Source organism: Ischnura elegans, assembly GCF_921293095.1.
Source record: "Ischnura elegans chromosome 13 unlocalized genomic scaffold, ioIscEleg1.1 SUPER_13_unloc_3, whole genome shotgun sequence".
Taxonomy (NCBI): Eukaryota; Metazoa; Arthropoda; class Insecta; order Odonata; family Coenagrionidae; genus Ischnura; species Ischnura elegans.
The window spans coordinates 23,061-95,149 of record NW_025791659.1 but is presented as its reverse complement, the minus strand read 5'-3'; positions in this window follow the sequence as shown (position 1 = coordinate 95,149).

Sequence of the window (72,089 nt, the reverse complement as noted above, 5' to 3'; positions counted from 1 at the left end):
CGGCGTACGCATCCTCGCCCCAAGGTCACCTCTAACGGCGGCAGCGGTACTCATAATTACGTCACCCGGGCTTTTCCCAGCATTCATACTTAGCCGTCGCGTTTTCACGCGCTTGGAAATTTTCACTTTTCATTTTATCGCGAAAAATAGATATCGTCATTTAAAAATCAAAAAGCGTGACCTGCGTACTCCAGGGTAATAATCTTTTGATATTGGATTTAAAAATTATAATAGGAAACCACCCTATTGTAATGTCCGTTGAAGTTCCACAACGTAACTTGTCAGAACGTCTAGCCGTGAAGAATCCTTCTCTAAATCGTTGATAAACACAAGAATTCATAGATATATTCAACTTTAACATATCTTTCAGGAATAAGTGCGCAGACTTAGCGTAAGGAAAATGTCCTGGTGCGTGGAAATAAGGAGTCATCTCCTTAACGGTGTTCAGGTGAACTTGTCAATCGCCCGTGCGTTCAGCTCTTAGAATCTCTTTAGCAATGGACACCATTTGAAAATACTGTATCCATGGTTTAGCCGTAGGCCCTCATTCTTCATACTCTTTCAGTTTTCTATTGGACTGATGAAGTAATTCTTTAGATGTTTAATCGTCACTTTCAATATCATTATAGCAAATAGTGTTATTCATTACGCTTTCAATAGTGATGATAAAGTTTGCATCCATAATGTCATCAAGAACAAGATCTTTGCATATTATGGTTTATACAAAAAGTTCGAGTAATGTGTGATCTCGGCAGCATGGCCATTTAGCAATTTTTCTAATGACTTTAGAGCGTATACCAAAGAAAGTATTTCCTTAATGCCGCTTCCTTGCATTATGTAAGCAATTGTTATAAAAAACGACATAGGCAGATGGAAACCTCCTAATCTGACTGTGATAATTCGCAGTTCGGATGAATAAGGCGCAGCTGATGCAATTTCTTGAGCTTTAGCACACAGAGGTTGATCGAAAGTAATAACACATTCGTCGTGATCGTAAAGTTTTGCATTATTCAATGCACAAAGTGAGGTCGTATATATTGTTTTGTATGTAGTTGCTTGCAGGCTGATGAATCAAAGGTAAAAACGAAATTTTAGATTTTGAAGAATTTCAGAACAATGTTTCTCATTAAGTGTTCAATGTATCCATTGCAACCAGGTAACAATAATTATTTCCATTTGCCATTAAACCATACCAAATTGACTTTTTTTAGTAACGATAGCGAGGTTTCACTTTCATTAGTAAAATTTGTGACTTTAATTTTACTGTAACCTACTACACCATTCTTTTGATAAACTTGTATTGGAACATGAGCTTTTGCGGCATGAGCTCTTTTTCGTGGTATAGGCTCCTCTAGTGAAACCGAAGTTGTCGTGGTAACAATTTGAATGACACCCATAAGGTGAAGACTATTATTATCGTGGAGTTTACTTCCGTTGATATCAGAATTGTCCGCAACATACTGAATAAACGCGCCGGTATCTGGTGGTAATATAAGAGGCGAACAATCGAAAACTATTGATGCATCGTACACAATAGTTTCATTATAAGATGGGCACATATATCAGGGTTGGAAACAATTTGAATGAGCCGTTTTGAGGCAAACCGTCGATGAAAAAAACTACTTGCAGCTTTGACCTGAAGGAGCGAGGTCTAACAGCAGTCATGATAATACGACAGATATTTATACTAGCTAATCTCAAATGTTCTAAATTTGACCATTTATCTTTTAAAATAATTTTCTCTGAAAATGTACCAATGACTCTGGAATAAGATTATTTATATATTCAAACGTGCGGCCTGGTGGAGGATAGTGAGAATTATCGATGGCTACCGATTGAACGACTTCTCGTACGATTGCCGCCGCAGCTTCTAGGATAATAAATCGCTCTTCTTTTCCATTTGATTTGTTTTTTTTCACAACAGGCTTGATTGAATACATCATGATGATTATCACTTAAGCATATGAATGTTAGTTGTCCGGTTTTTTAAGTTATCATCACCAGGGGCGCAGCCAGGAATTAAGGCTGGGGGGGTTTGGGTGCAACTAATACCGGGGTGTTTGGTCCCCCCCCCCCAGAGCTCAGAGAAATGATTCAGTTTAATCCATTTTACTTAATTGGATTGATATTACTGGTAGAATGTGTAAGGATTAATAAAATATCCCTCTGAAAACCGCAAAACTCACCATTATGAACCATTTATCCTAAAATTCCGCAATTTATTGATCTCGCACTTACCGCTTATCCTGGTGGGTATTCCACACCCCCAAACTGCCCACTCATCACTGCTGTTAGGCCTCGCTCCTTCAACTCAAAGCTAAAAGCGGTTTTTTTCCTCGACAGTTTGCCTCAAAACGGCTCATTCAAATTGTTTCCAACCCTGGTATGTGTCCATCTTATAATGAAACTATTGTGTACGATGCATCAATAGTTTTCCATTGTGCGCCTCTTATATTACCACCAGATACCGGCACGTTTAACCCCCAAAACCCCCCCTCGCTGCGCCACTGATAATCACCATATTGCCATATTTAAACTTCAATCGCAGTTTAATAGTTCTGTTGTCAAGATTTGACTATTCGCCTTCATTTTTCAATCATTCCAGTGCAAACTAACAGTCGCCACTCATTGCTTCAACTTGCGGACAACCAGTTTTATTCCCAGAGGGAGGTTTTTAAAAAGAAACATAGCAATCATGATGATATCTAGCCTCAGCAGCCACTATAAATATTGCTCAAACCTTATGCGAGCGATGATCATTTTTGAATTATCATCAGAGCGAGACTGGGCGATTTTCATGATAGATTCTTTGAATGAAAATGTAGTAACTTTACAAATTCTACGCCGGCATTTCTTAGCTCATTTCCTTTCACATTCTTTATTCCATTCATCCCCGCAATAGAAGCAATGATTTTTTAAACAAACAGGTGATTCACTTACGCGTGTTCTGGTACGAGTAGGGCTTAACTTCGATGTGCTGGCTAGATATCCTTCAATTTTCGTGTTAAATGAAGCAATAGTACTACTCCTAGTGTAGTTTGTCCGACATTTCACATGTACTGCCACTGGTTTTTGGCTTTTAAGATATCCAGTGAATCCATCACCTCTTACAGCACTGGCGTCAATCAACGTCATCATACCACGATCAACAATAACAATTTCACTTGCGGGCAAATGCTTCTTAGAGATGAAGCAGAATCCCGACATTTTATAGGAAATGAATATCACAAGCGTATAGAACTAGCAATAAACACACGTTTTCACGACGAGGGAATATTTTAGACTAAACCCTCAATCCCAATTTTTGACGACTGGACAGTAGGGCGGATCGCAAAAATCGATTTTTTTCAAATCCATCTGGCCCAATGAAAAAAAGTTGTGGGACCGATCAAAAATAAGGCCTGAAAAATTTGAGACCTCTACGTGAACCCCTGACCCTCGCTCAAATGCAATTTAGGGGAGGAAGGTCAAAATTTGAAAAATATAAAATTTTTTCGTCATTTCCTATAGATTTTGCCGAGTTACTGTCTCCTAGGGCAAAAATTTCGTGCATTTTGACGTATCTGCCACCGTTTAGCCACAAAATGCCTAATTTGAGTCCGCGCCCGCGAAGCAAATATTATAACGCCCGCGCAGCGTCGCGGATACAAGAGCTGCTAGCCGATCCCGTCCCCTCCCCACTCGATTCTCCCCCTCCCATGCCTCGAATGCAGCAAAATTCATCTCGCGTGTGCTGCTAGGAGGGCGTTTATCTGGGCGTCTAGGAGGGCGGAAGATGGTAGAAGGTAAAAAACGGTGCGTAGTGAGACGATTTGTCCCTTATTTGGCGACTCGTCGGCGTTAAACAAATCGATGTTACCAACTTTTAGAGAAGTGATGAAATATTTTTAGATCTGCGAACGCAGGAATGGAGCCTGCGGTCTACGAAGAGGCCTCTCGAGAGGCTATAAAGGTGTGCGAACTATGATGACGCGCTTCTCTTCTATTGTGAATGTGACTAAATGGATTAAGCGGTACCACAGGAAGTACTATAACTTACGGAACATTAGAATAGGCCAAAAGTAGGGTTTTATTGAAGTATACAACTCAAACAATTTTAAAGGAACATTTTTAACTATGCGATATTTTTGCGTGTAAGTGCAAGGAGGAGCATAAGTTTCCCCCAATGAAGAAGTAGCTTGAAAGACAAGCTGACGAAAAGAAAGATGATGGCCGCTGCACAGTGGGCGGAAATCGGAAAAAGCCGGACAAAATTACAAAATGGCTTTTTTTGAGTTATAAACTTGAAACTTCGCAGGTATATTCAAAAATGATTGAAATTTATTGATATGTACTTCATTTGACATAGATCCTACCCGTTACTGAGATACAGAGGCTCAAACGTGAGCAAATTTCCACAAAAACGCCCGTCTTCAATTTTCTCTGAAAATCTTCCAAAGTAAGTGAATGGTGAAGTTATGGGTGGATTCTTGCCGAATAAAAAACCACATAATCTGTTAGCATGGTATTTTTTCTTTATTTTTCCGTAATGTTAAAGAATACAGCTCATAAATTCTTACCGTGCAGTAACAAAATGGCGGATACTGTTTTTCGACGAAGTTTTACATTTAGGTAGAGTTTCAAATAGGCTTTCGGCAAGGTCGCGCAGAGTAACTTGTATGAGAGCATTGTTTGAAGATTTCTTGAGGTCTTTATGCAGTTTTCTTTGAAATATGTTTGCGTCGCCGGAAATTACATTGATTTTTCGATCGCGCGGCAGGTTTCTTCTCCGCGCGTCGGGAGTTGGATTAGCCGCGCCGCGGTAAGGTTATTGAAGCTGTAAGGGTTTTAACGCTCAACATTCACCGTTTTTATGTTTTGCTTCAAGACACCGATTCTCAAATGGTCTATGGTGAAGACAGTGGAGGTTTTTCATGCGATGTACTTGCACGTATCATCGAAGTTCATTTCGTTATCTTTGGATACGATCGAAGACCATGCTTCTATTAAAAGCGTTCAAACCTCGACAAAGTGAGTTGTTTTCCTGGGACTCATACAAAAAGACGTACCAGAAAGATACGTACAGATAGATTTTTGTGTCGCTTCAAAAATTGGCTCGCTGAATCCATAACATTTCCGGAATATGCTTTGCATTACTTTCTCAATACTTCTACGGGAGTTGGTATTTTTGTAGAAATCTATTTCTTTCAAATTTATTGAATAAATACTATTCCACATTTGTCTTTACGTTACAAAATTCATACTTTATTCATACGTACCGACGGATCAATATTGACATAAATGGCGTGAATAAATTATTCTTCGACAACGTTGCGCTTGATAAAGGAAACTTACCCATGCCGAACTCGAACCCGACACTTCTTTGACAGGCGAGCATTTTACCCCGCCGCCACCCAAGTCGGCAAATTGAACAAATAACGAACTGCAAAAAGCGTCATTAAATCTAATGTTTTACTCTTGAGATGAAGAGAATAATGTTCAAGAAGATGGCTAACAATGCAGTGTTCAGTGACTTAACATTAATAATCATGAACATAGATTACTGATGGCAACTAAATAATCAAAATTTTATGGACGAAAATTATGGATCGCGTGACAATCTCATGTTCTGCACCTACAGTAAGCACTAGAAAGTTGTTGAAGCAGATACGATGAAGACAGGGTAGTTTAGGTGGACAATTCCACGGGAACTTCTAGATTTGTTAAAACGTGTATCATACCCTCAGTTCTACTTTGACTGTGGTGAAGGAAAGTTAAGTTCTCTTGAGTGCGCAGAATTTGTGAAAGTGAGTTTAATTTGCTTGTGGAGCGTAGACATTTCAAACTTCCACTTGCCTGTAAGAACGTTTTTGAATAAATCCCCGAACATCTTTTTCAAAATAGTTATTTTAATTTGTATTATCAATTTTAGCTGAAAATTTTCTTAGCATTCCTTTCCTAACTAAAATAAATTAAAATTTAAATTATCAAATGCCACTTTTTAAATTCCAATCGATACGACATATCCAATATGCATTCAGAAAATCATATGTGGCAGTGCAGCGTACACAAACAAACAGAATATTTATCGATATCAGGTGAACGATATTTTACATCTCCTAAGTTATTTATACCCGACGCTATTGCACCGCAGATTTAGAACCCCATGATTCAGCTGTCCTTCAGTGTGTTGCAAACTAAAAACTATCGTTTTTCTTAATTTCGAAATGACTATACTTCCCTGTAGGATAATAAATTATATGGGTTTTAAGATTAAGAAAAAATTAGGAAAATAAGGTAAGCAATGTAAGCATTACTTTTCCGTTGATCATGGTCAGTAGTAAACAGAACTTGATCGTGTAAAATCCAGAGTTGAAATCATTAAGGCCATCCACCTGCCTTTCGATATAGGTAATGTCTTTCTGATTTTGTAACTTCTTTTGTTTCTTTTTTTCACCTAAAGCGGATGGGATGACTAAATCGTATCGACGTCGGCAGTGGATTTTCCCAGATAGTGTCATCTAAAATTGTAGAGCCTATATGTGAGAAATGCCTCCGATGCAATTTAAATTCTTTATCAAAAGTTTAGAGATAAATGTAATTAAACAAGAGAAAGTGGAAAATTCAGTCGTTACCTGTAGCGCCTTTGTTACCTGCTGCTTTTTAATCAAACTAAGAGATACAAGGGAACTCATGACTAGGAATTTATCTGAAGCATCCACTTGTTGCCACATTTGCTTATATTGAGAGTGGCCCGAGCTTCCATCAAAACCGTACTTAGAGATTAATCTGTAGTTCACCACACATTTTAATTCTTGAGAGGTGGAAGTGGTGGCTAAGCAGGCTATTGTTCCCGATATGGTGTGGTTCAGTGGTGCTTGAAGGTTTACTTCGCACATGGTCTAGGTTATTTTAATTCCTTCGTTATATGCTGCCTTTTTTTGCTAGCGCTATTCTGTCATAGCTGGGATACAATTCGTGTCCATGGCTCAGAGCTGTCCCACGGAAAGACCGATAATGACTCTTGGTCAAATCAGAGGCAATCATTAATGACAGTGCCTCTTCCACTGTCATCTCAGGGTGGGCCTTTTCACTCGTCCTCCACTTTGAAAGAACTCTCTTAGCCCGAGTAGGGGTCGTAGTTGTTATTTCTGCAATTAGGTGAGCTGCTGCAGTGTCTCCCCTCTCTCTCAAACTCACAGATGCCGCGAGAGCAAGCTCAGCTGTAGTAGCAGCAGTTTATAAAGTTTGAATTTTCTTCTGCGTGATCTAACACATTAGGTGCGACCTTTTTTTGGCCGCCCTGGAATGCCTGGAAAATATAATATGAATTTTGTAGCATGAATCTACAGGGGGAATTTTATTTAGTCAATCAATTTGAGAGGAATAGATTTTTACAAAAATACAATACTCAACCGGCTGTCGTTGAAGTATCGGGAAAGTGATGCATAACAAATTCTGGAAATGTTATAGAGTCAGCGAGCCAACTTTTGTATCGACACAAAAATCATTCATTATTTCGAGAACTCTCTACCCATATCTTAAGGTATGGCCATAGGATGCGTTTTGTCAGGAAGTCATTGAGAAATTTCAGAGCATCAGGGCCTTGTCTTAAATTCAGCCTCCGCGATAAATAATGGAGCAAATATTTTTTACCGAGTGAATGATTTTTTTACCAATTCCAATATTATTTGTAGATATCAAGTCATGTAATAATGTGAGGTGGCATTTTCTATGGAATGGCGGATGGAGCCTATGTAAAATTTAGAAATAATAAATTTGTCGAACCTATGGTTATCCAATGCCCTAATGCGTACACGGGGAGGAACGTATGGTAAACGTGTAAAGACATGGTAATCTTTATGTCAAAGTAGAACTGAGGGTATGATGCACATTTTAAAAAAGCTAGAAGTTCCCATGGAAATACCTCCGTTAAGACGGCCAAGGGCTCCGCTCCAGGGTGTCATAAAACGACCGTTTTCGAAATTAGAATCCTGAGGGTCAGGGATCGGTGATTGAAGAAGGTATAAGGGTCTCAGCTGGTATCTTTCTGGTACGTCTTTTTGTATGAGTCCCAGGAAAACAACTCACTTTGTCGAGGTTTGAACGCTTTTAATAGAAGCATGGTCTTCGATCGTATCCAAAGATAACGAAATGAACTTCGATGATACGTGCAAGTACATCGCATGAAAAATCTCCACTGTCTTCACCATAGACCATTTGAGAATCGGTGTCTTGAAGCAAAACATAAAAACGGTGAATGTTGAGCGTTAAAACCCATACAGCTTCAATAACCTTACCGCGGCGCGGCTAATCCAACTCCCGACGCGCGGAGAAGAAACCTGCCGCGCGATCGAAAAATCAATGTAATTTCCGGCGACGCAAACATATTTCAAAGAAAACTGCATAAAGACCTCAAGAAATCTTCAAACAATGCTCTCATACAAGTTACTCTGCGCGACCTTGCCGAAAACCTATTTGAAACTCTACCTAAATGTAAAACTTCGTCGAAAAACAGTATCCGCCATTTTGTTACTGCACGGTAAGAATTTATGAGCTGTATTCTTTAAGATTACGGAAAAATAAAGAAAAAATACCATGCTAACAGATTATGTGGTTTTTTATTCGGCAAGAATCCACCCATAACTTCACCATTCACTTACTTTGGAAGATTTTCAGAGAAAATTGAAGACGGGCGTTTTTGTGGAAATTTGCTCACGTTTGAGCCTCTGTATCTCAGTAACGGGTAGGATCTATGTCAAATGAAGTACATATCAATAAATTTCAATCATTTTTGAATATACCTGCGAAGTTTCACGTTTATAACTCAAAAAAAGCCATTTTGTAATTTTGTCCGGCTTTTTCCGATTTCCGCCCACTGTGCGCCGGTTGGAATACCGGAGAAACTGTCGTCGCAAAGAAAATCCACGCGGTGAAACCCAGAAGCATGGAGACATCATATACACTACTTTACATTTACGTTGTGTGACGCGAGTCTAATGTCTTTTAACCATCTACAAAAGTTCTCGACGCGTCATAAGAAGTTTTCACTTCAAAAATCATAGATATTCTTGGGTGATATCTTATTGCGTATGTAATATCATTACAGAGTGAAAACTTAAATGTCATAAATATTGGGCTCAATTTACCACCAAATTATTTTTCAGGCTACTCGAAATGAAGAAACACTTCCAACTCTAACCAAGCACTTTCTTCCGTCCACGCCTCCCCGTTCCCCCATTCCGAGATGTCTTTCTTTTCGAAACCTTTGTTCACTCCCTCGTGCAGCCTTTTGCTATTCTCCCTGACCACAAACTTAAGCATCTCAAACCCCCACCATTTCCCATTCGCCATCTCCCTCAGGCGACAGAGTATGAAGGCATCGTAAAAAAAATACGGCCCCCAAACGTGGCCTCAGGCTAGGCTGAAGGCCCTTTCCCCACCCTTCTTTCTCTTTCCCCCTTCTCCCCTCGTTATGCTGACCACACTTCCTTCCTCGGGTAATCCCCATCCCACCCTCATTCACCCCACACACTTGGAAGCGTTCTCCGACTGTGGAGAAGGGCATGGTTCATCTTCAACGGTAACGAGGGCACCGAAAAAATAAAAACAATAATAGTAATAACTAAACAGATCAGATCAAAATAGATTTTGTTTTTCAATAATTGTTTACACGCAAAGTACGTAACGTACTAGAAGTATATATCTGTGAACGGGGGCAAGTTTCTAACCGGAGAGAGGCTGGAGAAGTATCTTCCATTATTGGGGAAATGTAAATGAAAAGTTAGTTATTTGCATTCATTTTATTGGCAACAGATGTGTTTCATCATTTCTAGACATGTCTTTAGTCTATCCTAGATTCCGTGAGACTTGATGGATTAGCATTCCTTCGCAATTTGTTCATCCAGCACCTAGATTATGTAAATGTGACAGCGACGACGGCGATAGATGACCATCACGTTCTCCTATCACGTTCCGCTGTATCACACGATCATGTAAGCCACCGTCATCGCGCGTATCATATAGGTTCGAACGCGCGAGGTTGGTATCATTGAGAAATCTGAAGAGCCAATGAAAAATGTTTCGACACATCCCTGTCCGAGAAAACGCCGTGGCGTCGTCTGCGGAGTCTTTGAAATAGCAATAACAAAGAACGAACACATAACAGTCAAGGCTTAGTACTTCACTTCGCCAATAGGTAATATTATGATAAAGTACTCGTATTATGGTGAAGTTATGGGGAAAGAGTAGTATTACTTTTCGTTGCTTGATAACGTAATCTATCATGCTAATGCTCGCCGGGAGATGCTGCAGTCATTATGTTTGCTATATCGTAGAGAAATGTCGAAAAGTCGTGACCTTGGATTGAAACTATTTAATGTTGAAATGATAATGGAGGTGCAATCGCGCTAGAGATTTGAATGTAAGTAGTCAATAGTTGATTTATGAAGATTAAAAATAGTAAGGAGTTTAACGATGTTGATATATTGGAGAACGTACTGGGAAAATGTTGTTAATTAAACTTCGATATAAAGTAATTGACGTTTAAATCACGGATGTACTTCAATTAGCAGTACCTTCCAATTTGCTGTATGAAAATAAAGCTGCTCAATCTAATTCACCACCATGCATATATAATAATTGAACAACGTGGACAATAATTATGTCAAGAGAGCATTCCAGTGGGAATAATTAAGAATTTTATTGGTTTTTACATAATTGGAATATAGGGCACTTTTAAATTAAATAAACAATAATTTTTTTCCAATATTTGCATTTAGTGCTCGTTTTTATGTCAGCATATGCTTGTCACCATCGGTTTCGAACGTGATAGGCCGATGACGCTCGCAGCGTGATAAAGAGTGCAATAACGGTTTCATAATCGCTGCTTTCACAGTCCGTCGTGGGAATCGCGTTGCCCCTGGCAACGACATCGCTCTCCTGAACTCGACTGGATTACTTGCTTCGCTAATGCTGTAACTGACCCTAATCATAGTAGCACGAGTAACACAATCGGGAAAACTAAACGAAACGTTAAACTTTTAATCAGAATTATTTTATTTCCTTTGAATTTAAAAATAAAATTTCTGCTGAAAATTTGAAAAAGGTAATAATAATAATCAGTGACGTAACTCTGGGGGGATTTGAGGGATAGATCCCACCCAAAGCCTCAGAGAAATAAAAATTATATTCACAATTATTGCCTAGTTATGACATATAGTAATGCCAACGTAACCTTTTCATGAAACCCAAAATTTCAGTGACAAAATTATGTAAAATTGCATTTATTTGCAGGGATGTCATTTTTTCGAAATTTTCCCAAACGGGGGTGCGATGGGGGTGGAAATTCGCCCTTCCTCAATCCTCATCCAAAGCATATTCCCTCTTACACCACTGATAATAATAATAATAATATCCAAGACCTCGTAGCCACAACTGCCTACTGTGCTTCCCAAGGTAACAGTCTTGGGACCACGCAAGCAGGACGACCCAGAGTACGCCGAAAATGGACTGTAGAAATTAACACGTTTATCATGCGTACATATTATCAGGTAACGTCATTGGAAACAGATCTAACTGATTATCGCAGTAGCCTCAATAATAACTTTGTTAATCAATTCCCGCATTGGGCAAACCTCTCGGAACAAAGACTTTCTGATCAGGTTAGAGCTATAATCAGACGAAACCTTATCCCAGAAACAGTATTAAACCAAATAGAAGAGGATATCCAGAGGGAGGCCGATAGTGCTAATGAGAATGATAATGGAATGGGAATGTCAGCCGAAGCCATGACCTTGGACATCAATGCTATAGACCAATCTGTAAGTAATGCTCCTGCAAATGACACGGACATCACTGTTAATGAACCATACGTCTGTAATGCTTTTGAGGGGGAAAACGAAAACAGGAACCTGAAAGCTGAAAATGAAGTTGAAAAGGCGATTATAGAATTCCTTGGTCTTCATCCAACAGCAAGGCCCCAGTTACCTAAGCTAAAGACTAGCAAACAAACAGGAGAAATACTAAAATCCGTAAATTCCCTTATATCTAAGAACGTTAGGCATTATGCATGCCTAGAAGAAATACATTCGATGATTTACTGCGCAGCTATTGCAGTGCTGCGTCTGCATTGCCAAAAAATTGACTCACCGGGAAGGAATAAAAAACATTGCGAGAAACGAATACCCCCGTGGCAGAAACGCTTACAATATAAGATTGCATGCTTAAGAGAAGAAATAGGAAGGTTAACAAAATATCATCAAGGAGTAAGAACAAGGAAACTCCTTAATAGATTGAATGGTGCATTCCAAAAATTGGACACAAAGGATAAAGAAAAAGATCATCAGGAAAAAATCGCCAAGTACATAGATAAACAAAAACAGCAGCTCATGGTCACCAGCTCTAGACTAAAGAGATACTTACAGAGCTACAAAAGAAGATCAGATAATAGCTCATTTAATAACAATGAGAAAAATTTTTATCAGAAATTAATTAAAGCAAATAAAAAAATTTTGGAGCACCCAAACATTGCTGACCTAGAATCCCATTGGGCGAGTATACGGGCTGACGATGCTGATCTAAGGATAGAAGGGGCAAGTTGGATTAAAGAAGAGAGGAATAGGATGAAAGAAGTTGAAGAAATGGGTGCAATAAAAATTACAGAAAATTATGTATCGGAGAGTGTAAGAAACACACAAAGTTGGAAAGCACCAGGGGCAGATAAAATCCAGAATTATTGGTATAAAAAATTCATATCCATCCACAAAAGTCTAGCGTTTGGTCTAAACGAGATCCTTAAAAACCCAGAATCCTCACCAAACTTCCTCACACAAGGAATAACATACCTAAAACCAAAATCCGATAATACAATGAACCCAAATAATTATAGACCAATTACATGTCTACCCATAATCTATAAAATACTATCATCAATTTTGGCAAAAAAGATTTACAAGCATATCGAGACACATGACATCTTGCCGGAGGAACAAAAGGGATGTAGAAAAAAATCACAAGGCTGTAAAGAGCAATTGATAATCGACAGTGTAATTATGAACACTGCGAAAAAGGCCAAGAGAAATCTATTGATAGCATACATAGACTACCAAAAGGCATACGATTCGGTTCCACATTATTGGCTAAAAGAAATCTTAAAAATTTACAAAATAGATATTTCAACTGTGGAGTTTCTAAACACAGTAATGAATAAGTGGCAAACTCAGTTGGTATTGCATACCTCTGAAGGTCAAATTCAAAGTAGTATTATCCGAATAGAAAAAGGAATATTTCAAGGGGATTCACTGAGCCCATTATGGTTCTGCCTAGCTGTCAACCCATTATCAAACATATTAAATTCAACAAAATATGGATTCAAATTAAAAATTGATAGAAATCAGACACATATGATTAATCATCTTTTCTACATGGATGATCTAAAGCTATATGCCCACAATCAGAAGGAGTTAAATTATATGTGAAGTTAACGGAGAGCTTTAGTAATGACATATGCATGAAGTTTGGAATAGATAAATGCAGAAAATTAGAAATTAATAAAGGTAGATACGTTAAAGGGCAAGATATTCTTTTAGATAGCGGAAAAATCGAAAACATGGAAGAACATGAAAAATATAAATATCTTGGCATACTGCAGAACACTCAAATCCCACAGAAAGAAATTAAGGAAAAAGTCACAAGAGAATATAAAAACAGACTTCAACTTATACTTAAAACGCAGTTAAATAGCAGGAATACAACAAAAGCCATAAATACATTTGCTGTTCCAACTTTAACGTATACATTTGGTGTAATTCATTGGACTAATACGGATTTAGAAGACCTAGATAGATTCACAAGGAAAGCATTAACAGATTACAAATCACATCATCCAAATGCTGCTGTCGAAAGGTTATACATTAACCCTTTGAGTGCCACCGGCTTTTTGGTGGGTACTCCCAGAAGTGCCATGGGTATTTTGCTAATTTTGTAGGCCTTTTTTCAAAACTTAATAATTTGCTTATTTATAGCTGTTTTTGCATAATTCTTTTTGTATTTAGGAGTAAATTCTTTCTTACAAATAAAATATAAAAAATATTGCCCGTTTTTTCTTGGTAAAATGCAATTGTTGTAGCTTAATCTTGATTTTACGAGATTGAATTATTTAATTTTTCACTTTTGACCCAAAAATCGAGACGTAAAATCCTTTATACATCAACAAAACAAGAGTAGACATAAAATTTCATTGTTTTCCTAGAAAATTATCACATAATCGCAAAGAAAATTGCACAAATTTATAGTTTTTTTACATTTTATTCTTGCAATGACAGTTGCATAAAATTCAGGAGATATCAAGAAAATTATAATACGAATATTTTCTCACCCATGAGTCTTAAACATGTGAAAACTGTATGGCAGAGATATCTGGATAAAAATAGCAAAACTTTGCGGTAATTATTACAAAAAAATTATTCACAGTTACACTAAAAGTTATTAAACGTATGCTAGTTGACATTCATACAAAAAATTGCAACATTTCAAACTTACTTCCAAATGAAATAAATGAATGTAACGTTATTCACAAATATGATAGGAAACACACAGTCCATGTAGACCTTTTCCACATTTAACACAAACTGTTCTAGATCTGTGGACGGGGCCGCCATCTTTCCTACTGCATACTACACAAACTTTTTCCCTCCTCCCTGGCAATTTCCTTATCCCGCATATTCCCGTTGACACTGCGCTGGGAGTGGACAGATTATTCTTTGTGAGAAACCATTCACCCTCAATACTGTCTATTATTTCAGACATAAATTGCAATCTTGAAATATTTTTTCCAGGATTGCTTGATTTATAAATGATATAGGCATTCAGTACCATTCTAGAAACTACATTGAAAACTACTTTCTTCCAGTATTTCATTGATCTTCTCTCATCTAAATAACCATAAAGCATCATATCCGAAGTATCAATCCCACCCATATACCGATTGTACTGCTCAATGATTTGTGGCCTTTCCTTTGGCAATGTTTGACCCTTTCGAACAACGTAATTGCTTTTGGCTATCGAGTTAGTTGAAAGTAATAACACTGGATTTTTCTGTGACTTTTTTTCTCGGTATTCAAGGAGGAGAAGCTCTTCCCATCTAACGTACTTTTTTTCACCCACGCTGAATTTTTCTTTGAGGGGTTGAGGAATTCCTTTCCTATTACGTCTCAACGTACCAGTTAAAAATGTTCTTTTTTTGAACAAATCACGAGCTAAATCTATACTTGTGAAAAAATTGTCCACTACAACATGATACCCTTTCAAAAAATAGTTTCCAGCAATCAGTAAATTGTTTACTACTACATGCCCTAAACCGTGTTTTTTTATTTTTTTGCTGTCTTCTTTGGTTTTTGCCCCTTTATAACAATAAAATGCCAGACAATAATTCACCACAGAATCGCATAGCATCCAGAATTTTATTCCCCATTTATGATGGTGCTTGTTAGGCAAATACTGCAATAGCTGGGAGTGATTTTTAGTGCCTACTAATGACTCATCTATACTTAGGTACTGATGAGGGGTAAAATGGTGGCGAAAAACATAGTTAGCATGATCAACAATGGGAAGAAATTTAGCACAGGGATCGTAGAGTTTATGACCAGGTGGAAATAGTTTCGTATTGTCTGTCAAATGGAAAAATTTCAGAATCAGTTGAAACCTATTTCTGGAAAACATCTTTCCAAACCAAGGGATAAAGCGAGAGTTAGTAGACCAGTAGGAAAAAATGGATGTTCTTCTCGTGATACCCATTTCCATGAACACCGCTATAAAAGCCCTCATTTCCTCCACTGTGACTGGACGCCATTTCTGCATTCTCGAATTTGGTGACAGTCCATCATGTGAAGCCAAAAACTGTTCAGCGTACCTGTTAGTCTCCTTCACAACCAAGTTCCAGAATGCTCTTGTAAAGAAGAGGTCAAAGTATGCGATTGGAGGAGAATTTTGAGGCGGAAGACGTTTGGGCCCAGGAGTTTCCAAGAATTCAAAACCTGGAGCCTGGGGTAAATCACAATTGTCCTGAACTGCAAAAAATTCAGGAGAACGATCACTGCTTCCACTTCCACTTTCAAGTTCATCAGAACTGTCACTATCATCACTATAATCAATTCTTGCCGGTCTCTTCTTAGCAAATAATATCACACTTTCATCTGAGTCTGATGTCAGTTCCTCTTCACTCTTGTTTCGACGAGAATGGGCGCTGTCCTCACTTAGCACTGAGTTGTCGTCACCATCACTTAGCGAATTTATATATTCAACTAGTCGGTCATCATCGACACCAAGTGTAAATTCATTTCTCGACGTTGACGCCATTTACTGAATCAATGGGCTTCTTCAATTTCGAGGAGGTAAAATGCGATTACAAACCCGCTCGTCGCAGAAGAATACTGGCTACGCAAACAGAACTGTGAGCTTTATATAGGTGGGGAAATGTCATTTTGTAGAAGATAGCAAAAGACGGCACACAATGTATTGTTTTATGCTCACCATCATCATATTTCAATTACTACTGTCTTAGATGCCATGAAAACGAGGTTGGAAATCGGAGTCACATTGTCGACTCAGCGCTCCAGCTGACCGATACACATGCTAGGAGAGATAGCACGGTATCAATTACATAGTATCTTCTCTTCTCTCTTTCGGTGCTAAATATCAAAAAACACGATTGAAATGGCACATTGAGTTACAAATGACCTGTTTGGAAGTAACTGAGCAGAGATATAAACCTCGTGTCTTCCTGTAACGATCATATATCGTCGCGCTGTGAAAAAGAATGCGACGCGCTTCGCAGGGGAGAACATTTTTCAAATAAGTTAAAAAGAAATAGGTGTTCGCAAAAAATAATACAACTGGTAGAACTACAAAATAGGGTGTATAAGATGGTAGTCAATTGATTTTAGGTGACCAAACAATGTGGCTTATGAAGTACAACATCAAGAAGCTGTTTCGTAAAGACCTAAAATGGTCCTCGGAAATTTCCATCCGTCATATGGTCATATAAATTAAAAAATATGTTGATCGTTGCAATTAACAATTCAAATTATAATGCAACGCGATAAAAAAGAAACCATTCTGGTATTATTCACAATAAAAAATATTGATTGTATGAAAAAAACATTGTTTTAGCGGGCTTCATAATAGACGACGATATATCGTCGTTGGCACTTCTGGCGCATTCTGCAAACGACGATATATCGTTGCGTGGCACTCAAAGGGTTAAAAGAAAAACTGGTGGTAGAGGTTTAATACGCATTAAGAACCTACATTACAGAATTATAGATAAATTTCGAAATTACTTTTTCCAAAAAGGCGAGACGACTAACCTCTATAAGTCAGTCATAAAAAATGATGATAAAGCAACACCACTCCAGCTTAATGTCAGAGACAAATCAATAGATGAAGAAAAAATAGAGGAGTTAGAAGACACATGGAGAAGCAAGCAAGTACATGGCATACATCACAAATTTCTTCATCAGGAATGCGTAGACACCTCACTATCAAATGCCTGGTTACAAAGAGGTGAGCTATATAAGGAAACGGAGGGGACAATGGTAGCCATTAAGGACAGAGTAATTGGTACGAAGAATTATAGGAAATATATAATCAAAGACGGAAGCGTATTAAATGACTTATGTCGCAAATATAATGCAAAGAGTGAGACGATAGAACACATAATTAGCGAATGTACGAATCTAGTAGGTATACCCAAGTAGCAAAAGAATATTGAAAAATGATTTTAAAATTATTTCAAATGATTTTAAAATCAAAATATCATAAGATGGCTAAATTCATGACTTTTTCAAGATTTTAAAATAATTTTAAAATAATGTATTAGGCGTTGCTCTTTTTAAGTCTTGTACCATTTGATCTCATTTTGTTGATAGTATATTCTTGGATATGCAGGAAGTAATGGCTTATTTTTGCCAAAAATGTTCGTTTTTTAATTTCACAGAAAAATAATTATGTGAACATTATTTTAAAACAATTTCAAAATTATTTTACACACATTTTAAAATAATTTTAACATAATTTTGAAATAATTAGGTCATTTCAATCTTAGTCATACCAGTGTGATAAAATAAACCAGTATAAACATTCTCATTCCTTGGAGGTGATTGTGGTAACTGACAAGTAGCTTTACATAAAACAAGTAATACAGATGATTTTGGAGACTTTGTCTACCAAAAATGAATCCCTTTTTTCAAAAGTGAGTTTGAATTTCGCCATCTTGAAATCCATAAAACAGTATTTTTTGGCAGTTTTCCATAATATTTCTAGAAATTTAAAATAATGAATTTCTGGGAAAAATATCCCAAAATGAAGGCATATCATCAAAAAAATGGACAGTGAACGATCCGAGAATGCAATCAAGGAACACCTGAAAACACTCTCAATATGTGCTTTATTGCATACTAAAAACGGATAAGGACTGAGTATACATGTTTTTAGAATGAATTCATTTCAAATCCAAACTCTGACATCTGATTTCCAAATTGTCAAGGTGTATATGGTAATGGTGGGATTTCTGTGAAAGCACGCTGAGAAGGAGGTTCTGTAATTGTCACGATGCTTGTACCATTTCCTTTAAAACATTCATGTCTGTTGACGCTAGAATAATTGTTGGGTGGGAAATTTTTTTTACTGTTCCTGGCACAGTTCGAAATTTCAAACATGTGTTTACTTATATCATATTAACATAGCAATTAATCATTTTTAAAAGAGGCTGAATTAGTTACAACATATTTTAAAACTATTTTAAAATCTATATTTCATAGCTTATACAAGAGTAGGACATATTTTAAACTTATGTTAAAATCATTTTGAAATGGTGAAAAAAAGATTTGTAACGTTGAAACAGAGAAAGCTAATATGTTTTCAAAATGATGTTAAAATCATTTTAAAATGTTCTCGCAATATATTTTAAAATAATTTTTACATAATATTTTGCTACTTGGGTAATGAATACACCAAAAGACACAATAATGTATGCAAAATTATTTATTTAGAAATAGCGTATGTTACTGGATTAAAAGTGGATCATGAACCATATTACCTTTTCACCCCTGCTACAGTGCTGGAAAATGAAAATTACAAATTATACTGGGACAACACAATTTACACAGACAAAGCTGTCCAGCATAACAGACCGGACATAATCTGGATTAAAAAAAAAGAAAAGCAGACATTTATAGTTGAAATAGCAGTTCCGGCTGACCACAACCTTAAGAAGAAATACGAGGAAAAGAAACAGAAATATCAAGACCTCGCAAGGCAAATAAAAACTATCTGGAAACAGGACGTGGTCACTATCATCCCCATAGTAATCTCATCAACAGGAATAATATATTCATCGCTCAATTTTGGAATTGAACAATTAAAAATTAAAAGAAACACAATATATAACATTCAAAAATCTGTAATACTGGATACATGTAGAACAGTTAGATTGTTTTTAAATGAATTGTAACTTGAGGCAGCGTCTTGGCAAGGCCCGACGCTGGCAGACCTCCAGGTAAATCTTGTGGAATAAAGAATAATAATAATATGGATAGAACCAAAATCGGATCCAAATACGAGACTTAAACCAACAAAAACAGGAATGGAAGTCGAAAATCTTACATGGAGAGATCCCAACAGTCATACTGGAGGATTGGGTTGACAGAAACGCATCTCTGAAATGGCTCCAAGATGGCTATTTATACCCGGAGACTGAAGGCTTTGTGATGACAATTCAAGATAGAGTTATATGAACTCACAACTATGAAAAAAACATTAAAACTTGAAATTCCAGATAAATGTAAAAAATGTAAAAGAGGGACAACACATGTTTCACAGTTTTCGTGCTTGAAGAAAAGGTTTTCATTGAGTTGGTATAGGCATCACAGTAAGAAATTTGAGTTAGTTGTTATCTATCATTTAGATATGATTCCATACAATTGTGAGGAAGTCCAGTTATGCCATATTTTGTGAAGCGTTCAAGCAGCAAATCATGTTTTACTGTATCGAAAGCCTTTTTCAGGTAAATGTAGAGTCCCAAGGTTTGATTTTTGCCATCAATACTGTTTAAAGTATTAGTAAAAAAACCTCATTGGTTAACCTATATTGTCTGAACCTAAACTGTGAAGAAGTGATGGTTGCATTATTGTCTAGAGAAATTCAATGAGACGTGTGTTCATAATTTTTTCAAAAATCTTTCAGAAACCTGAAAGAATAGGTCTGCAATTGTCAGGATCTTTTTTTCCATTTTTTAAAGAGTGTATATAGGAATAGAATGCATAATTGTCTTGCTAGGAATTCCATCACAGCCAGATGATAATTTATTCTGGAGACACGTTCCAATTTGCAGGATTTCCTGAGGGGTGATAGGATGAAGGAGAGAAGAATTACACAGTTTGAAATTCGTATTTTCTGTAGACTTGTTTAGAGAGGTTGAAGATTTGTAAGTTTTGTGAAAAGACTGTAGGATTTTTCAGGTAGTTCGATGAAGTAGTTATTAAAATATTGAATATTTTTAGTGTTTAGTGTTTCGAAGCCATTAGAGTCAATTAAAGAGATATTGTTATGCTGAACTCCTGACTTTTTATTGCTTTCTATATATATATTACTGACAATGTTGTTTTCATTTATCAGTAGCTTATTATTGAATGATAATTTGCAAAGCTGAACCATTTTTCTGAAGTATTCGGAAAAGTGAAAGTATAAAGTGTTTTATTTCCACAATTATTGCCCCGCTTGTATTTATAGTATTCCTCTCTTTTAAGTCTGCTCAGATGAATAATTTCAGAAGTTAGCAAACTATTATTTTTTGAGGTACAATTATTTACTGGACATAATTTCTCCGGGAAAGTAGTCTCAAGAATATATGATATTTTAACAGATTCAGGCTTCAATTGGTGGAAGTTAGACATTTTTAAATAAATAAATGATCGTAGCACTTTTCCACAGAATCTTTTACTGCTTACAACGCGTTTCGGCTCACTGAGCCATCATCTGGTAAAAGACACTGCAAAACATTTGAAAATCACCTTTATACCCTTAGGAAAGGGATTAAGAAAGAGTTACCCTTGAGAATGAAGTAGGAAAGTACAGACGTTATAAACGGATTAGAATACTTTTAAGTAAAGATGCGTGAAAATAGCAAATGCGATATAGATGCGATGTGAGCAAATAAATGCGACATAGATGCAATGACTGGAATTATATGATATTTTTACGCAAATTTGCCTTTTCGATGGCAAAATTCGTACATTTTGTGCCGAGTGCAGATTAAATGCTCCGCCGACACTCACCGCTTAAAGCATCTACATCTACATAATACCCTGCGAGCCACCTCTAGGGTGTTTGGCAGGGGGTGATCAATCACCAGCATGCAGCATGCATTTGGACTCCCACATGCACACCACACCGTCCAAAAAACGTCTCGTACAATAACAAACTATACTAATATATGCTGTTAGAAATAGAATATAGAATAGAAATTCGGAAACATGCATTAAGTTTTACATAGGTTAGTAGGCTACACTACAAGTCATGCAATCTATTTACGAGTTCTATTGCTGCCGTTATAATCTCTTATCGATCGTGGAAAAAATGACATTCGGAATCTGTCTGTTCTACAATCTATCTCCCTTATTTTATTTATATGATCTGATCTTCCGTAGTACGTTGGCGTCCGCAAGATATGGTTAACTTCGTCAGAAAAGACACTGCTCTTGAATTTATCTAAAAGGTTTAGTCTATTTTTCAATCTACGGTCCGACAGAGATTCCCATCCGAGTTTATCTAAGAGGTCAGTCACACTAACAAGACTATCGTAACGACCTTTCACATACCTGGCAGCTCTTCTTTGCACGCGTTCTAACTCTGTTATTAAGCCTTTTTCATGAGGGTCCCAAACACTGGCAGCGTATTCCAAATGTGGTCTAACGAGGGAAAAGTAACTAATTTCTCTCACTTTGTCGTCGCACTTTCCTAATATTCTTTTAACAAAACCCATTTTACGATTAGCTTGACCGGTTATTTCTCGAATATGTTTATTCCACGATAGATCAATATTGAGTCTAACCCCTAGATATTTCACAGATTCAACTGCCTTTAACTGCGTGCCCCGAATGACATAGTTACGCTGTAGGGAGTTATTCTTATTCCAGAAATTCATTACGAAGTAGGAAAGTACAGAAGTTATAAACGGATAAGAATACTTATAAGTAGAGATGCGTGAAAATCGCAAATGCGATAAATGCGACATAGATGCAATGACTGGAATTATATGATATTTTTACGCAAATTCGCCTTTTCGACGGTAAATTCGTACATTTTGTGCCGAGTGCAGCTTAAATGCTCCGCCGACACTCACCGCTTAAAGCATGTGAGAGACTGGCCAGCTGCTAGTTGGCTGGCTGACTCTGCGCGGCCGCGAACTACAAGTGGGCACGGGCAATCTACACCTCCGCCACTACATGTCTTATTCCTCAATTTATTATTATTCTACAACATAGTTATTTAAAACATTCTATATTTTGTCATATAGCTGCGTTTCACTTCATTTTATAATCATCTACCTCAGTATGAAAATAAAAATAGACGCTACAAAATGCGATAAACTGTTATTGAAAGTGCGATAAAATAAAAATGAATGTGCGATTTTCACGTATCTCTACTCATAAGTATAATTAAGTTGTCTTTAATACCAACACAGCCAGATGATAATTTATTCTGGAGAGACATTCCAATTTGCAGGATTTCCAGAGGAGTGATGGGATGGAGAAAAGAAGAATTACACGGTTTCAAATTTGTAGACTTGTTTAGATAGGCTGAAGTTTTGTGAGTTTAACCCTTGAGAAAGGGTTGGGGAGGATTTCACATCTATGAAGAAGGGGGTGATGACTGGCGTACAAGGCAGAGAAAGTGGGAAAAGGTACAACTAAGGGATGTGGAGAACCCACGTTGGAAGGAGGATTCTAGTCATAACTGTAAAATAACGACACTGCGGAAGAACCACGGAAAAACGGGAGGGGGGTTGAGAGGAGTGAGAAAAAGGGGGTTAGGGTAAAAAGAGAGGCCGCGTGTCGTTAGAAAAGGAAAAGTGGTGAGGCAGGAAAGGAGGCGGGGGTGAGGAGTGCCCTAGCGGGGGTGCCGGGAGGATATTGCCAGCAAAAGAAAATGGTCAACACAATAGCGAGAGAGGGTGGGCGGACGGGAATAACCCTGTGGATGATTGGGCAGGTTAAGGCGAGGGTGAAGAAAGAATTTGACCATTTGTTTTCGGGAAGGGGATCTTAAGGAGAGGATAGTGGGTGACAAACACTTGTTCATTCGTGAGCATATTCATATCACTCTGTACAATTTCGAATTACTCTAAAACATCAAGTCTTTTTGCCCTTAAGGCCTGTTTACCGATACATTAACACGTACAAGTTAATGTACGTTTGCGTGAATGATTTTTGTGGACCGGAACGGAACATGTACGAATGCATGAACCAAATAAAAACAGGTTCTACTTTCTCCGCATGCATTCGCACATGCAGGCGATGAATCATGGAATGCAAAGCGATACAATTGTGTGAGTAATGAGGTCTTGAACTTGCTGGGATGACTTGATTTATTTATTTATTTATTTAGTCCAAAAACAGCACGAGGCCAATTACAGAGGACTACAATAACAGGAGAAATAATTACATAACATTAAGCAACGTAAACAACAAAAACAACAAATATTCAACAGTATTTACAAATAATAACAAAGAATTGTCATCAGGTGGTGCGAGGAATAGGGGGAAAATTACGATAGTGATGGTGCAAGTTGGGTGAGGGATGAAAAAAAGGATCAAAATTTGGAACACATTTGGCATATGAGTTAATGGAAGAAGGAAGTCTGAATAGAAAAGAACGTTTAGAAACAGAAAGGCGGGGGGTGAAACAATGAAATAGGTCACTCGACCTCGTCGTGCGCGAAGGAACACGAAGCGGGAAAAAAGAAAGAAGGTCTGATGATCTGTATTTGCCATTAATGATATTTAAAAAGAGTCTCCGGTCATTGAGGATACGGCGATCAGCTAAAGTAGAAATGCCAAGAGAGGATCTAATCTTATTGAGGGAGAAGTTACGAAAAGGCAAGTGGCGGTAGCGGACAACAGAAAGGAAAAAATTCAATGGACGTTCCAGGAGCTTTAATGAAGAAGGTGGGGCCGAAGACCAGATTTGGCTGCAGTATTCTAGGACCGGAGAGACACAGGAAAGGAAGAAGGTGCGTAGAGCAATTAAATCCAACACCTCACTATGGCGAGGTGTTGGATTTAATTGATTATTTTTTTCAAAATCGCTCAGAGGGAACGCGCATAAGGAACACCTAGTCATAAAAAGGACCTTTTTGCCTTGGCGGGGTGCACGGGAAAATACCCACCAAAAGTAGCCTGGCCAGAAGGTTGTAAAGACGATTCTATCTTTGAGAATAAAAGTAGCCCAAAAAAGTGTTACCCACAAAAAGGGTTAAAATGTGCATAAGAAATTGTCAGATTTAAATTTGAGGTAGTTTGGATATGATAGAAAAATGGGGAATAGTCCTTAACTATGGATTGAGAAGGAAATTCATTACCCCATAGTGACATCATTACCATGTGAAATAAAATGGTTACAGGTAATTAAATCTAAATACATCCGCATAAATGACTATACAACTATACTACTATAGACCTTTGTCTAAAATATTGTTTTCCCGAATTGTTTTGATGCTCTTCGCGATCTGCACTGGTTGAATTTGTCTGTAATTCCTTTTATTTACTTCCTCTATTCTATTTATCTACCAATGGTGAAAGTGTAAAAGCTGTGCATTAATTTTGTCATAGGCCTCAGTGCACACGAAAATAAAAGATATCTTTATAATTACTATTGATATTATTATTATATAATACTATAAGATTGTACACAACAAATTGTAACGTACGCAGCGTCACGGCATTCCGTACCATAGAGGTTCTATGTTCATATACATCAACATAATACCACGCAAGCCGCCTAAAAGGCGTGTGGCAGAGGGTGAAGTGCTGTATCGAAGTTGGGAATAGCGTTGATTAAAGTCCTTAATGGTTCGGGGGAAAACGAATTCCCATATCTATCCGATCGGCAAAACATCTCTCTTAATTTATCGCTTCTATGGGACCTGGAAATATAGTGTAGTTCTAATATTATGTTCACTTTGTCGCTCTTAAAAATATCCATTCTCAATTGTTCAAGCAATCTAAGCCTAGCGCGCAGCCTCCGAGTCTCCAACGGCTCCCAGCCTAATTCGCTTAACATCTGGGTAACACTGTTTGTACGCCCGTAGCGCTTTTTGACGAAACGCGCAGCCTTCCTTTGTATTTTATTCAGTTCGCAGATTAAGTCTGTCTCCACCGGATCCTATACGCTCGCTGCATATTCAAGGTGCGGTCGGACGAGAGCGAAATAGCACCTTTCTTTAATGTCTCATCCGAAAATCTTCCCACAATACGCTTGACTAATCCTAATCTCCTTACGGCTATGCCGCAAATATTCTTTATATGTGTTCCCCACGTAAGGTTCGAGGTTATCGTAACTCCCACGTTCTTCACTTCGTCTTTTGCCTTTATGTTAATGCCATCCACTGCAAAAACATAGAGTTGGACGAATTCTGCAAGAAATGTACCGCTATGCATTTGCTCAGATTAAGTCCGAGTCCCAACTCTTGGCTCCACAAATTAACGTTGTTTAAGTCCGATGATAAAATTTCAGAGTCAGAGTGATCACTAATTTCGCGATAGATGACAGCGTCGTAATCAAATAAGCGTATTTTACTGCTAATGCGGAAGCAGAGATCGTTAATGTATATAATGAACAACAGAGGGCCGATTACGCTTCCTCGTGGAACATCTGATGTAACTTTTACAACATCAGAGCTAATTCCGTCAAGAACTACTTTTTTTAAGATGTCTGAGAAAGTCGCGTATCCAGTTTACAACTGTCTCGTTTAATCCGCATGATTGTAATTTGTATAAAAGTTTGTTGTGAGGTACAGTGTCGAAAGCTTTCTTAAAATCTAGAAATAGTGCGTCAACTTGTCTTTTCGATTCACCACATTTTATAACGTCGTGAAGAAAGAGCGCGAGGTGTGTTTCGCATGATTCAACTTTTCGAAATCCGTGCTGGCAGTCATGGAAGAAGTTACGTCTCTCCAAGAAAGTCATGAGATTGCTGACGATGATATGCTCAAATATCTTGCCTATAATCGATGTTAATGTAATCAGACGGTAGTTGTCTGGGTCATGCCTGTTTCCCTTTTTGAATGTGGATGTAATGCTTGCAATTTTCCAGTCTTGCGGTAACTTCCCTTCGGAGAGTAACTTCTTGAACATGATCTCTAAGTAATGTGCGATCTGTGGAGCTAACTCCTTGAGGACACGCGCGGGTATTCCCTCCGGACCCGGAGATATTCTATTCTTAATCGATTGTAGTTGTTTAGTTATCCCATCTCGTTTTATAGATATTTCTTCCATCAAATCCTCAGTATATGGGATGTCTAAATTGAATTGAGTATCGTCAGTAGTGTATACACTTTCGAAGTGGGCATTTAAAGTGTTAGCTTTGTCAATATTTTCGGTGACAAGTTTACCATCTTTATCAAATAACGAATCTACGGTTGAATGTTTTCCCTGAAGCTCTCTCGCGTACGACCAAAAGGATTTCGGATTTTCTTCGAGTAATTCACCAAGTACTTTTTTTTAAATTTTCGCATTGCAGTTCGCATTGATTTCTTGGTTATTGAGCGTTGTGCGGCGTAACTTTCTTCAGCTTCAAGTTCCTTCGATTTATTACGTGACGTAATGGACTTTTTATACAAGTTATATAGTTTTTCTCTGTTTCCTAAGTTCCCTTCTGATATCTTTGTTATACCAACGATGCTCCTTATTATCACATTTCAGTTTTTGTGGAATATGTTCGTTGATTCATTGGCACAGAATTACTAAGAAGTGTTTACATGTTACATCTAAGCTTTGGTGCTTTGATGTAACTACGAATTTTTTGTAGGAGTTTTTAAAGCATCCCGGAAAATTTAGTGAAGTTGCATTTATGAAATAAGTAAATATTGCGCTTTGGGTTTGCAAGGATAACTCTGTGATCGCTTATACCGTCAATAACGTCGACTTGTTTTATCAACTTAGGATGGCTTACTGCTAAATGGTCTAATATCTTACTTCCTCTCGTAGGCTTGTTAGCTGTTTGGGCGAGAGAGTGATTTGCAAGCATGTTGAGTAATACCTCGCTGTTCCGTACCATCAGGTAGCTGCCGCGGACTGCGCGGACGGCAAACACTTCTATTTTTATTTTTCTTGATGCTAACGGTGGTAGTTGATTTCTTTGGATGGACACTGGGACAATGGGAATTTCTGTCGGACCGTAGATTGAAAAATATGCTAAACCTTTCAGATAAATTCAAGAGCAGTGTCTTTTCTGACGAAGTTAACCATATCTTACGGACGCCAACGTACTACGGAAGTTCAAATCATATAAATAAAATAAGAGAGATAGATTGCAGAACAGACAGATTCCGAATGTCATTTTTTTCCACGATCAATAAGAGATTATAACGGCAGCATTAGAACTCGTAAATAGATTGCATGACTTGTAGTGTAGCCTACTAACCTATGTAAAACTTAATGCATGTTTCTGAATTTCTATTCTATATTCTATTTCTAACAGCATATAGTAGTATAGTTTGTTAGTCTGCGTGACGTCTTTTGGACGCTGTTGTTTGCATGTGGGTGTCCAATTGCATGCTGCATGCTGGTGATTGATCATCCCCTGCCAAACACCCTAGAGGTGGCTCGCAGGGTATTATGTAGATGTAGATGTAGACACTCTGAAGTAGGTAAGTTTGGATTGAACTGCCATTGACTAGGACACATCTCGTCCTCATTGCAAATAGACCTCGCCTAGATTTCACCTGCATTTCGCTTTCACCTCGGCGAACCCCTCATTACACGCAATTCACTCTGGTCGCATGCCTACGTGATTCATTTGTATGCAACAATGAGTGCAGAAGGAGACAGCGGCATACTTTCCATTTCCGTGACATTTCACGCATCATTGTTCTCATTCGTGTGCTGCAACCTTCTCCCCAATTAGTATGATGAGCTCACTTAATATTGATCTGAGAGCCTCAAAACACCTTATAAGGGAAATTCTGGCAACTAGCAATGATCCCTGATATTTTTATCGGAAGAGCACTTTTCAGGGTATTTAAGGGTATTCAGGGTACGCTAAATGGACACTATTACAAGAAATCAACGCCATAGCCGAATCCAGGATGGAGATTTCCTCTTCTACGATCTCAAATTGCTAGAAGTCGGCCGGATTCCCTTTAATAATTTAATCATTTCTTTATTTGGGGTCGATGATTTGTAATAAGTTACCTTGTTTGATCAGGGAGTTAAAGAGTACAAATAAGTTTTGTAAAAAGGCCAAAGATTGGTTGTTATCCCATGTTAATATAAATGTTCTTTTTTTGATGCGTTTGTGGATAATATGCATATTATTATATATTTTTTTATATTTTTGTGAAAGTAGGAAAAAAGATATTTGTTTTGTTTTGTCCATATATTATTCTTTATTCTTGTTTATTGTAACTTATTGTCACATAATAGTGGTAATTATTCAAAAATTAAATATACTTTCTTTTTGTTTTCTAGTCTGCCTTGAAATTAATTTTTAAGATGGTAGCTTCCATGGTGGTTTTTTATTATAACCATAGAAGCGACCTAAAGCTCCATTACTTTTGTGCTGTTAAAAAAAGTGTACATTCAAGGTTGGAGTAATAAATGGAATACGCTGCCAGTGTTTGGGACCCTCATGAAAAAGGCTTAATAACAGAGTTAGAACGCGTGCAAAGAAGAGCTGCCAGGTATGTGAAAGGTCGTTACGATAGTCTTGTTAGTGTAACTGACCTCTTAGATAAACTCGGATGGGAATCTCTGTCGGACCGTAGATTGAAAAATAGACTAAACCTTTTAGATAAATTCAAGAGCAGTGTCTTTTCTGACGAAGTTAACCATATCTTGCGGACGCCAACGTACTACGGAAGATCAGATCATATAAATAAAATAAGAGAGATAGATTGCAGAACAGACAGATTCCGAACGTCATTTTTTCCACGATCAATAAGAGATTATAACGGCAGCAAATGAACTCGTAAATAGATTGCATGACTTGTAGTGTAGCCTACTAACCTATGTAAAATTTAATGCATGTTTCTGAATTTCTATTCTATATTCTATTTCTAACAGCATATAGTAGTATAGCTTGTTATTATACGGGACGTTTTTTGGATGGTGTGGTGTGCATGTGGGAGTCCAAATGTATGCTGCATGCTGGTGATTGATCACCCCCTGCCAAACACCCTTGAGGTGGCTCGCAGGGTATTATGTAGATGTAGATGTAGCGATTCATGAGGGCGTCCCGGAGGTTGGATTCGATTCCCAGGGGTGCAACTGGGAACCGAGGCTGGGTTTGCTTAGGTGAAACTAATACTGGGGTGTGTGGGGGTTTGGAATACCCACCAGGAAAAGCGGTAGGTGCGAGATATTTAAATTGCGGAATTTTAAGATAAACGGTTCAAAATGGTGAGTTTTACGACTTTCTGTGGGATATTTTATTAATCCTTACACTATTCCATTCCACCGAAGAAGAAAGAAGTTTACGCTGCCCTCCAAAAGATATTTTGATCTGGTGAACGATTTTGTACCCTAATTTAATTGCCATTTATGCAAGTTAGAAGCCATGGTGGAGACGGCGATGGAGAAGATAAAAAAGAAAAAAAGAATCGCAGATTTTTTTGGTAATATCTAATCGTGTATGTAATTGGGAGTCCAAATGCATGTTGGTGATTGATCACCCCCTGCCAAACACCCCAGAGGTGGCTCGCAGGGTATTATGTAGATATAGATAGATGAGATAATTCGAGAATCCAGACACGCAATACGCCAACTATCGGCCGAATTCGGAAGTAGAACTCCGAGGATACCTAAGGGTGCGATTCATAGACGGCACTTTAGGCTAAAGTATACTTTAGCCTGGCTAAAGTCTGCTTTTTCCGTTTCATAAACGCCACTTTAGAGGAAAAATGGCCGAATCGTCACTTTACCGTAAAGTGCCCAACCGGAGCTCACTTTAGGGCTAAAGTGTCCTTTACGGATGAATAAATATGGCTGCACCGGCTGTTATTGAAGTTGAAATACGTATATAATCGTGGAAAAAATGACATTCGGAATCTGTCTGTTCTGCAATCTATCTCTCTTATTTTATTTATATGATCTGATCTTCCGTAGTACGTTGGCGTCCGCAAGATATGGTTAACTTCGTCAGAAAAGACACTGCTCTTGAATTTATCTAAAAGGTTTAGTCTATTTTTCAATCTACGGTCCGACAGAGATTCCCATCCGAGTTTATGTAAGAGGTCAGTTACACTAACAAGACTATCGTGACGACCTTTCACATACCTGGCAGCTCTTCTTTGCACGCGTTCTAACTCTGTTATTAAGCCTTTTTCATGAGGGTCCCAAACACTGGCAGCGTATTCCAAATGTGGTCTAACGAGGGAAAAGTAGCTAATTTCTCTCACTTTGTCGTCGCACTTTCCTAATATTCTTTTAACAAAACCCATTTTACGATTAGCTTGACCGGTTATTTCTCGAATATGTTTATTCCACGATAGATCATTATTGAGTCTAACCCCTAGATATTTCACAGATTCAACTGCCTTTAACTGCGTGCCCCGAATGACATAGTTACGCTGTAGGGAGTTATTCTTCTTCCAGAAATTCATTACGACGCATTTTTCCAAATTTAATTCCAACTGCCAAGCATCGCACCAAGCTTGGATAGCAGCAAGGTCATTCGTTAGTTCATCTATATCTTTGCTGGAACGAATTTCTCTGTAAACTACAGCGTCGTCTGCAAATAATCGTAACTTACTCTGCACTACTTCGCCAATGTCGTTTATATAAAGAAGGAATAGGAGTGGGCCAATGACACTACCCTGAGGAACGCCAGAAGTCACTCTAACCTCATTGGAGACTGCACCGTCTAATACTACTCTTTGGACGCGGTCGCTCAAAAATTCTCTAATCCAGGAAATGACATCTTCGTCTAGACCATAAGATTTCAGTTTTATTATTAACTTTCCGTGGGGTACTTTATCAAATGCCTTTTTGAAATCAAGAAAAATCGCGTCTACTGGAATGTTGTCTTCCCCGGAGACTAAAATATCGTGGGCGAAAAGCGCTAACTGAGTTTCGCACGATCTGCTTTTCCTGAATCCATGTTGATTTCCCATTAATAAGTTTTGCGCGTCTAGGTGTTTCATTACCGAGCTGACTACGATGTGTTCAAGGACTTTGCAAGAGATGGACGTTAAAGATATCGGCCTGTAATTTGATGGCTGTTCCTTGTCTCCACTTTTGAATATTGGCGTTACATTAGCGATTTTCCAGTCATTAGGTACTTCGTGTTGCTTGATGGATTTACTGAATATTAACTGCAAGTAGGGGGCAAGTTCTGAGGCTAGTTCTTTATATACGCGAGAAGGGATTTCGTCTGGACCAGGTGATTTATTTGGACTAAGCGATTTCAATATATTTTCTATTCCGAGCGTACTAATGTCAATAGGTGGCATCTTATGTAGACAGGGATTGTCATCGGTCTCGGGTGAGTTTTCGGAAGGCTCCGTGAACACGCTCTTAAAGTAGGAATTTAATAAATTGGCTTTATCGTAACTGCTTTATATCACTCTGTACAAATTCGCATTGCTCTACATCAAGTCTTGTGCCCTTAAGGCCTGTTTACACGATACATGAACACGTACGAGTTAATACACGTGTGTGTGAATGATATTTGTGGAACGGAACGGCACATGTACGAATGCATGAACCAAATTGGAACAGGTTCTATTTTCTGTGCATGCATTCGCACAAGTTGGGTGGTTACACGGTGCATTTTGGCGTTCATTCTCGCGTTCATGCATTTAGGCATTAACCCTTGCGTGTTATTGCACCGGGTAAACAGGCCTTTATCTTGGAAGTGTAGAATTTCAGGTTGAAAATGGCAACAATCAAAGTCTTTAGAGAGTGTTTGGCGAGAAGTGACGTTTCATCCCCATTTTTCCAGCACCTTCTATGTTCTTCCGTTCTGGTAATGAAACTTCTGCCTGTTTGAGCGATGTAACACATGTTGCATGATTCACAATTAACTTTGTAAACCCCAGATTAATGGATGGAATCTATTTTTTCATTGTTACGACACAAAACTTTACCGAAAGTGCAGGGGTTGTAGAAAGAAACATTGAATTTCTTTTGGGAGAATTTGCGAGCAAGCCTGTTTGAAAGATCTCCCACAAACCACAGCCGGCGTTATTTATTAGATTTACTGGAATGAGGGGGAGGGAGCAAAGCCGGGAAATGGCTCTCATATTCAACATTTTCTGAAGGATTTTAGCTATAATGTTTACACTATAGCCATTTTAAACTGCAATTGATGTAATTTTGGAGAATTCACAATTGAAAGTCATTGCATTTAACAGTAGATTAGCCATGTATGTGACATGGGATAAAACGAGGATAATTTTTGGGAGGTTGGGTAGTATGAGTCACTTGGAATGATTGTATCGCTATAACAGGGTTTTCTATATACACCAAATTCATGCTCGTTTTCTTTTTTACCACTTTTTTCAACCCCCGTCCCGTTTTTTCTGTGGTTCTTCCCACGTGTCGTTCTTTCACAGTTATGACGAGAATCCTCCTTCCAACGTGGGTTCCCTACATCCCGTAGTCGTATCTTTCCCCGCTGTCTCTACTCTGTACGCCTGTTATCACCTCCTTCTTCAAAGATGTGAAATCCTCCACAAAGCCCCCCTTTCTCAAGGATGTAAAGGTGATTTTCAAATGTTTTGCAGTGTCTTGTACGTACCAGATGATGTCTCAGTCAGCCGAAACGCGTTGTACGTAATAAAAAATTTTGTTGTTTTGCTTTGATCATTTATTTATTTAAATACTGATATTTACTTAGGAATGCCTCTACTTTTGCTTCGAGCGAGCCTGCATGGTAGACCTTTTTTCTCAGTTTTCATTCTGCTGCAAGAAACCAAACATCCGGAATAGGGAAATTGCATACTTTTTATAAACAGTATTCTGATGTACTACAGTAAACACTTAGTAAAGCAATATACTTTTTTCCGCTTAAAATTCAGTTTATACACTAGAAAATGACTCCTAAAAGTCTCCCGAGTTTCGCGGGCTAAAAAATACCGCCCCCACTAATCTTTGGCCGTGACGTCATAGTTCAGTAGGAGTCCAAGATCCAAGCCCAGTAACTGCAGGTTTGGAAGAGCCACGTTGCATTTAAAGGAGAACATGGCTGAAATAAGGAAAAATTACAAGTGGTGCATTGTTCCTCTCTGCAATAACACCCCAGAAAAAATTTTCGTCTGCATTCCCATGGAGGAAATTAGAAGAAAAGCCTCGATGCATGCCGTCTGTCGGGATGAGCGTTACGGAAAAATAAGAGTATAATAAACGGAATGATAAACCCGTGTGCTATGTGAGCGAAGATAACTTTAATATAAATAATATTTCCATATTTCATTGACTGAATAACTTGAAACGGAGATTTTTCGATAATTCGGCCGCCGTAGAATAAAAACTGAACTTCACAACAAAAATCGAGATAGGTGTTTCTCGATGGTTACGATGGACTCAAATTATTTATGGCACTTTTTCAATTTCAGTAACGGAAGGACGTAGAAAATTCCATGATGTTTAAAATCAAGGGAAGAAATATGAAAATAAAGAGCAACGTTGTTACTCATGCATTCGAGTGCCAGCCAAGAAGACAATGTTTTCTTCTACCGTCGGCGTCAAAATGATGTGCCGCTGTACTTTGCAAATTTATATCCTGGCTTCACAGCATGCTATAATATTGAAATATTCGTCATTTTAAAGGAAATTTTATCCTAAATTCTGATTTATTTTATTACAAAAAAAATTGAAAAATGTAGACACGGCCAGTGCAATAAATGACTCCGCGCACCGAAAAATTAGCCGTTTTATCAACTTCATGAACTTTGCAACTCAACCTAAGGAAAACTACTACGTCTACAGCATTCATCTTCCACATTAATTTACACTCATCAGTGCGGATTAATAAAATGGCCTTTGGGTATTTTTAGAACTTATATTTTGTTATACATTAATGAAAATATTTAAAAATTATCTTGTCCCATAGCTTACCCCGAAAGATAAAGGAAGTTGTAGTTGGAAAAAGAATGGAATCCAGAGGTGGTCACAAAAAAAATCGCAGCATTTTTTGATTTTATTCTACCCCTTGCTTGCTTTTCAGAAAAAGTTCAGTCACAAGAGGAATTATCCGCGGCCCTTGATTTGGAAACTGTGTAGATAGAAGACGTGTGAATCAACAATTTCCATTTAGTTGGTTGTCAGGATAAACCAAGGATCCATTTAAAGGTTGTCAGGCCATCGTATAAAGATAGGACAGATGTGCACCTTAGGGGAAATGGGGTGTTTGAGGGAAAGTCAAACCCAAAGTTGCCCAAAGAGTGTGTAGTTCTTTCATATGTTGCTCTTTCCCCAGCTAAAACCAAATAGAAATAGGATTGGGATGATATTTTCACGACGGGTTCCAGTGATAATGAGAGTGCAGGTGATCATGGTCATCATCGAAGGTCATCCCACTACGATTTCCGATACGGAATTTTTAATTGACAACCGATCGCAATGACGATGAGCTCGCTTTCAGAGTAGGTTTCAGATATATCGTGAGAAAAGCTCCCAAAATGTATTAAAGACTGTTTGGAAAACATTCACATTTTAATGCTAATTTAGGAAGAATCTCATTACAAAAGTAACTTATTAACACCTGAAGACGTTGTGCTTATTATATTGATCGAAGTGCGATTAACCGATTCTTTCTGCAGAATAGGAAGTGGCTTCGGGGTTTTGAGTCACAAGATGGTAGATTGTGTTGGAAGTTCGTCTATATTATCGCTACAAAATTGAAACATTAATAGTCTGGCTTCCTCAGAGCTTCCTGTCTCCCTCCAGACAAGGTATTTTTAAGTTGAAAGTATCAACGACAGCTTCGAGGTGGAAATTAGTTCACCATAAGACTCTCTACCGGACTGCCAAAAGAATACACATTTCACATGAGTATACGCTTTCGCCAATATTATACGCAAGTCTCACTTTGTTATGAAGTATAAAACATTTCAGATGCACATCAGCTACCTTTCCATTTCTGGGAATCGACTTTCCGCGCCGACGATGTCTAAAGTTTCACTAAAATACCCTGTTATCATGATGGAATCAGTAACAGGAAGCTTGCTAGGATCAGCCTAAGAATAACTATATCCCTTCATCTTTACGCAATATGTCGCTTTCAATGGAGGAGAAATAGATCAAATAATAGCCCTGAAGTCACAATGAACAACTACGATACGTCTGCACTACAATAAATGAATCATAACCACGCCGTCGCATGTATTCAAGTATGCAACCTCTACGGCCGTGCCGCCGTGTCTCCTCGTACTGAACTATGACGTCACTTTTCTACCAGCCAATCATCGGGCGTTTTCGCTTCTCTCTTGCATTTGAAAATTCTCGTGAACTTTGATGCATTAAATATCGCAAACCACGCCATAAAATAATAAAAAAACTTTCACCGAAGTATGCAAACATATATTTTAATATAATTTTGGGGCTATTGATTATATCTGAAATATATGCAAGTTCCCTATTGTTCGTCGTTATAACACCGCTTATGAATCCAAAAGTCCTGTGAGTTGTTTATTACATCACAGTTTATTTCTACAGCAATGGTTTTATGATCAGAGAAACCAGGGTCAAAAATATTGACTGAAAAATTACTTTCTGCAATGTCGGTTATAATTTGATCAAAAACAGATTGTGTTTTGATATTCTGGTGGGGGAAGTGATGCAGTGCGATAATTAACTAACGAATGACCTTGCTGCTATCCAAGCTTGGTGCGATGCTTGGCAGTTAGAATTAAATTTGAAAAAAATGCGTCGTAATGAATTTCTGGAAGAAAAACAACTCCCTACAACGTAGCTATATAATTCGAGGTACCCAATTAGAGTCTGTTAAATCCGTGAAATATCTTGGAGTTAGACTCAATAATGATCTATCGGGGTATAAACATATTCGAGAAATAACCGGTCAAGCTAATCGTAAAATGGGTTTTCTTAAAAGAATATTAGGAAAGTGCGACGACAAAGTGACAGAAATTAGCTACTCTTCCCTCGTTAGACCACATTTGGAATACGCTGCCAGTGTTTGGGACCCTCATGAAAAATGCTTAATAACAGAGTTAGAACGCGTGCAAAGAAGAGCTGCCAGGTATGTGAAAGGTCGTTACGATAGTCTTGTTAGTGTAACTGACCTCTTAGATAAACTCGGATGGCAATCTCTGTCGGACCGTAGATTGAAAAATAGACTAAACCTTTTAGATAAATTCAAGAGCAGTGTCTTTTCTGACGAAGTTAACCATATCTTGCGGACGCCAACGTACTACGGAAGATCAGATCATATAAATAAAATAAGAGAGATAGATTGCAGAACAGACAGATTCCGAATGTCATTTTTTCCACGATCAATAAGAGATTATAACGGCAGCGATAGAACTCATAAATAGATTGCATGACTTGTAGTGTAGCCTACTAACCTATGTAAAACTTAAAGAATGTTTCTGAATTTCTATTCTATTTCTAACAGCATATAGTAGTATAGTTTGTTATTATACGGGACGTTTTTTGGACGGTGTGGTGTGCATGTGGGAGTCCAAATGCATGCTGGTAACCCCCTGCCATACACCATAGAGGTGGCTCGCAGGGTATTATGTAGATGTAGATGTAGATAAGTTAGACAGTTCAAAAGATTTACCACTTACCTAACTTTGTGACGTCCTTCATTTGAGAAATAAATGTTAAAATCACCACATATTACCAAGGATTCTTGTTTTTTAATACTGATTCAATAATAGAATCGTCTAGCTGTGTACAAAAATATTAATATTCCCAGTTGGCGAACGATATATACAAACGATTAATTGGCATCAATTTTAATATCGAGAATTCGGGATGTTTGTCCATAGGGGTCACATTTTAAAGATTAATTGCTTGCTAAGGAATACCGTTTCGAATTGATAAACCTGTTCCACCATTTTCCAAATCAGTTCTGCAGGAGTGATTCCCAAAATGAAAACCAGATGCAGAAGCAAAGTTAGTCTCATCCGTCTTCAACCAATGTTCCGTCAAACATACAACATTGAAATTGGCGAAATCCGATTCCTATAGGACAATAAGATCATGAAGTTTATTCCGTCGAGATTGAACATTTTGGTAATAAACGTTCAATTGAGAAGTAATATCACTGACTATCCTTCTGGCGTTGTGAGGCGTGGGTTTCGAAAAGAATTATTTACCACAACAACATCATCCGGCCAGAAAGAAGGCTATATCAGAGTTTCTCGAAGTTCACAATGTACAGTAACACGGGAGGATGCATATTTGCCAAAAGTTACCTTTAGTTTTTCAAATTCTATGTCCAATACTGCATTGATGTCCGAGGATGCATTGTTAGGTCCGAAATTTCAGATATCACATACTCCTCAACAGCAGTGACGCAGACGAAGGGGTTTGCGGGGTGACGCAGGTTGGGGGTTTGCGGGATAAAAACCCCCCAGAGCTCAGATAAATTTTTAAGTTTAATCGATTTTACTTAATTGGATTGACATTACTAATATGATAGAGTAAGGATGAATAAATTATCCCTCAGACAGTCGTTAAACCATCAGAACCGTTTATTTTTACAATTCCGCAATTTATTAATCTTGTACCTGCCGATTATCCTAGTGGGTATTCCTTACCCCCACACACCCCGGTATTAGTTGTACCAACCCCCCAGCCTTAATTCCTTGCTGCGCCCCTGCTTATTCCTCCGATATGCCTGATTCGAAGTTCCCTACGTGCAAATGAGAACGTCGTGGAATTCCGTTGAGAGCACATTTTTATCTAATGCGAGCTAATTTTTTATTTATTTATTTTTTTTATTTAAGGAGTTGCTCACATACAGTATTTCTGCCAATTTATAGTGACGCAGTAACAAACATGAAATTTTAACATAAAAAATTTGAACAGAGAGCAGTGGCATAAGATAGTAAAGAACAAAATAGAAGGCACGAGGAAAGGGAGGTGGAGAGGGAGGTTTATTTATTAGCCGAGGAATTGGACATGGCGAGTTTGATAAATGAGTTTAAGGGCAGAAGAAACGGATAAATATTGTCTGGTAATGAATTGAGCAAGGAGCAAAGGCGGTGTTGGAGTGATCGCTTAACGAGGGATAGTCTAGGGATAGGCGTATGGAGCAAGGATTGTGTACGAGTGGGTCGGCAAGGCACTCTGAAATTAATGGATGAAAGCAAATCAGGACAATCAATGTGTGAATTTAGAATATTGTGAATAAGTTTGAAGTCTTTTTTGATCCTTTGTTGAGAGAGATCAGTCATTGATAGAGAAGATAGGAGTGAGGTGGTGGACATGTCACGCAAGTGGGGAACTCTGCGTCTTACGATTCTGGCGAAGAAGCTGGTTATACTGTCAAGAGAGATGAGGTTAGAGGGGGCTGCGATGAACCATATGGGAGAGCAATATCCGGTGACTGGAAGGATAAATGCCGATCATTATTATCATTATCATTTTTTTATCTATCTTTTTAATCTATTAACGATGGCTAATGGATTACGACGTTTAGGTTTGTTTGATACACGGATATACCCGTCATCAGACACGATTGAAATCATAGCATCACAATCGGAAGCCAGGACGGTGGTAGCAACGGAGCTCATAGAATTTCCAGGGATGTCTACTGACATAAAATATTGGGGGGGCCTAATCCGGGGATCTCGCCCAGAGAAATTTTATAAGTAGTGCGTTTTAAATTTTTTTATCATTTTAGAAGAGTAATATGATCAAAATTTGAACCTTGATAACTCGAATCTAGATATCTGGACATTCCAGGGAATATCGACAAGCCTGACACATTTTTCCTCACACCCATAACAAATTTTTGAGGGGGCTCGGGCCCCCTCAGGCCCCATGGAGTCGGCAACACTGACAATTTCTGTTATCATTGGAGTTTGTGACCGGTACCGAAAGCACTTTTTCACAAGGCACTTGTTCAAAAGGATTACATCTACATCTACATAATACCCTGCGAGCCACCTCTAGGGTGTTTGGCAGGGGGTGATCAATCACCAGCATGCAGCATGCATTTGGACTCCCACATGCACACCACACCGTCCAAAAAACGTCCCGTTTACCTGGCGTTTGTTCCCCTGTACCTTTGCGCTAAAACATGACGTCAACATGGAATTATAACCTTAGTTTTGGCTTTATTGTACTACTGTAGACGTGATAAATTTAAATTATGATAAATAATTTTGCATTGTTGTTTCGCTTTCGTTGACTTGAAAATTATGCCTCAATACGCTGGCCGTCTTAAGTTATTTGGTTTCATTCTTCATAGTATTTAAAATGATACTTTTAAACGCTGATATAGAAACAGATATTTTAGTTTGGAACGAGAAATAGAAAATTAGCCCAGTAGTTCAAATTCGAGCATAATTGAAACTATATTTTATTGATAAAGGGTTTTATATGTTTCGTTTCTTCATTTCATAATATAATATTCTTTCGAATACAGAGCGATTTCATGACTTTGGACTCTGAATAATCTATAATTAAGATTTTAGTATCAGCTTTCAATTGTTTTCCACGAATGCTATGTCATAATATAAATTTTTTGTGGATATTTTAAAAAATGCTAACAAGAGGATTCAATTTCTTTGTACACATGAATATTCTAACAAAAACAATTCAAAATATAACAACGATTCCAACTGATTACATACTGAAGGGTTGGTAACTCTATAAAAATTAGCCATTCGAATGTTAATAAATAGTTATCGAGAGAGATAGCCTCGACTAAATGAGGAAGATTAGAGTTTGTAAACTAGCTCCTGATGTTTGCTCAGGAATATTTTTTATTCCTCAATAAAAATTCGAGGAGGACTTTTTGACCAAACGTCGAGTGAAGAGAGATTTCTCAACACGGCATCTGTCACTGGAAGGAGTTCAACCCTCAGACAATCCTATTTACATGAAAGAGGCCTTGAAACCGGGAAGGTTAATTGAATTAAGAAACATGCTTTAAGTTTTACATAGGTTAGTAGGCTACACTACAAGTCATGCAATCTATTTACGAGTTCTATAGCTGCTGTTATAATATCTAATTGATATGATGCTTGGCAGTTAGAATGAAATTTGAAAATGCGTCGTAATGAATTTCTGAGGAAAAATAACTCCCTACAACGTAGCTATATAATAAGGGGTACCCAATTAGATATTTTTGCATCCGTGTTTATTAAGGAGTTATACTCAATAATGATCTATCGTGGAATAAACATATTCGAGAAATAACCGGTCAAACTAATCGTAAAATCAGTTTTGTCAAAAGAATATTAGGAAAGTGAGAGAAATTAGCTACTCTTCCCTCGTTAGACCACATTTGGAATACGCTGTCAGTGTATGGGAACCTCATGAAAAATGCTTAATAACAGAGTTAGAACGCGTGCAAAGAAGAGCTGCCAGGTATGTGAAAGGTCGTTGCGATAGTCTTGTTAGTGTAACTGACCTCTTAGATAAACTCGGATGGGAATCTCTGTCCGACCGTAGATTGAAAAATTGACTAAACCTTTTAGATAAATTCAAGAGCAGTATCTTTTCTGACGATGTTAACCATATCTTACGGACGCCAACATACTACGGAAGATCAGATCATATAAATAAAATGAAAGAAATAGATTGTAGAACAGACAGATTTCGAATGTCATTTTTTCCACAATCAATAAGAGATTATAACGGCAGCGATAAAACTCATAAATAGAATGCATGACATGTGGTGTAGCCAACTAACCTACGTAAAACTTAATGCATGTATCTTAATTTTATTATTATTTCTTACAGCATATAGTAGTATAATTTGTTAGTCTGCATGACGTTTTGTGGAACGTGTATGTGCATGTTGAAGTCAAATTGCTTGCTGCATGCTGGTAATTGATCACCCCCGGCCAAACACCCTAGATATGGCTCGGAGGGTATTATGAAAATGTAGATCAGATCATATAAATAAAATAAGAGAGATAGATAGTAGAACCGACAGATTCAGAATGTCTTTTTTCCACGATCAGCGATAAAACTCATAAAAAGATCTTATGACTTGTGTTGTAGCCTACTAACCTATGCAAAACTAAATGCATGTTTCCTAATTTTATTATTATTTCTAATAGTATATGGTAGTATAATTTGTTAGTAAACGTGATGTTTGCTGTACTGTGTGGTGTGCATATTGGAGTCCAATTGTATGCTGCATGCTTGTGATTGATCACCCCCTGGGAAACACCCTAGAGGTAGCTCGCAGAGTATAATCTACATCTACATACCCGCCGGATGCTTCTTCCAGGGCATAAACAAATGGTAGTTGCTCGGCGCTAGATCGGGACTGTATGGAGGGTGGTTTAATTGTTCCCAGCCAAAAGAAGGTCTTGTGTTCGATTTGCTGTGTGTGGACGGGCATTATCGTGGAGCAAAACGACACCTGCAGTCACCATGCCACGCCTTTTGTTTTGAATAGCGCAGCGCAGTTTTATAAAGTCGCACAGTGGCACTGTTGCATTGATTGTGTCGCCGCAAGTCGAATAATAGACCAGCAACACACCTTCGTGGCGGGACAGCGCCATTCCGATGCTGACGAAGTGAAAACGACCGTGAAGCAGTGGTTGTCTCATCAGGCGGCAAGCTTCTTTGACGATGGAATACAAAAGCTGGTCCCAAGATACGATAAATGCCTCAATAATAATAATGGCAATCATGTAGAAAAGTAGAGTAAAGTATGGCCTTTCGAGTGAATAAATTATTTTTGAAAAAAAAATAACTTGTTTTTTCATGTCAAAACGGTACTTACTTTAAAAACACGCCTCGTATTATGAGATTGTACATAGCAAATTGTAATTTACGCCGCGACACGGTATTCCGTACCATAGAGGTTCTATGTTCATCTTCATCTACATAATACCCGGCAAGCCGCCTAAAAGGCGTGTGGCAGGGGGTGTTAGGACACCAGCCGCTTACAGCCAAATAAAAAATATGAAGTGCTGTATCGAAGCTGGGACTAGCGTTTTTAAAGACCTTTATGGTTCGGGGGAATAACGGATTCCCATATCTATCCGTTCGGCAAAATATCTCTCTTAATTTATCGCTTCTATCGGACCTGGAAATATAGTGTGGTTCTAATATTATGTTCTCTGTGTCGCTCTTAAAGATATCCATTCTCAATTGTTCAAGCAATCTAAGCCTAGCGCGTAGCCTCCGAGTCGCCAGCGGCTCCAAGCATAATTCGCATAACATCTGGATAACACTGTCTGTACGCCCGTACTGTCCGTACGCCAGAGTTAGAACGCGTGCAAAGGAGAGCAGCCAGGTATGTGAAAGGTCGTTACGATAGTCTTGTTAGTGTAACTGACGTATTAGATAAACTCGGATGGGAATCTCTGTCGGTCCGTAGATTGAAAAATAGACTAAATCTTTTAGATAAATTCAAGAGTAGCATCTTTTCTAACGAAGTTAACCATATCTTACGGACGCCAACATACTTCGGAAGATCAGATCATATAAATAAAACATGAGAGATATATTGTAGAACAGACAGATTTCGAATGTCATTTTTTCCCCGATCAATAAGACATTATAACGGCAGCGATAGAACTCATGAATAGATTGCATGACTTGTTTGAAAAGACTTTAACAGTCTATATATTAACAAAGTTTATTTACTATACCTAGTCAGAATGCGTAGTTTAATTATCCATTATAATTTTTTTTTAATTGTATCAGATTGAGAAAATAATTCTCCCGGCGAGGATTCGAACCCCAATCACCAGCGTGACAGGGGGGGATACTGACCACTACACTACCGAGCATTAAGTTTTACATAGGTTAGTAGGCTACACTACAAGTCATGCAATCTATTTACGAGTTCTATTGCTGCCGTTATAATCTCTTATTGATCGTGGAAAAAATGACATTCGGAATCTGTCTGTTCTGAAATCTATCTCTCTTATTTTATTTATATGATCTGATCTTCCGTAGTACGTTGGCGTCCGCAAGATATGGTTAACTTCGTCAGAAAAGACACTGCTCTTGAATTTATCTAAAAGGTTTAGTCTATTTTTCAATCTACGATCCGACAGAGATTCCCATCCGAGTTTATCTAAGAGGTCAGTTACACTAACAAGACTATCGTAACGACCTTTCACATACCTGGCAGCTCTTCTTTGCACGCGTTCTAAGTCTGTTATTAAGCCTTTTTCATGAGGGTCCCAAACACTGGCAGCGTATTCCAGATGTGGCCTAACGAGGGAAAAGTAGCTAATTTCTCTCACTTTGTCGTCACACTTTCGTAATATTCTTTTAACAAAACCCATTTTACGTTTAGCTTGACCGGTTATTTCTCGAATATGTTTATTCCACGATAGATCATTATTGAGTCTGACCCCTAGACATTTCACGGATTCAACTGCCTTTAACTGTGTGCCCCGAATGATATAGTTACGCTGTAGGGAGTTATTCTTCTTCCAGAAATTCATTACGACGCATTTTTTCAAATTTAATTCTAACTGCCAAGCATCGCACCAAGCTTGGATAGCAGCAAGGTCATTCGTTAGTTCATCTATATCTTTGCTGGAACGGATTTCTCTGTAAACTACAGCGTCGTCTGCAAATAATCGTAACTTACTCTGCAATACTTCGCCAATGTCGTTTATATAAAGGAGGAATAGGAGTGGGCCAATGACACTACCTTGAGGAACGCCAGAAGTGACTCTGACCTCATTGGAGACTGCACCGTCTAATACTACTCTTTGGACGCGGTCGCTCAAAAATTCTCTAATCCAGGAAATGACATCTTCGTCTAGACCTAGAGGTGGCTCGCAGGGTATTATGTAGATGCAGATGTAGATGTAGCAGTTTTTGACGAAACGCGCAGCATTCCTTTGTATTTTATTCAGTTTGCGGATTAAGTCTTTCTGCACAGGATCCCATGCGCTCGCTGCATATTCAAGGTGCATTGGGACGAAAGCAAAATAGCACCTTTCTTAATAATCTCTATCGTACCTTTCTTTTACTTTCTCATCCGAAAATCTTCCCACAATACGCTTGACGAATCCTAATTTATTCAGGGCTATGCCGCAATTATTCTTTATATGTGATCCCCATATGAGGTTAGATGTTTTCGTAACTCACAGGTACTTCACTACATCTGTTGCCTTTATGTTAACACCATCTACTGCATAAACTAGATTAGAGGTGGACAAATTCCGCAAGAAATGTACCGCCATGCATTTGCACAGACTAAGTTCGAGTCCCCACACTTGGCTCCACAAATGAACTTTGTTTATGTCCGATGATAGAATTTCATAGTCAGAGTGATCAATAATTTCGGGATACATGACAGCGTCGTCAGCAAATAAGCATATTTTACTACTAATGCGGAGGCAGAGGTCGTTAATGTATATAATGAACAACAGGGGGCCGATTACGCTTCCTCGTGGAACACCTGATGTAACTTTTACAATATCAGAGCTAATTCCGTCAAGAACTACTTTTTGTTTACGATCTCTGAGAAAGTCGCGTATCCAGTTTACAACTGTCTCGTTTAATCCGCATGATTGTTATTTGTATAAAAGTTTGTTGTGAGGTACAGTGTCGAAAGCTTTCTTAAAATCTAAAAATAGTGCGTCAACTTGTCTTTTCGATTCACCACATTTTATAACGTCGTGAAGAAAGAGCGCGAGGTGTGTTTCGCATGATTCAACTTTTCGAAATCCGTAATGGCAGTCATGGAGCAAGTTACGTCTCTCCAAGAAAGTCATGAGATTGCTAACGATGATATGCTCAAATATCTTGCCTATAATCGATGTTAATGAAATCGGACGGTAGTTGCCTGGGTCATGCCTGTTTCCCTTTTTGAATATGGATGTAACGCTTGCAATTCTCCAGTCTTGCGGTAACTTCCCTTCGGAGAGTAACTTCTTGAATATGATCTCTAAGTAATGTGCGATCTGTGGAGCTAACTCCTTGAGGACACGCGCGGGTATTCCTTCCGGACCCGGAAATATTCTATTCTTAATCGATTGTAGTTGTTTAGTTATCTCATCACGTTGTGTAGATATTTCTTCCATCGATTCCTCAGTATATGGGATGTCTAAATTAAATTGAGTATCGTCAGTAGTGTATACACTTTCGAAGTGGGAATTTAAAGTGTTAGCTTTGCCAATATTTTCGGTGACAAGGTTACCATCTTTATCAAATAACGAGTCTACGGTTGAATGTTTTCCCTGAAGCTCTCTTGCGTACGACCAAAAGGATTACGGATTTATTCGAGTAATTCTCGGAGTGCTTTTTTTTAAACTTTCCCAATGCAGTTCGCATAGATTTCTTGGTTATTGAGCGTTGAGCAGCGTAACATTCTTCAGTTTCAAGTTCCTTCGATTTATTACGAGACGTGATGGACTTTCTGTAAAAGTTGTATAGTTTTCTCTGTTTCCTAAGTTCTCTTCTGACATCGTTGTTGTACCAGCGAGGTTCCTTATTATCACATTTCAGTTTTTCCGGAATATGTTCGTTGATTCCTTGGCGCAGAATTTCTAAGAAACGTGTCCATATTACATCTGTGCTTTGGTCCTTTGATGTAACAACGAATTTTTTGTAGGAGTCATTAAGCATCTCGCCAAATTTAGTGAAGTTGCATTTATCAAATAGGTAAATATTGCGTTTTGGTTTTGTGGCTGACACTACATCAATTTTTGACGATGCAAGGATTACTCTGTGATCGTTTATACCGTCAATAACATCGAATTGTTTAATCAACTTAGGATGGCTTACTGCTAAATGGTCTAATACCATATTTCCTCTTGTAGGCTTGTCAACTTATTGGGCGAGAGAGTGATTCGCAAGTATGTTGAGTAATACCTCGCTGTTCCGTATCATCAGGGAGCTGCCGCGGACTGCGCGGAAGGCAAACACTTCTATTTTTATTTTGTTTGATGCTAACGGTCGTAGTTGATTTCTTTGGATGGATACTCTACAGTAGGTAAGTTTGGATCGAACTGCTATTGACTAGGACACATCTCGTCCTCGTTGCAAATACCTCGCCTAGATTTCACCGCGATTTCGATTTCACCTCGGCGAACCCCTCATTCCATGCAAACTCAATTCACTCTGGTCGCATTCCTACGTGATTCATTTATATGTAAAAATGACTGCAGAACGTCACTGCGGCATACTTTCCATTTCCGTGACATTTCACGCATCATTGTTCTCATTCGTGTACTGCAACCTTTTCCCCAATTAGTATGATGAGCTCACTTAATATTGATCTGAGAGCCTCAAAACACTTTACAAGGGAAATTCTGACAACTAGCATTAATCCCTGATTTTTTTCTCGGAAGAATCCTTTTTCAGGGTAATTATGGGTACTCAGGGTACGCTTAATGGACTCTATTACATGCAATCAACGCCATAGCCGAAACCTGGAGGGAATTTCCTCAACTACAATATCAAATTGCTGGAAGTCGGCCGGATTCCCTTTGACAGCGATTCATGAGGGCGGTTTACAACAACTCCGTTAATTTTTGTGGTATCAACAATTTGTTTTCGGCAAACTGCTAGTAGTAGATGTGGCTTCTTTACATCAAAATTGCAAATTATAGGAACGAAAACTACGGGAATGCCAAGCGCTAAAAGTTGGGTACCTTGATTTCACGCGCAAAAAAACAGGTACTTTTTTGAGAAAAAATTAAGTACAGGAAATAGTATTTAGCCGAAGAATTTGTAAAGTGCATGATATAACGAAGCACTAAATTCTTTTTCGTATGCGTTTTATTGCATTGAAATCGATTGCTTCGTTTAGACGCTAGAGCTCCTCAAACTCGAGTATCTTGCTTTTTTTTACAGACAGTAGGAAATGAGGCTGGTTTGGGTGCAACTGATACCGGAGTGTCTGGGGGTTTGGAATACCCACCAGGAAAAGCGGTAGTTGCGATATTTAAATTACGGAATTTTAAGATAAACTGTTTAAAATGGTGAGTTTTACGACTTCCTGAGGGTATTTTATTAATCCTTACGCTATTCCATTCCACCGAAGAAAAAAGAAGTTTACGCTGCCCTCCAAAACAAATTTTGATCTGGTGAATGATTTTGAACCCTGATTAAATTCCCATTTATGCAAGTTAGAAGCCATGGTGGAGGCGGCGATGGAGACTATAAAAAAGAAAAAAAATAATCGCAGATGTTCTTGGGAAATATCTTATCGTGTACGTAAATCGAGAATCCAGACACGCAATACGCCAACTATCGGCCGAATTCGGAAGTAGAACTCCGAGGATACCTAAGGAAATCATGATGACAAATCATTGGTTGTTGAGTATTTTCTGATTTTTCTAATTATATTTGTGGTAAAAGGCTATCATAATAAATATGTTAAATGCATTCATAATAATGTATAATGCCTTCCAGTTGCCATTGATTGCAAAAATTCATCATTTACTGTGACAGTGGTTTGAAGGTTTATAGTGTTAGTGATTTGAGTCTCGATTGGCTTTCCAGAATAAATACTAAAGTATCTTAAATATTGGGCTCAATTTACCACCAACTTATTTTTCAGGCTACTCGAAATGAAGAGGCACTTCCAACTCTAACCAAGTACTTTCTTCCGTTATCGCCTCCCCCATTCCGAGATGTCTTTCTTTCCGAAACCTTTGTTCACTCCCTCGAGCAGCCTTTTACTATTCTTCCTGACCCCAAACTTACACATCTCAAAACCCCTTCCCCACCATTTCCCATTCGCTACCTCCCTCAGGTGTCTGAGCTTGAGTGCATCTTAAAAAATACGGCCCCCGAACATGCAAAACTCAGGCAAGGCTGAAGGACCTTTCCCCACCCTTCTCCTCCTGCCCCCTTCTCCCCTCGTGATGCTGACCACACTTCCTTCCTCGGGCAATCCCCATCCCACCCTCATTCACCCCACCCACTTGGAAACGTTCTCCGACTGTGGAGAAGGGCATGGTTCATTTTCACCGGTAAAGGGGGTAGAGATGAGCGAAATTCCGTCGTAATCGATTGATCTTATCAAATGGTGATCGGTTCCCAAGCAGCGATTACGTGTAAAAATCGGGAAGGCTTAATCGATTATTTTGAAAATCGGTAGAATCGTATGATTTTTAGCAGGCATCGAATCATATGATTCTACCGATTATGTGAAGGCAATGAGTAATTGCATTTTTTGTAGTCATCGATTTATATGATTTTACCGATTATGTGCAGGCAACAAATCATACGATTATACCAACTCTATCTTGGACAATCGCGAGGATATCATACGATTTTTCAATACGAATTTTCCTTATCACTAGTAATTCAAATATACTGCGATATAATTTCTATATAAAAATGTAGCCACCGGTACTTGGTTATCACGCGATTAGAGATATATGAAGACAACAACTAGTGGTGCCAATTTTTTCAAGTGAAGATCGAGCTTTAATAATCGATTCAACGATTCAATCGAAACTTCATAATCGATTACATAATCGAAACAATTGGACCACAATAATCGATTATCATCGAACATCGATTATTTTCACCCATCACTAAACTGTGGTAAGTTTCTCACCGGAGAGAGGCTGGAGAAGTATCTTCCATTATCGGGGAAATGAAAAGGAAATCTTAGTCATCGGCATTCGTTTTATTGGCGACAGAATGTGTTTGGTGTTTTCTCGACATGTTCTCAGTCAGCCCTAGCTTCCGTGAGACTTGATGGATTAGCATTCCTCCGCAATTTGTTCATCAACTCGACTGGATTATTTGCCTCGCTAATGCCGTACTTAACCCTAATCAAAATAGCTATGGGTTAACTATATATGGTTTAGACTCAATAATGATCTATCGTGGAATAAACATAAACGAGAAATAACCGGTCAAGCTAATTGTAAAATGGGTTTTGTTAAAAAATATTAGGAAAGTGCGACGACAAAGTGAGAGAAATTAGCTACTTTTCCCTCGTTAGACCACATTTGGAATACGCTGCAAGTGTTTGGGACCCTCTTCAACAAGGCTTAATAACAGAGTTAGAACGCGTGCAAAGAAGAGCTGCCAGATATGCGAAAGGTCGTTACGATAGTCTGGTTAGTGTAACTGACCTCTTATATAAACTCGGATGGGAATCTCTGTCGGACCGTAGATTGAAAAATAGACTAAACCTTTTAGATAAATTCAAGAGCAGTGTCTTTTCTGACGAAGTTAACCATATCTTGCGGACGCCAACGTACTACGGAAGATCAGATCATATAAATAAAATAAGAGAGATAGATTTCAGAACAGACAGATTCCGAATGTCATTTTTTCCACGATGAATAAGAGATTATAACGGCAGCAATAGAACTCGTAAATAGATTGCATGACTTGTAGTGTAGCCTACTAACCTATGCAAAACTTAATGCATGTTTCTGAATTTCTATTCTATATTCTATTTCTAACAGCATATAGTAGTATAGTTTGTTATTATACAGGACGTTTTTTGGACGGTGTCATGTGCATGTGGGAGTCCAAATGCATGCTGCATGCTGGTGATTGGTCACCCCCTGCCAAACACCCTAGAGGTGGCTCGCAGGGTATTATGTAGATGTAGATGTAGCTAAGTTAGGAAGCACGAGTAACATAATCGTGAAAACTAAACGAAACATTAAATTTATAATTTGAATTATTTTATACTCATTGGATTTAAAAATTAGCAATCTTCTGAATATTTGAAAAAGATAATAATAATAATAATAATAATAATATTTTATTCACCTATTTTCTCATACAAAATGGTGACATTGGCTTTGCCTAAATAAAACACAATCCAGAACATAATATAAACATTTAAGATTGTACATACAACTACGGGATGTGGGGAACCCACGTTTGAAGGAGGACTCTAGTCATAACTGTAAAATAACGACACGTGGGAAGAACCACGAGAAAACGGGAAGGGGGTTGAGACGAGTGAGAAAAAGGGGGTTAGGGTAAAAAGAGAGGCCGCGTGTCGTTAGAAAAGGAAAAGTGGTGAGGCAGGAAAGGAGGCGGGGGTGAGGAGTCCCCTAAGGGGGGTGGCGGGAGGAAATTGCCAGCAAAAGAAAATGGTCAACACAATAGGGAGAGAGGGTGGGCGGACGGGAAAAACCTTGTGGATGTTGGGGCCGGTTAAGGCGTGGGTGAAGAAAGAATTTGACCATTTGTTTTCGGGAAGGGAATCTTAAGGATGGGAGAGTGGGTGACAAACACTTGTTCATTCATGAGCAGTGGCGCCGACTCCATGGGACTTGAGGGGGCCCGAGCCATGACCACCTAGATACTGAGTATCTAGGTGGTCATGCCCGAGCCCCCTCAAAAATTCGTTATGGGTGTGAAGAAAATATGTGTCAGGCTTGTCGATTTTCCCGAAATATGTGCAGATATCGAGATTCGAGTTATCAGGGTTCTAATGTTGATCATATGACTCTTCTACAATGCTTAAAAAATTAAAACTCACTACTTATGAAAGTTCCCGGGCCAAGATCCCCGGATTGAGCCGCCCCAATATTTTTTGTAAGTCGGCGTCCCTGTTCTCAAACATGTTCATATCACTCTGTACCATTTCGCATTGCTCTGAAACATCAAGTCTTGTGCCCTTAAGGCCTGTTTACACGATACATGAACACGTACGAGTTAATGTACGTATGTGTGAATGATATTTGTGGAACGGAACGGCACATGTTCTGCATGCATGCATGAACGAAATTAGAACAGGTTCTATTTTCTGTGCATGCATTCGCACAAGTTGGGTGGTTACAAGGTGCATTTTGGCGTTCATTCTCGCGTTCATGCATTTAGGCATTAACCCGTGAGTGTTATTGCACCGTGTAAACAGGCCTTTGCTTTCGAAGTGTAGAATTTCAGGTTGAAAATGGCAACAATTAAAGTCTTTAGAGAGTTTTTGGCGAGAAGTGACGTTTCATCCCCATTTTTCCAGCACCTTCTATGTTCTTCCGTTCTGGTAATGAAACTTCTACCTGTTTGACCGATGTAGCACATGTTGCATGATTCACAATTAACTTTTTAATCCCTAGATTCATGGATGGAATCTATATTGTCATTGTTACGACACAAAACATTACCGATAGTGCAGGGGATGTAGAAAGAAACATTGAATTTCTTTTGGGAGAATTTGTGAGCAAGCCTGTTTGAAAGATCTCCCACAAACAATAGCCGGCGTTATTTATTAGATTTACTGGGATGAGGGGAAGGGAGCAAAGCTGGGAAACGGCTCTCGTATTCAACATTTTCTGAAGGATTTCAGTTATAATGTTTACACTATAGCCATTTTAAACGGCATTTGATGTAATTTTGGAGAGTTCACAATTGAAAGTCATTGCATTTAACAGTAGATTAGCCATGTATGTGACATGGGATAAAACGAGGATAATTTTTGGGAGGTTGGGTGGTATGAGTCACTTGGAATGATTGTATCGCTATAGCAGGGTTTTCTATACACACCAAATTCATGCTCGTTTTCATTTTTACCACTCTTTTCAACCCATATACAAGAAAAAATTATATAAAAAAATAATAACAAAATCATTAAAAGAAAAAAGAACAAAAAAAAGACTGAAAAAATTGAAAAAAATATATAAATATTTAATTATAAAAAATCCACTGCAAGGGAAAAAAAGAAAAAAAATATATACTACATCCCATGGACTATGCTTTAGTATTTCTCTATTGTTATAATATTCATGTTGTGGCAATAACAATGTCACCAATTCTCAAAGTCATCCTATTGTATTTTCAAATTATCTTAAAAGTATGCCATTACTACTGTTTAGTTTGTAGTTTATTTCTAAATATAAGGTTAGATGTAAGTTTCTTTTTTTCTCGCGAACAAAACACTACACCGACAACGATACACACACGCCATTACGATTATCACTATGTCAACTGGCTGGTTAGGGTAAGCTATCGCTCACCGGTACAGCTGCAGAGTTCGCGCCTTCGGCGCGGTGATTCCATGACTCTTTTCAACCCCCCTCCCGTTTTTTCCGTGGTTCTTCCCACGTGTCGTTCTTTCACAGTTATGACTAAAATCCTCCTTCCAACGTGGGTTCCCTACATCCCGTAGTCGTATCTTTCCCCGCTGTCTCTACTCTGTACGCCTGTTATCACCCCCTTCTTCAAAGATGTGAAATCCTCCACAAAGCCCCCCTTTCTCAAGGATATAAAGGTGATTGACTAAACCTTTTAGATAAATTCAAGAGCAGTGTCTTTTCTGACGAAGTTAACCATATCTTGCGGACGCCAACGTACTACGGAAGATCAGATCATATAAATAAAATAAGAGAGATAGATTGCAGAACAGACAGATTCCGAATGTCATTTTTTCCACGATCAATAAGAGATTATAACGGCAGCAATAGAACTCGTAAATAGATTGCATGACTATTAGTGTAGCATACTAACGTATGTAAAACTTAATGCATGTTTCCGAAATTCTATTCTATATTCTATTTCTAACAGCATATAGTAGTATAGTTTGTTATTATACGGGACGTTTTTTGGACGGTGTGGTGTGCATGTGGGAGTCCAAATGCATGCTGCATGCTGGTGATTGATCACCCCCTGCCAAACACCCTAGAGGTGGCTCGCAGGGTATTATATAGATGTAGATGTAGATGTGATTTTTAAATGTGTTGCAGTGTCTTGTACCAGATGATGTCTCAGTCTGCCGAAACGCGTTGTACGAAATAAAAATTTTTGTTGTTTTGCTTTGATCATTTATTTGATTTTGGTGATTGATCACCCCCTGCCAAACACCCTAGAGGTGGCTCGCAGGGTAATTTGTAGATGTAGATTTATTTATTCAAATACCGATATTTACTTAGGAATACTTACTTACTTACTCTACTTTTGCTTCGAACGAGCCTGCATGGTAGACATCCTCCCAGTTTTCATTCTGCGGCAAGTAACCAACCAGCTGCAAATGCTCATCGTTTCAACACCGCTTATGTATCCAAAAGTCCTGTGAGTTGTTTATTAGATTGGTGGGTTGTTTATATATTTTATTTCTACAGTAATGGCTTTATGATCTGAGAAACCAGGGTCGAAATTGTTAACTGAAAAATACTTATTGGAATATTGGTCGTAATTTGATTCGAAACAGATTATTTGTGTTCTGATATTATGAAGGGGGAAGTAATTCAGTGCGATTAGTTAAAAGAGTTCAAAGGATTTACTACTTTCCTAACTTTGTGACGTCCTTCATTTGAGAAATAAATGTTAAAATCACAACATATCACCAAGGGTTCTTGTTTTTTACAACTGATTCAATGGTAGAATCGTTAAATCGTGTACGAAAATGTTAATATCCCCAGTTGGCGAACGATACATTCAAAGGACAAAAACATTAATTGACATCAATTTTAATATCGAGAATTCGATATGTTAACCGTAAGAGTCACATTTTTAAGATTAATTGTTTGGGAAGGAATGCTGTTTCTAAAGGCAGCTATACACGGTGAATGATTGCATTTGCATGATCATTCAGCATGATCATTCACCGTGTATGGCGCAACAATTCGCGAATGAACCTTCATGCGCATGATCATTCAGTGAAAATTGGAACATGTTTTATTTTGCTCGCATGATAATGTGAATGATCACGTAATCATTCAGCATGATCATTCACCGTGTATAGCGGCCCTAATTAATATACCTGTTCCACCATTTTTCAAATCAGTTCTGCAGGAGTGATAAAAATAAAAATGAGAAACGCAAGCAAAATTAGTCTCATCCGGCTTCAACCAATATTCCGCTAAACATATAACATTGAAATGGGCGAAATCCGATTCCAATAGGACAGTAAAATCACAAATTTATTCCGTAGAGACTGAAAATTTTGGTAATAAACGTTCAATTTGGAAGTAATGTCACCGACTACCCTTCCGGCGTTGAGAGGCGTGGTTTTCGAATAGAATAATTATTGACAACAACATTATCCGGCCAGAAATAAGGCTCTATCAGATTTTCACGAAGTTCACAAATCACAGAAACACGGAAGGATGCATATTTGCCACAAGTTACCTTGAGTTTTTCAATTTCTATGTCCAAGACTGCATTGATGTCCAAGGATGCATTAATAGGTCCGAAATTTCAGATATCACATACTCCTCAACAGCAGTGACGCAGCGAGGAGGGGTTTTGGGGGATAAACCCCCCCCAGAACTCTAGAGCTTAGAGAAATTTTTAAGTTTAACCCATTTTACTAAATTTGATTGATTTTACTAATAGAATAGTGTAAGGATTAATAAAACATCCCTCAGAAAGCCGTAAAACTCACCATTTCCAACCATTTTTAATCTCGTGCCTACCGCTTATCCTGGTGGGTATTCCATACCCCCACACAAGACAGGATTAGTTGCACCTAACCACCCCAGCCTTAATTCCTAGCTGTGCCCCTGTTTAACAGATTCCGCCGATGTGTCTGATTTGAAGTTCAATACGTGCAAAAGAGAACGTCTTGGAATTCCCTTGAGAGCACATTTTTTATCTGATGTGCCGCTGGATAACGGATTACGACGTTAACGTCTGTTTGAGACACGGATGCACGCATCATCAGTCACGATTGAAATCATAGCACCCCTATCGGAAGCCGGGACGGAGATAGCATCGGAGCTTACGCAATTTACAGGGATGTCGACTTACAAAAAATATTGGGGGGGGGGGGGCACAAACCGGGGATCTTTCCCCGAGAAATTTTACAAGTAGTGAGTTTTAAGTTTTTTAAGTATTTTAGACGAGTCATGTGATCAACATTAGAACCCTAATAACTCGAATCTCGACATATGGCCACTCCGGGGAAAATCGACAAGCCTGACGCATCTATTGAGTTATATGTTTCGTTTGTTCATTTCATAATATAATATTGTTTCGAATACAAAGTGATTTCATGACTTTGGAATTTGAATTTTCTATGATTAAGTTTTTTAGTATCATCTTTCGATTATTCTCCACGAATGCTATGTATAATATACATTCTTCGTAGATATTTAAAAAAATGCTAATAAGAGGAATACACTTTTTGTACAGAAGAATATTCTAATGAAAGCAATTCAAAATATAACATCATTTCCAACTTATTACATACTGAATGGTTGGTGACTCTATAAACATTAGTAATTTCAATGTAAACAAATAGTTATCGAGAAGAATAGCCTCGACTAAATGAGGAACATTAGTGTTTTCAAACTAGCTCGTGATGTTTGCAGAGGAATATATATTATTACTGGTAAGTATTTACGTGTAACAAAAATAGTCAGTCTGATTATTTTGTGTCCACAACAGTTGACCACTAAGACATATTGGACGTGTTGGTCTAATCTTTTGTACGTATTCAGTAACCATCGTTTTTTAAGGTTAGTCTAGTGTTTTAGGTAGAGGAATCATTCGTTTTTGACGAATAATAAGTTCAAAGATAATAGTAAAATGTTATGAAGAGGCGTGGTATATGCATAAAGGGGAATATTTTACTACGAACTATTGTCAATATGATATTGATCCGAACGCATTACAAACGGAATGGCTGGTAACACTATATATATTTTTATCCGAACGTAAACAACGCGTTGTCAAGAGTTTGTGCCTCAACGGAAGGAAGAAAGTAAGTGTTTTAAACAAGCAAGTGATGTGTCTTCATGACAATATTATTACTGGTATGTTGTTTCAAGTTGTGTTGACGATCAAGAACCGGAAGAAGTCTGTCCACTTTTTTGAGTCCGAAATATTTGACTAGTAACATTCAAATAAACAGCGTAGCATCCAAGTATCCTGAAAGAAACTTGATAGTAGGTGGAGATTTCAACGTACCTTCTATAGATTGGGAGACTTATGGATTCATTCCCGGTGGGAGGGATAAAGTGATTTGCGAGGCTTTATTACACACTTTTACATCTAAACTCATTGTTTCAAATAGCATCCGCACCAAACAGAGGAGAACGTATTCTTGATTTATTAGCGACAAGTATACCAAATCAGGTAATAAACGTTAGCACTGTCGAAGAAATAAGTGACCATAGGGTAGTAACTGCAAAGTTTTCTCTAAATACCGCTGTAAATTTTAACGTAACTAACGTAAAAAGATCGTAAATTTTTAAAAGAACTGATTTTGATGGGTTTAACAGTCATCTGAAAAATGCTTTCCCCGCGTTTGAAGAATCAACCTTAAAGTTAAATGTAGAGGATTCTTGGAAAGATTTTTTTTCGCTCGTAACTTCGAGAATAAATAACTACATCCCTAGTAAAACAGTAAAAGAAGGTAGCGAACCGAGATGGTACGCTGCGGAAGGAGAAAATCATTGAGGCGACAGAGAGCGTTTCATGCTAAAATGAAAAAAGTCAGCACGGATTTATCCGCTAATGAACGCGAGTTAATAATTTAAAAATATGGGATGGCTATAGCCCCCACGAAGGAAGCGTTCTGGAATGAATTCACGAATTTTAAAAGAGAAACATTTGTAGAGCAGTTACGGGATTACCCTAAAGCATTTTTGTCATATGCTAGGGAAGTTTAAGATAAACGATCTACCGTATGTTCGCTGAGAAACGACAATTGAGATGTGTATTTTCCGGCTTACTTTGGTCTAATTAAGATATATGCTTTCGAAACGTGTGAAAAACATTCTGCTTGAAATTAAACATTTCACTTGGCTCGTCTATGATTCGCAAACTCGATATTTTTAGTATGGCAATGAGTATAGGTTTAGGGTGATTCAAGAATGAAATTAGAAATGATTGAGAAAAGAGTAATTGGATTAAGCATGCTGAATCCGAAATCGGATTTCTTTCTATTCAGACATGCTTTTACAAATGATTGTATGAATGTTTTCATGGAACATATTTCCCTCAAAATTCGTAAATCTCTCCAAAAATGTATCAAAACAAGAATATTTCTCCGTATCTTCAAAATAACCAATCGCTATTAGCACTTAGTTACAGGAGATGAGTTATTTAAATTTAGCAGTTTTCATATATGTTATACAAATATTTTTATATTGTGTTTCTTTGCATCAATTTCTTCAATCTCTCGATCATAATTCGCTCAAGACATGCGATTTATTTCAATGGATAGGTCTTCGTCTATGATCAGTGTTGATTGTTTGAACGGTTTGAATCTTCTGATTCCTGCCTCTGAAACTGACCGAACTTGCAGTTAATATTCAGTAAATCAATCAAGCAACACGAAGTACCTACTGAGTGGAAAATCGCTCATGTAACGCCAATATTTAAAACTGGAGACAAGGAACAGCCATCTAATTACAGGCCGATATCTTTAACGTCCATCTAATGCAAGGTCCTTGAATACATCGTAGTCAGCTCGGTAATGAAACACCAATACGTGCAAAACTTATTAATGGGAACTCAACATGTATTCAGGAAAAGCAGATTGTGCGAAACTCAGTCAGCACTTTTCGCCCACGATATTTTAGACTCCGGGGAAGACAATATTCCAGTAGACGCGATTTTTCTTGATTTCAAAAAGGCATTTGATAAAGTACCCCACGGAAAGTTAATAATAAAACTGAATTCTTGTGGTCTATGAAATGAACTGAATCCTTGAAATATGTAGTAGTTAGACACAACAACGATCTATCGTGGAATAAATATATTCGGGAAATAACCGGTAAAGCTAATCGTAACATGGGTTTTGTTAAAAGAATATTAGGAAAGTGCGACGACAAAGTGAGAGAAATTAGCTACTTTTCCCTCGTTAGACCACATTTGGAATACGCTGTCAGTGTTTGGGACCCTCATGAAAAAGGCTTAATAACAGAGTTAGAACGCATGCAAAGAAGAGCTGCCACGTATGTGAAAGGTCGTTACGATAGTCTCGTTAGCTTTACTGACCTCTTACAATTAGATAAACTCGGATGGGAATCTCTGTCGGACAGTAGATTGAAAAATAGACTCAACCTTTCAGATAAATTCAAGAGGAGTGTCTTTTCTAACGAAGTAAACTATATCTTTCGAACGCCAACATGCTACGGTAGATCGGATCATATAAATAAAATAAGAGAGATATATAGTAGAACAGACAGATTCAGAATGTCTTTTTTCCACGATCAGCGATAAAACTCATAAATAGATTAGATGACTTGTACTGTAGCCTACTAACCTATGTAAAACTTAATGTATGTTTCTTAATTTTATTATTATTTCTAAAAGGATATAGTAGTATAATTTGTTAGTTTACGTGGCGTTTTTTTTACTGTGTGGTGTGCATGTTGGAGTCCAATTGTATGATGCATGCTGGTGATTGATCACCCCCTGCCAAACACCCTAGAGGTGGCTCGCACGGTATTATGCAGATATAGATTCCGAGATTCAATCAGGGATTTCAGTCAATCCCAAGTTATCTACATCTACATCTACTTAATACCCTGCGAGCCACCTCTAGGGTGTTTGGCAGGGGGTGATCAATCATAGTGATTGATCACCCCATAGTGAGGGGGTTATCAATCTAAGTGATTGAGAGATCGAAATGATTGAATCAGTAGATGGAATCACCCAAGTGACTTGAATCATAACGATCGAATCTTTAAAAAGAATGACTTCCGTTGAATCCCAATCGCCGTCTGTTGCGGAAAATTCCCCATGTTTGGATTCCCTCCTCCGTATTACTAGCTGGCAACGTTGCGGCTTGCCCGGGGGAGGGGTAAGGCATATGACAGCATACGGGAAAGGGAGGGGGAGCTCTGGAAAGACGGCCGCCGCCCCCACCTCCGGCGAAGCCAGTGTCGCCGGCTTTTACTGGAAGGGGTGGGCTTGGGCTTTGTAATGCGACCGTCCCGAAGTGGTTGAAACGGCCGGTCTGGCTGGACGGGTTGGGTGGGCGCTTATATTGCACGAGGAGAGCGCCCAATTCCTTGAAAATGTCTTCGATGTCAATACATTGCTTACTAGAATGATCCATCTTCATCTTGTGGTGTTCTTCCCGTCGGCAGTTCCCCCGCGCCAATGCTGTCTCCATTCCCTCCTGTCTCCGCCGATCTCCTTCAAGTCTCCATATCTTCAGATTTTATTTCGTTTTCAATTAACTTCAGCCTTCCCCCTTTTCTGATCCCTTCCACCGTTCCCTCCAAAGCTACTTTCAAAATTCCATTCCCTCTCATCAACTGTCCCAACCAGTTACCCTTCCCAGTAGCGTAGCAAGGGGGGGGGAGGGTCCGGACCTCCCCCCTAAATATAAAAGCACAATTATTTTCCTTAATAAAAGAAAACAAATTATTGAAAAATCATGAGTTTACAAATTATTTTTTTCTAACAAATGAAGTTCTTCGATTGTGAAAAGTGTTAAAATTAGTTTAAAACCCATTATATAGTACCCTTTTTTTTTCAAATATTTTAGACCCTGGTTTTAGACCCCCCCCCGAACGAAATTCCTGGCTACGTCACTGACCATTCCTTTGATTTCTTCTGTCCATCAACGTTCTTTCCTCATCTATCCTATTTAACACGTATTCATTCCCAACTCGATCCGTCCACCGTAATCCCTCCATCTTCCTCCGATCCCACATCTGAAACGCCCCAATCCTCTCCCTGCCTCTCTTTTCCATCGTCCAAGTGTCACATCCATACATAAACACACTCCACGCACAAAGAATTTCACCAACGTCTTCTTCAATTTTAATTCCAGAATTGAATTTTAATTTTAATTGAACGATTAAAATTCATTTTATCATGGGCTGAGGCGAAAAAGGAGTGGAATTTCCCAGCTTTTTCTTAAATCACTTTAAAAATAAATTATGGGTTGAAATTATTATTACTGTAGGTCTTTTTTAGAGTAGAGAGTAGGGCAGAGTGTAGACATATTAGTGGGTTGAAAAATAAAGGGGTAAGTTCAAAACTTTTCACAGACAAATATTCTTCCAGATATGAGAATAGAGAAGTAGAAAGAAAAATCAGCGTTTCAGGTATTACATTTAAGCACGAGAAGCGTCAGTCGAGCAATACGTTCAAAGGCAGTCAAGGTTCAAGTCATTTTGATAGTGAGACAATAAGACATGCATTTCCATTTATCAGCGGTATAGAGCCTGTGAATAATCTATTCGACAAAAGCAAATCAGAATCATTCCCGAATCGCAATAATACTACTTCCGAAGTTATAATCGTGGCTGTGGTTAATTGTCGTAGTTTAAGAAATAAGATTCCCGAATTCCACCATTTAATTCATAGTACGAAGTGTAACGTCATTTTTGGAACAGAAAGTTGGCTAACAGATGATGATTAAGACAATGAGATCTTCCCAAAATCGTTCACTGTTTGTCGGAAAGATAGAATTAATCGAGTTGGGGGCGGAGTTTTTATAGCTGTAAAGAATTCAATTGTCAGCCAAGCGATAACCGTAACTGAGACCGGCGTTGAATCTGTGTGGTGTTTAATTAAATGTCCAAAATTCAAAACTATTTTATTATGTTCGTATTACAGACCACCTAACTCAGATATAACGTAAATGTTGGATTTTCAAAATCAAATAAACAGCGTAGATTTCCAAGTATCCTGAAAGAAACTTGATTGTGGGTGGAGATTTCAACGTACCTTCTATAGATTGGGAGACTTATAGCTTCATTTCTGGTGGGAGGGATAAAGTGATCTGCGAGGCTTTATTACACACTTTCACATCTAATTCATTGTTTCAAATAGCATCCGCACCAAACAGAGGAGAAAATATTCTTGATTTATTAGCGACAAATATACCACATCAGGTAATAAACGTTGGCACTGTCGAAGGAATAAGTGACCATAGTGTAGTAACTGCAAAGTTTTCTCTAAATACCGCTGTAAACTTTAAAAAAGAGCGTCAAGTTTTCATTTATAAAAGAGCTGATTTTGATGGGTTTAAGAGTCATCTGAAAAATGCTTTCCCCGAGTTTCAAGAATCAGTATTAAAGTTAAATGTAGAGAATACTTGGAAAGCTTTTCTTTCGCTCGTAACTTCGGGAATAAATAGCTACATCCCTAGTAAAATAGTAAAAGAAGGCAGGGAACCGAGATGGTACCACGCGGAAGTGAGAAAATCATTGAGGCGACAGAGAGCGTGTCATGCTAAAATGAAAAAAGTCAGGACGGATTTATCCGCTAATGAACGCGACCTATAATAAAAAAATATAGGATGACTAAAGCCGCCACGAAGGAAGCGTTCAGGAATGCGTTCACGAATTTTAAAAGAAAAACACTAGTAGAGCAGTAACAGGATAACCCAAAAGCATTTTGGTCATATGTTAGGGAAGTTCAAGGTAAACGATCTACCGTATGTTCCCTGAGAAACGACAATGGAGATGTGTTGACAAGCAGTTACGATAAAGCCAAATTATTAAATTCCTACTTTAAGAACGTGTTCACGGAGCCTTCCGAAAACTCAGCCGAGACCGATGACAATCCCTGTATACATAAGATGCCACCTTTTGACATTAGTACGCTCGGAATAGAAAATATATTGAAATCGTTTAGTCCAAATAAATCACCTGGTCAAGAAGAAATCCCTTCTCGCGTATATAAAGAACTAGCTTCATAAATTGCCCATTACTTGCAGTTAATATTCAGTAAGTCCATCAAGCGACACGAAGTACCTAATGACTGGAAAATCGCTAATGTAAAGCCAATATTTAAAAGTGGAGACAAGGAACAGCCATCTAATTACAGGCCGATATCTTTAACGTCCATCTCTTGCAAACTCCTTGATCACATCGTAGTCAGTTCGGTAATGAAACACCTAGACGCGCAAAACTTATTAATGGGAACTCAACATGGATTCAGGAAAAGCAGATCGTGCGAAACTCAGTTAGCGCTTTTCGCCCATGATATTTTAGACTCCGGGGAAGACAACATTCCAGTAGACGCGATTTTTCTTGATTTCAAAAAGGCATTTGATAAAGTATCCCACGGAAAGTTAATGATAAAACTGAAATCTTATGGTCTAGACGAAGATGTCATTTCCTGGATTAGAGAATTTTTGAGCGACCGCGTCCAAAGAGTAGTATTAGACGGTGCAGTCTCCAATGAGGTTAGAGTCACTCCTGGCGTTCCTCAGGGTAGTGTCATTGGCCCACTCCTATTCCTTCTTTATATAAACGACATTGGCGAAGTAGTGCAGAGTAAGTTACGATTATTTGCAGACGACGCTGTAGTTTACAGAGATATCCGTTCCAGCAAATATATAGATGAACTAACGAATAACCTGCTGCTATCCAAGCTTGGTGCGATGCTTGGCAGTTAGAATTAAATTTGGAAAAAATGCGTCGTAATGAATTTCTGGAAGAACTCCCTACAGCGTAACTATATCATTCGGGGCACCCAGTTGAAGGCAATTGAATCCGTGAAATATCTAGGGGTTAGACTCAATAATGATCTATCGTGGAATAAACATATTCGAGAAACAACCGGTCAAGCTAATCGTAAAATGGGTTTTGTTAAAAGAATATTAGGAAAGTGCGACGACAAAGTGAGAGAAATTAGCTACTTTTCCCTCGTTGGACCACATTTGGAATACGCTGCCAGTGTTTGGGACCCTCATGAAAAAGGCTTAATAACAGAGTTAGAACGCGTGCAAAGGAGAGCTGCCAGGTATGTGAAAGGTCGTTACGATAGTCTTGTTAGTGTAACTGACCTCTTAGATAAACTTGGATGGGAATCTCTGTAGATTGAAAAATAGACTAAACCTTTTAGATAAATTCAAGAGCAGTGTCTTTTCTGACAAAGTTAACCATATCTTACGGACGCCAACGTACTACGGAAGATCAGATCATATAAATAAAATAAGAGAGATAGATTGCAGAACAGACAGATTCCGAATGTCATTTTTTCCACGATCAATAAGAGATTTTAATGGCAGCAATAGAACTCGTAAATAGATTGCATGACTTGTAGTGTAGCCTACTAACCTATGTAAAACTTAATGCATGTTTCTGAATTTCTATTCTATATTCTATTTCTAACAGCTTATAGTAGTATAGTTTGTTAATTTACAGGACGTATTTTGGACGGTGTGGTGTGCATGTGGGAGTCCAAATGCATGCTGCATGCTGGTGATTGATCACCCCCTGCCAAACACCCTAGAGGTGGCTCGCAGGGTATTATGTAGATGTAGATGAAAGATCGAATCTTTGAAAATAACGGCTTAGCCCATCTGTACCGTCGATTCCCAATGGCCACCTGTTGCGGAAAATTCTCCGAGTTAGGATTCCCTCCGCTGCTTGTATGAGCTGGCAACTTAGCGGCTTGCCCGGGGGAGGGGTAAGGCGTTTGATAGCATACGGGAAAGGGAGGGGGGGGGCTCTGGAAAGCCGTCTACCGCCCCCACCTCCTGCGAAGCTGAATCCACCTAAGATCGAAGCAGAAGCCAGTGTCCGGCTGTTATTGGAAGGGTGGAGTTCGGGCTCTGACATGCGACCCTCCCCTCGCTCGGCCAGTCTGCTGTGGAATGGAGGGGGTAGCGTCGGCTTCTCGCATTATCCCCCGCCCCTATAGTTGCTTGCCTGCTCTCTTGGTGTGGAGGGGGTATCCTGCACCCCGCTTTTTAAAACCCTGCACTCCTCTACAGCTATATGTACAGGTGTTTGTTCTTGCCTCAAATGCTCCCATCAGCCTTCTCTTCTGTGCCTTGCAATGGGGGCATTGCCGCCAAAGCAAACATTCGTGGTATTATTCACAATTATTCCGGAAGACTTTTTTAAAGGTTTCTTAAATAACTAATTAGATGCATTTGTTTTATTAAGGCCGGTATGAAAGATATGTTTCCTATCCTATCCTTTATAACCCGATGTTGCTTAAGAGCAGCATCAATAATGTTTAACACTTTGACTGCGACTATTCAGGTGCCGTATGATCCAAAAATGCGGAAATTTTTTTTCTCGCCAACAGGTCTGAAATTGGATGTAATGAACAGCCAGTATCGCCAAACTAAAATTTTCAATTTTTTTTCGGTAAAATTAGATAATTTATTTTCCACGTCGATCGACGTGGTCCGCCGTTGACGATGGTCCGTGGTTATGCAACCCGCATCACAGAGTGTTGTGAATTCACTAATGCTTAAATGCATCTTATTTAGACGCTATATATGGATTATTTAAACAATTAGATAGTTAATTTGTATTAAATTACTAGCCTCGTACCATATACTGAATATTTGAACTCGGAATCCCATCTGACGTTCTTTTTTATCGTACATTTTTTACACAAAACACTTTTGGACGTTCACCTTATCTTGGGGGAATATACATTTTGATGTTGATCTTCTGCACATATTTTAGGTAAATACCGGAATTAGGTACTTTCTAAGCCTAGCCTTACATACTTACCTTGGAAACCTATCTTAGACCACGATCTTTTATACTCTCCGCTTGAATGGTTATTCACTCGATGGTTCTTGAAGAGTGATGGAAAAGAGTACAGGTATATTACTATTCATGCACTCCTCTATGTTGGAAATACACTAATAAATTGGTAAAAGTTTAATTTGTAGGATAATATGTGTTTATCTCGAATTAAGATTAACAATTTACATTCTTAGCAAGTAAAATTATAAAAATAGAATGACTTTTACAAATGGTTTATCAGGTTTTCTGACCATGAAAAAAGAGATCGTCAGTAAATATACAGGAATATGATAAAAACACTCACATAAACAAACAAATCTGAAACATATCCTCTAAGCATGATGCACGTAATTTAATCCATCCTTCCGTGAAACACTTTGAAGCACTTTTCTAGGCAAAGAGGAGGATTTTCTGCGCAATCAGGGCAGTGGTATATAGTTTGCTGGCGTTTTCCTTTTTTGTACGCACCCGGCAGTTTTTTGTTTCCTTCTATCCCCTTTAGTTGTCATGGGGTTGAACTTGGGAAAGTGCATCTCTAGTGGTTGGGTATTTATTTGGGAAACTATGACATTTTCCTGAGTCCGGCCAAAACTGACAAGTTTTCCTATAATACTGAGTCTATAACTCTGTAGACTCATTTTCTCTCCCTTTGAATAAATTTTGTACAGCTGAAAGCTGTTTAGTAACATTATTTGCACAATATGGAGAGCAACCTTTTTATACCAACGCAGTGTCTTTTTTGAGGTTATGTGGTAGGACAAGAGTTGATCTAACACCACCCATGAATTTATTATATTCCCTCACCGCTTCTGGAACCCACCTTTCAATTTTTCTTTTTCTGACACAATTCACCAACTTTCCCGAGTGCTGTGTACTAATCATTGCCACCTCCCTTTTGTCCTTCCATTTTAGCACACAAACCCCGTCGTCCGACCACATTTCCACCACTTCTCCATTGTTTATTTTTTTCCCAGTAACTTCTGCGGGATTACATTTCCGATTACTCCTCAACGTGCCAGTGCACAAAATTTTATATGCTGCTGAACTTGCAACAATGTCCACACTGGTGAAGTAGTTGTCCATAAATACAGTGTCCTACTCCTCCATATGCCTGCAAAAGTTTATGAACAACACAGCCCGCGTGCCCAAGTCCTCCCTCGGAGTTTTCCCCGGCTCCAGTGTAAACGAAAATTTTTGTGACTAGGCCAGTGGGTTCAGCCAGCATGTATAGCTTTACACCAAACTTATGTTTTTTTTCCTTTGATGTACTGCCTGAAAGACAGTCACCCCCTCCATAAAATCATAGACTCGTCAATACTCAATTCTCGGGAAGGGTAATATATTTCATCCATTATGTCATCAAAATGATTTAACAGCGGCCTTATTTTCTGAAGGCGGTCACATAAACGTGGTTTTTGTGTCCCTTCGGCAGGTGCAAAATGTAATATTCTTAAAATTATTTGAAACCTGTCCCGAGACATGTGTGAAGGAAAGAAAGGTATGTTATAAAACTTGTCTTTCCGCCATTTATCCTGAATCTGGGATATTTGGATCAGTCCAATGTGCAGTGGTAGCCCCATAAACACGTAAAACTCATCCTTTGTGACAGGTTTCCAGCATCCTATGCGTGCGCAAGGAGATAGCCTCTCTTTCAAGAAACGGTCCGCGTTATTATTTGTTTCTTGAATAATTTTTTCTACTATTTGGTCAGTAAAAAGCAGACGAAAAAAATCCCGTTGGGTGTCTCCATTTGGTTTCACTTTCAAATTTCTCTGTCCAGTGAAAGTCATTTCCGGCAATGCGGGTGTTTCCATAGACCAAGTGCGGTCAGTGCGGCGCGCGTGGATAGGCAAACCCGGAGTCACAGTTGAGCCATGGGTTAGGGAACTTGAGGAGCTATCACACATACCTATGGATGAATCTTCGAAAGCGTCATCATCCTCTGGATACACGCAGTCTTCGGATTCGGTGCTACCATCCATAGGCGGATCCAGGGGCATGGTGGCACGTGCCCCCCCCCCCCAGACACTCAAAAATATGCGAGATTTTTAATACGGTCCAATTATGATTGCGTTCGTTTTGTATTACGAGGAATCGTTATGCCCCACCCAGAACAAAATCCTGGATCCGCCCCTGCTACCATCATCCTCCATATCGTCGCTACTCAGAAGAAAGCTGTCATCACTGTTCTCTGAAATATCATCTTCTAGGATCACTTCTTTTTTTGGTAAATTTCTATCTCTGTATACCGAAATTGCATTGGTTGAAGGCATACCTACATTCGTTGACAGAATAAAATATATTATATAAATAAAAAATACACAGGAGGTGCAAATTTTAGCAGGCAGATACTTTGTCATCAATTTTTGAAAAATGTTTCATTTTCTTACCAAGTATTGATAAAAAGGCATTTGAAGGACCAGCTGGAGACTCTTTGTTTATAGAAACAGGATCCAACGACGGATCAGAGCCTAAAACGTTACTGCAAAGAGTGAAAGAGCTAATCGTTTGCTAAGTGTTTCCGAGCGATCTCAAACTGACGAAGGAATAAAGCAATAATTACCTGGAGTTGATTGCACTTCAGGATGGATGACAATTTGTTTTTGGCAATCCTTATTTTTTTTTAATTTTTGTTTCGATGATTCCTCTAAATAGAAAATTCGCTTTTGAGAATAAGCACTGTACACAAACTATTAAAATAGGAAAAAACTTAGCTAGACATTGAAGAGATATTTCTACTTGACGTCTTCTTTTCCCCATTGTGGATACCACTGACCTAATGTACTTGGGCTAAAATTGCACTTCCCGATATCAGAACGTCTCTCCTCCACGTTCACGTCTGTTCTGCGTTATCGAATGTTATATCTTCAGGGTAATTTTCAACCGTGCCGTCACTTGGTAGTACATTGCTTCGGAGTTGTTGCTCACCGAGTAGTAGGTCAGAAGCACAGCTAATGTAGCAAAATGTTGAATCTGTCGTGTAGTTTTCTGATTACAACACAGAATGTGACACCATCAAATGTTTCCTTTATGACGTAATGGTATCCAGTTCCAGAAATATCAATTACAGCGTATTTATACCGACGTCCAGTCTCCATATACTCATCTTTCCGTTTCAGGTCTGAATATATTTTCGGCAACATTGCTTCTTCATCACGGTAGAATTATTTCTAACGAAGTTTCTACTTAGTATTCATTGTGTACCGATGGGTTCTTTAGCACTCATAACATAGCTGTCTCAACTACATCTGAGAAAAAACCTCCACTATATACTAATGATGGCAAAAAAAGATGTGCCGTTGTCTCTAAGAGCATCAATGTTTATTATTTATGTATCAGCATACCACACGGTATGAAATGTTCGTTAATATAAATAAAAATTGCATAATATTTCATTTATAAGGTTTATTACGGATTTTAGGGTAAAGAAAATATGCGAAGCGCCAAGTTCCTCGCAAAATGCTTATATTTAATCTGAAAGAGACCATAGGAAAATGATAAAAGTAACTCAAGATAATGATAAACATAACTTTCAATCTAAGAAAGGCATCTTGAAACGGCTCCAAATATATGATGCCTGGACCATAAAAAAGAAGAAGAATAAAGGACATGTCGGTATATATAGAAATAATACAATTAGAAGCCATATCTTACGAAAATGACTGAGCACGTCGATCGACGTGTTCCGCCGCTGGCAGAAGATCACGACCACGTCGATAGACGTGCTCCGCAGTGAACGTGTTAATCATTCAGCTCTATTCAGGAAATATCTAAACTACCCGTTATTTTTGTGATTATTTTAATAATGAAATAATTAGCTGCCACGATATTTCTCATTGAGTGCACACTTTTCAAGCTTTCAAAATTAAAAATCTTAAAATTTAATTTCTCTCAGAGTCTGTTCTGCGTTAATCATGGTTAAGAATAAAAGCCATGTAAATCTACAATCTACAATCGCGGTATTTTTCAGTAGCCTTTAGCCTCGGATTAGAAGTAATTAATTATCTAAACTTCTCGGAATAATATGTCCACATGCGAATATATATCTTTATAACTTTGTTTATTCAACTGTAGCTGGCTTTATTTCACATTTGTCGGGCCATTATTCTTTGTTTTTTTATATATAAAGGAATTGTAAAAATAAATAGTTAACGCATTATTAGTTTATTGCATGAAAACAAATATCTCCAGTGTCGCCGGCTTTTACTGGAAGCGGTGTGCTTGGGCTTTGTAATGCGACATGTCATGAGGTCTCCATTGATCTTAGCAGCTGAAATTTTCCTGGTGTTACTTTCCTTACAGCGCCTGATATCTTTATTCCGGGACTCTTGTGGCCCTTATGATAGAGCCTTAATGGGTAACGGAGCCTCACAAATAATATTACCTCCATGAATTAGTATGCACATAATGCATGACATGCACTCTATGCACAGAAGCTGGCATGTAACACAAACCGTATAACTCCGCGCACATCCTTGTCGTCTCTAGAGCATATTGCTTTAATTGACACCTCCACATTAATTGCATGTTTTTATGCCACTGCTTTCAAAACGGTACTTAATCTATTGATTAGTTCCTTGCTGATTCCATAGATTTTAGAGGACAAACCAGGGTTGGCGAAATATCTCCTTGCTTCATAGCCATCATTCTTTGAGTCAATTCCCTGCTTTCTACAATCAACCCCTTTTTCCACTCGACATCTGTCCTCTATACACTTTTTTCGTTCTGAAAGAATAGTTTTACCTTCGGCGGTCTAAATTATGATATACGAAGCATATACCCTAAACTCCTTATCCTCGAAAACAACCTGCGTTTATAGGTCGTAGTAGTAATTGTTTGACACGATCAGGGGCGGCTACAGGATTTCCTTGAGGGGGGGCGCGATGGGCTGCTTACCCCTACCCCCACTCTCTCTCTCTCATGATTTGACATACTAGCGTCAAAATAAGATAAGAGTTTCGGCATTATAGTTGAGAAAGAACGAAGGAATTGGTACAAATTGTTTGGTTTTAATGAGCGAATTGCACTGAATACACCGAGAAAATTGCAAAAGCCCGTGTTATTTTATGGAAAAAGTTGTAAAAGGAATTTCCGATTTACGTGTGGAATTTCAAACGATCTTTATATTTTTCGTTCCAAGCGGGAGACACAAGCTTTGAATAGACGTTCGAATCGTAGATTTCGATGGAGAGTTGAGGGAAATAGGGCGAGAAAATAAAAAAAAAGCTGTGCAATCTTATGGGAAAATTGTGAGTATAATTTACGACTCATATGTTACTTATGCACTTTCAATTATGATCAAATCATGAAAACAGAGAATCCACACCAAATGCAGCAAACCCCATCCCTGTAGATCAAAAATTGAGAGAGAAAAAGCAGACATAAGCGTAATATTTATAAATAGAGGGTAGTATACGGTACATGATGCGAGTTCGCATTTTATACCCCTTGACAAAAGTGCGTAACGGGCGGAATGAAGTTTTCTTTTCAATATATTAAATGCCAACTTTACCCATAAGTATTTAACTTTAGGATTTCAGGAACAACTGTATGATTGATCAAGAAAATACAACTTAAGTCGACAGTAAAATCATTTGCCGCATTTCACTTTGCCGCATTGTACTTTTATTTTTTTCAATAACGGTGCATATTTATCACATATTTTTTCAAGCATGCTTCCTAACGAGTCCGACTTTTTTATTTCCATGAAAACAGCTGGGATTAGTGTATTCCACTTGAAGCACTCTATTGACTCTCCAGCAAATCTGTCCTTGATATCCTAATTTACGTAATCTATGATGGGAATAAAGATTATTTTTTCCCAATACGCGATTATATCGTCTTCATAATTGGTAGCGGGGTAATATGCTCGATTCTTTTGTCGATTGGCTGCACATGGAATGCGGATTTGAATGCCCATTTCCTCCATAATTTTCTTAGCCTTTGCAAAAATCCAGAGAAAATTTTAAAAGAGTTCATCCGCTTATCCTTTAGTACTTCAAAAGTTTGGTCAACTTTTTTTTTAGCTTGAAAAACATCTACAGTCTCCTTTTGCAAATATCTGCTTAAAATATAAATTGCACTCAAAACATCACTCAGACTATATACAGTTCAAATCAATTCACAATTACAAATTGATAACAATAAACATCTTTCTTTAGTTGCCGTTTTATAATCATCCCACTTTGACACTTTTTCGAGAGCTTTGGCAATATCATGTAAGTCGTCTCTAAAAGTTACAATAGCTTTATGCCTTTCTACCCGTCTAGTCTAACAGTTACCTGTCATTTGATGAACTAAGATATCAACAATGGTTTTATTACGTTTACTTGATGCTTTAAAAATTCGCTGGAAAAGATGTCGAATCTTGTTCCTTTGAATCATTTTCTAGCCGAGGCTTCTTCCTTATTAGCCTCCTAACCATTTTGCATATCTCTTGAAATAAATTTAGATCTACACGTACACAAAGAAAGATAAATCAGTTTGATAACATAAAAAAATAATACAACCCCAAAACGAATGCAACTGTCCTAGCTCACGTGTGATTGATGAATTACTCCAACTGTTTCAGAGAGAAAGTCTTCAGCTTTAGAATGTGTCGTCAGAGGAAATCTTCAACAATTTTTGCTCGTAATTGTACAGAGCTCCAGCTTCAAACAGCAGGCCAGCAAAACAGATACCTGCGCTCCACCTTTGTGCTGCTTGACCGTGCGCACGAGTGGAAACGACTGATGAATCTGTGGTCGGAGACTATCAAATTCGAATCATAGATCTGGCAAGCTCATCCAAGGAATATATAGTGGCAGAAATTTTCTACAAAGAAAATAAACTCGCCTGCCGACAGTGAAACAAATTATTCGGAACATCTCAACTTCGAGAAAAACTTTCTGGCTGTAGGAATGTATGTACCGTAGAATGGGAAAAACTTCGGCCACACGCGCTTCGCTTCACAAATTGATACTTGGTAGCACAATGGGTGACGAGCCATCATTTCATTCTCGCCTTTCCTGGCATAGGTAAGAGGAGATTGCAAGCAGCAAAAAAATTCCGTCAGTCACCGCCCAGGGGGGGGGGCGCCCCCCGCGCCCCCTGGCTGGAGCCGCCCCTGGACACGATTCATTTGGCTAAGAGTCATAGAAAGTCTGCGGAGAAATACAAGTCTGAGAGCTTACGGCTTTACCGTCGACCATTGACGAAACCAAATGATGATCAACAACCACAGTATCCAACAAAATGGAATGCCACAATTTCTTTATTTCTTCGTCTATTAATGCCTTTTTTCGAGAGATTAATTTACTTGTTTCCTTTTTAAAAGGGTACTTGCTCGGCCGATAACATTTTGGCGAAGGTGATAGTAAATTATTCCATACGGTCAAGTCATTCATGAGACTACTGCTTCCGTCACATTTGCATATTA